The 72,089-nt window shown below is 41.1% G+C and overlaps 4 protein-coding genes across 4 annotated transcripts; all 4 read right to left on the minus strand.

Moving 5' to 3' along the window:
- Positions 1–13,907: 13,907 nt before the first annotated feature.
- LOC143765591 (keratin, type I cytoskeletal 12-like) lies at positions 13,908–16,717 on the minus strand. The gene is made up of 8 exons (XM_077252429.1): positions 16,174–16,717; positions 15,969–16,051; positions 15,725–15,881; positions 15,425–15,583; positions 15,208–15,333; positions 14,820–15,037; positions 14,494–14,525; positions 13,908–14,203 (listed from the first exon to the last, which is right to left on the minus strand). Exons 1-8 carry the CDS (start codon positions 16,654–16,656, stop codon positions 14,106–14,108), a joined length of 1,356 nt encoding a protein of 451 aa, XP_077108544.1. The 5' UTR covers positions 16,657–16,717; the 3' UTR covers positions 13,908–14,105.
- Positions 16,718–28,487: 11,770 nt separating this feature from the next.
- Positions 28,488–33,777, minus strand: LOC143765592 (uncharacterized). The gene is made up of 8 exons (XM_077252430.1): positions 32,702–33,777; positions 32,179–32,261; positions 31,138–31,294; positions 30,803–30,961; positions 30,593–30,718; positions 30,191–30,405; positions 29,363–29,637; positions 28,488–29,142 (listed from the first exon to the last, which is right to left on the minus strand). The coding sequence occupies exons 1-8, from the start codon at positions 33,689–33,691 to the stop codon at positions 29,045–29,047; spliced, it is 2,103 nt and encodes a 700-aa protein (XP_077108545.1). The 5' UTR covers positions 33,692–33,777; the 3' UTR covers positions 28,488–29,044.
- Positions 33,778–51,590: 17,813 nt separating this feature from the next.
- Positions 51,591–56,075, minus strand: LOC143765593 (keratin, type I cytoskeletal 47 kDa-like). Its single transcript, XM_077252431.1, has 8 exons — positions 55,454–56,075; positions 54,684–54,766; positions 53,998–54,154; positions 53,746–53,907; positions 53,414–53,539; positions 53,013–53,227; positions 52,829–52,924; positions 51,591–51,952 (listed from the first exon to the last, which is right to left on the minus strand). The coding sequence occupies exons 1-7, from the start codon at positions 56,003–56,005 to the stop codon at positions 52,831–52,833; spliced, it is 1,389 nt and encodes a 462-aa protein (XP_077108546.1). The 5' UTR covers positions 56,006–56,075; the 3' UTR covers positions 51,591–51,952; positions 52,829–52,830.
- Positions 56,076–60,469: 4,394 nt separating this feature from the next.
- Positions 60,470–65,260, minus strand: LOC143765595 (keratin, type I cytoskeletal 47 kDa-like). The gene is made up of 8 exons (XM_077252433.1): positions 64,665–65,260; positions 64,294–64,376; positions 63,567–63,723; positions 63,316–63,477; positions 62,897–63,022; positions 62,382–62,596; positions 62,172–62,293; positions 60,470–60,770 (listed from the first exon to the last, which is right to left on the minus strand). The coding sequence occupies exons 1-8, from the start codon at positions 65,190–65,192 to the stop codon at positions 60,673–60,675; spliced, it is 1,491 nt and encodes a 496-aa protein (XP_077108548.1). The 5' UTR covers positions 65,193–65,260; the 3' UTR covers positions 60,470–60,672.
- Positions 65,261–72,089: the final 6,829 nt, after the last annotated feature.

Raw genomic sequence — 72,089 nt, forward strand, 5'->3', positions numbered from 1 at the left:
AGACAATCTCCTGCAGTTCAAACCGAGCATCAGTATGGGGAAGAAAGGTGATTTGAGTGCCTTTGAACATGGCATGGTTGTTGGTGCCAGAAGGGCTGGTCTGAGTATTTCAGAAACTGCTGATCTACTGGGATTTTCACGCACAACCATCTCTAGGGTTTACAGAGAATGGTCCGAAAAAGAAAAAAAATCCAGTGAGCGGCAGTTCTGTGGGCGGAAATGCCTTGTTGATGCCAGAGGTCAGAGGAGAATGGGCAGACTGGTTCGAGCTGATAGAAAGGCAACAGTGACTCAAATCACCACCCGTTACAACCAAGGTAGGCCTAAGAGCATCTCTGAACGCACAGTGCGTCGAACTTTGAGGCAGATGGGCTACAGCAGCAGAAGACCACACCGGGTACCACTCCTTTCAGCTAAGAACAGGAAACTGAGGCTACAATTTGTACAAGCTCATCGAAATTGGACAGTAGAAGATTGGAAAAACGTTGCTTGGTCTGATGAGTCTCGATTTCTGCTGCGACATTCGGATGGTAGGGTCAGAATTTGGCGTAAACAACATGAAAGCATGGATCCATCCTGCCTTGTATGGAGCATCTTTGGGATGTGCAGCCGACAAATCTGCGGCAACTGTGTGATGCCATCATGTCAATATGGACCAAAATCTCTGAGGAATGCTTCCAGCACCTTGTTGAATCTATGCCACGAAGAATTGAGGCAGTTCTGAAGGCAAAAGGGGGTCCAACCCGTTACTAGCATGGTGTACCTAATAAAGTGGCCGGTGAGTGTACATCACACTGTGATTACTGTATATACATCCCAGAGGATACACTTGGAGTGGGGTATATTCAGCTCATATGACACACTGAAACTGGTTGATAAACATCACATAGAATTCACTGAGAATGGTGTATGTACAGTGGAGAAAATAAGTATTTGATACACTGACGATTTTGCAAGTTTTCCCAACTACAAAGAATGGAGAGGTCTGTAATTTTTATTTAAGTTACACTTTAACTGTGAAAGACGGAATCTAAAAAAATCCCAGAAACTCACATTGTATGATTTTTACATAATTAATTTGTCTTATATTGCATGAAATAAGTATTAATACAATAGAAAAACAGAACTTAATATTTGGTACAGAAACCTTTGTTTGCAATTACAGAAGTCATCCTTCTTTTCCTAAAGTTCTTGACCAAGTTTGCACACACTTCAGCAAGGATTTTGGCCCACTCCTCCATACAGATCTTCTCCAGATCTTTGAGGTTTCAGGGCTGTTGCTTGCAACATTGAGTCTTAGATCCTTCCAAAGATTTTCTATTGGCAGGTCTGAAGACTGGCTAGGCCACTCCAGGACCTTGAAATGCTTTTTATTCAGCCACTCCTTAGTTCCCCTGGCTGTGTGTTTGGGATCATTGTCATTCTGCAAGACACAACTACGACCCATCTTCAATACTCTTACTGATGGAATGAGGTTGTTGGCCAGAACCTTGCGATACATGACCCCATCCATCCTCCATTCAATACAGTGCAGTCGCCCTGTCCCCTTTGCAGCAAAGCACTCCGAAAGTATGATGTTTCTCCCACCAAGTTTCATGGTTGGGACAGGGTTCTTGGGGTTGTATTCATCCTTCTTCTTCCTCCTAACACTAGGAGTGGAGTTAATAATAAAAAAGTTATATTTTAGCCTTATCTGACCTCATGACCTTCTCCCATGTCTCCTCTGGATCATCCAGCTGGTCATTGGTGAACTTCAAACAGGCCATGTACTGGCATAAGCTATGTAAACATCATATAGGAGACATGATTCTGCTAGATATACATCATATGGGAGACACTGTGACTGTTGCATACATAAAAAGGCTCCAGCTTGGGACTCACACAGATCCAGGAGATGGGGGAAGATGAAAGACAGCAGCATGTCCAGAGTTGGGAATGCAGAGGAGCAGATTATATTTCCACACTGTGACCTGGAGTGCAGATAGTGAACTCAGCCTCCATAAAGGTCCTCGAACTGGTACTGGCCAGCATCAGACTTAGAAACTGCCCTGTGTGTGACATCGGCATTGTGTGTGTGCGCATATGATAGTATGAAGAAGATTTAAAGAGCCATTGGCCAAAAAGCAGTGCCGGCAGCTGAAAAATGTAGCTTGTGGCCCACTTTGTGCTTCAGTGCTGCAGCCCACCGGGAATCTGCCAAGTTGGGCCGATAGCCAATGTGGGCCTGGGGTCCATTTCAAAGGCTCACATACATTTGGAGAAAGAGGGTGCACATAATTCACATATGCTACATGGTGCTCTATTTGTCCTTGCTGATTTGTGCTCATGAGCATTGTTACTCTTCTTCCCTCTGACATGATAACTACTATATACAGGGTGGCAGTTGCACAAAAAAATTGAATGGTGTGCCGCGTGTGACACCTAGGACACAGGTTTTGCACCTTCAAATTAGAACTTGACCTAAAGGTGTTGTTCATCCCTCTTTTTAATTCTCAAACCAGGCCTAACATGGACTAAAAATAAAACAAAAATGTATACTCACCAAAGTCCCTTGTTGATCTCTTTGCTTCCTCTAGTAGTAGGGATATGCATGTGACTGCTGCAGCTGATCATTTTGGAAGAGGACTCAAAGAGCCTTTTGGGGATCCTGGTCCAGACCTATTGAAAAATAGCGGGCGATCAAGTGACGAGTATAAACTTTTAACTATTTTTAGACCACATTGGACCTGGTTCTAATCTCTGGAGATGACTGTTAAGTTGGAATGAAGGGCAAGGGTTTTTCATTATTTTTTTTTTATTTAGTTTAGTTTTTCTAAGTTTAGGCACAACCATGTGTAACAGTAATATTAACTAACAGTGCACCTTGTTCTTAGTCTGGCCATTGTACTATATACTAATATTCTTTAACAGAGCAATAAATTATTTTTAATTGATTCCATAAAATCTGTGTTACTCATGGTTAAAGTGTCTTGTTTTTCCTCCACATGCTGCGTAGTTCTCATTATACAACATTGTAATTAAAAATATGATATCATACATTCTTTCCAGTATCAGACAAAATTAATTACAAGAAATGGGGGTTTGGCAGATTGTGTGAAGGATAAGTGTAGATTTGCTGGCTGCATACATGGGAGTTGCTACATCAAGGAATCTAGGTGCCTATTATCAGGGCTTGGCTATCACAATCTAGCTGACTGCACAAAACCTACTTTATGCTTAATTTCCTTGTCAACAAAGTGTGAACAATAATGGATAAAGTGATAAAATTAAAGGCAGTAATGGGTTTTGTGATGAGATTTTGAATACATGAATACATCCGTGTTGACAAGTATTTGAACTAAAGAACCTATACATTAAGTCATGTCATTAAAGTGATCCTTGAGAAATGTTCTTACATAGGCATATAACGTAAGCCAGATAAACTGAAACACTGGGTAAGATTTACCCATTTATCTAACCCAAATTGGTATTGAGATATTTCTATACCTAATCCCCTTGAGAAGGTGAGGTAGTTCTTTCCACAACTATGTAATCTTGAACTGGTTTATGATATCCCTAAATATTGTTTCAGGTCTATCTGCCCCATTTCTTACCCAAACAGAATAAGTCTAGATATGGAAAAGGACAACCATAAGCTTGCAATAGACATTTGATTTTCAGTGCTGTTCCCAAATAATTTTAAAATTTGACAATTGAAAGTAGTTTTGTCATACAGATAACCTTGTCAGTCCATATGCTCCAGTAGGACATATAGCTGTTATATAGAGGGAGGTCCACTGCTTGGTCTATGTTTTTTGAGCTATAATAGCAAGTGGCTCTTGTTCTGATGGAAACCTGAAAGCTCTTTGGCAGGAGTTCCAGAAGCTAGACTCCAATGCCGAGCTGAGCATTGCTCATCCACAATGCTCATCCACATGCAAACGCCTAAATCCAGATAAGGGATCTTCCATCCAGCTAGGGTTCTTATATCGCCTTAACCTCTTAACATCCTATGACATACAATTTTGTCCCAGGTTGCATATGTGGTGTATAGGGCAGACTCAGGAACTGAGCCCCCTCTATGCCGGGCAGACACTGCCTGTGTTATACAGCCAACATCTGCTTCCAGCACAACATCTGGAGCTAGCTCTGTTTATTTCTGTTTATTTAAATGCCACTCTCACTCACTGACAGCAGCATTTGATTAGACTCCTTGCACCTAATTTTGAGTGGACTGGCCTCCATTGGTCCCCCGCGATGTGATAGTGGGGATCTGATGGGTTTCCATGACAGCCAGAAGCCTGTGGAAGGCCCTGATGCCTGCTATCGTAGTCTTTCTCTGAAGTGCATCACCAGACTGGGTGTCATAGCAGAGCATTGTATATATTGCAATAACATAGCATTTCAATATATAGTATGAGGGATCTATCGATCACAGATTCAAGTGCCCTAAGGGGGTTAAAGTATTAAATTAAAAAGATAAAACAATAAGCATAATCATTATCGTAGTGTCCGTAAAAGTCAAAACTGCAATTTTTATTTTGATCATCACACTTCCCGAAATAAATGCAATAAAAAACAATCAGAACATTGTATATACCACAAAATGATATCAATAAAAATGTCAGCTAAAAAAAAAAGCCCTCACACAGATCCATTTACAGAAAAATAAATAAGTTATGGGTCAAACAAAGTTAAATTGTTAAAAAAAAGTTCAGATTTTTTTTAACAACAAAAAAATTATGAAAAAAAAACCCTGTAGATGATATGCTTGGTATAACCGTAATTGTACTGACCTGGAGAATCATGTTTCCAGGTAATTATTACAGCATATTGAATGCTGTAATAACAAACCTCCACCCACTCCCAAACAATAAAAGAGTGGCAGAATTGCCTTTTTTCACCATTCAATCCCACTTGGAATTTTTTGAGTACATTATATGTTAAAATGAATTGGTGTAATTCATAACTAAAACTTGTCTCCCAAAAAAGTCCAACCCTCATACAGAAAAATTAAAATGTTATGGCTCTTGAAATAATAGAAAGGGAAAAATAAAAGTGCAAAAATAAAAATAAATCACCTGTAATGCATTTCTAAGGGCTGTGTCTAGATATAATTGAGCTGGTCTTGAAAGTGGTACTGTTGGCATTGATTTTATGGGCACAGGTAAGATGGCCCCCGTCCACTTGAACAGCAAGATCATATTTTTTTATTTTAAAACATGAGGGTCGCTGTGCTTGAGAAGAAGCTAAGGCCACTGGCGCATATCTGCAGTACTTTGCTCTGCCCTCAACAGGGCAGACAAAGTACGCCTGCGCAGGAGCTGCGGCATGAAGCCAAGAATAGGACGTCATCGTATGAAGATAGGAGGCGCTGGACCCGCACCGTGACGCCCATCGGACCGGACCGCAGTGGGAACGCTCCTGGGTGAGTATAATCTAACCTCTTTTTCTTATCTTTCAGGTTACATCGGGGGCTTATGTACAGCATTACAGAATGCTGTAGATAAGCCCCTGATGCCGGTGGCCTTAGCTTATAGGCGAATTTTGGGGTGACAGATTCCCTTTAACCCCTTCCCGACATTTGACGTACTATCCCGTCGAGGTGGGGTGGGCCCGTATGACCGCCGACGGGATAGTACGTCATAGCCGATCGGCCGCGCTCACGGGGGGAGCGCGGCCGATCGCGGCCGGGTGTCGGCTGCATATCGCAGCTGACATCCGGCACTATGTGCCAGGAGCGGTCACGGACCGCCCCCGGCACATTAACCCCCGGCACACCGCGATCAAACATGATCGCGATGTGCCGGCGATGCAGGGAAGCATCGCGCAGGGAGGGGGCTCCCTGCGGGCTTCCCTGAGCCCCCCGCAGCAACGCGATGTGATCGCGTTGCTGCGAGGGTCTTACCTCCCTCCCTGCCTGCTCCAGACCCGGATCCAAGATGGCCGCAGATCCGGGTCCTGCAGGGAGGGAGGTGGCTTCACAGACGCCTGCTCAGAGCAGGCACTGTGAAGCAGCCTGCACTTCAATCAGATCGGTGATCTGTCAGAGTGCTATGCAAACTGACAGATCACCGATCTGTATTGTCCCCCCCTGGGGCAAAGTAAAAAAGTTAAAAAAAAAATTTCCAAATGTGTAAAAAAAAATAAAAAAAAATATTCCAAAATAATGAAAAAAAAAAAAAAATATTATTCCCATAAATACATTTCTTTATCTAAATTAAAAAAAAAAAACAATAAAAGTACACATATTTAGTATCGCCACGTCCGTAACGACCCAACCTATAAAACTGCCACACTAGTTAACCCCTTCAGTAAACACCGTAAGAAAAAAAAAAAAAAAACGAGGCAAAAAACAACGCTTTATTACCATACCGCCGAACAAAAAGTGGAATAACACGCGATCAAAAAGACTGATATAAATATCCATGATACCGCTGAAAACGTCATCTTGTCCCGCAAAAAACAAGCCACCATACAGCATCATCAGCAAAAAAATAAAAAAGTTATAGTCCTGAGAATAAAGCGATACCAAAATAATTATTTTTTCTATAAAATAGTTTTTATCGTATAAAAGCGCCAAAACATAAAAAAAATGATATAAATGAGATATCGCTGTAATCATACTGACCCGACGAATAAAACTGCTTTATCAATTTTACCAAACCCGGAACGGTATAAACGCCTCTCCCAAAAGAAATTCATGAATAGCAGGTTTTTGGTCATTCTGCCTCACAAAAATCGGAATAAAAAGCGATCAAAAACGGTCACGTGTCCGAAAATGTTACCAATAAAAACGTCAACTCGTCCCGCAAAAAACAAGACCTCACATGACTCTGTGGAGCAAATGTGGAAAAATTATAGGTCTCAAAATGTGGAGACGCAAAAACTTTTTTGCTATAAAAAGCGTCGCTGGTTTCACACTTCCGTTTTTGTCTGCAGCGTTTTTTGCACAAAAAAACGCATGCGTTTTTTCCCTATATTTAACATTGAAAACGCATGCGGTTTTTTTGTACGCGTTTGGTCGCGTTTTCAAACGCATGCGGTTTTTTTCTGCATGCGTTCATTTTCAGAAATACAACCTGCAGTATTTTCTTGCGTTTTTAAGCACATGCGTTTGTTTGCATTAAAAACGCATGCATTTTTATCGAAAAAAACAGAAAACACACTGAAAAGCCACCCACCACCATCAAGGTGATAAAGGGATCCAAACCCTAACCCTAACTCTACCCCTAACCTCACCCCTAACCGTTTAATGAACATTTTCTGACAGTCATAGTGCCACGTATTTCAGTGCCACGTATTTCAGTGCCACGTATTTCAGTGCCACGTATTTCAGTGCCATGTATTTCAGTGCCACGTATCACGTATTTCAGTGGCACGTGTTTCAGTGCCACGTATTTCAGTGCCACGTATCACGTATTTCAGTGCCACATATTTTAGTACCACGTATTTCAGTTGCACGTATTTCAGTGCCACGTATTTCAGTGCCACGTATTTCAGTGCCACGTATCACGTATTTCAGTGCCACGTGTTTCAGTGCCACGTATTTAAGTGCCACGTATCACATATTTCAGTGCCACGTATTTCAGTGCCACGTATTTCAGTGCCACGTATTTCAGTGCCACGTATTTCAGTGCCACGTATTTAAGTGCCACATATCACATATTTCAGTGCCACTTATTTAAGTGCCACGTATTTCAGTGCCACGTATTTCAGTGCCACGTATTTCAGTGCCACGTATTTCAGTGCCACGTGTTTCAGTGCCACGTATTTAAGTGCCACGTATCACGTATTTCAGTGCCACGTATTTCAGTGCCACGTATTTCAGTGCCACGTATTTCAGTGCCACGTATTTCAGTGCCACGTATTTCAGTGCCACGTATTTCAGTCACGTTTAGGGTTAGGGTTAGGGGTAGGGTTAGGGTTAGGGCTAGGGTTGGAGGTAAAGTTAGGGTTGGGGCTAAAGTTAGGGTTGGGGCTAAAGTTAGGGTTAGGGTTTGGATTACATTTACGTTTGGATTAGGGTTGGGATTAGAATTATGGGTGTGTCAGGGCTAGGGGTGTGGTTAGGGTTACCATTGGGATTAGGGTTAGGGGTGTGTTTGGGTTAGGGTTTCAGGTAGAATTGGGGGGTTTCCACTGTCCAGGCACATCAGGGGCTCTCCAAGCGCGACATGGCGTCCAATCTCAATTCCAGCCAATTCTGCGTTGAAAAAGTAAAACAGTGCTCCTTCCCTTCCAAGCTCTCCCGTGCGCCCAAAAAGGGGTTTACCCCAACATATGTGTTATCAGCGTACTCGGGACAAATTGATCAACAACTTCTGGGGTCCAAGTTCTCTTGTTATCCTTAGGAAAATAAAAATTTGGGGGGCTAAAAATCATTTTTGTGGGAAAAAAAAGATGTTTTATTTTCACGGCTCTGCATTATAAACTGTAGTGAAACACTTGGGGGTTCAAAGTTCTCACAACACATCTAGATAAGTTCCTTGGGAGGTCTAGTTTCCAATATGGGGTCACTTGTGGGGGGTTTGTACTGTTTGGGTACATCAGGGGCTCTGCAAATGCAACGTGACGCCTGCAGACCAATCCATTTAAGGCTGCATTCCAAATGGCGCTCCTTCCCTTCCGAGCTCTGTCATGCGCCCAAACAGTGGTTCCCCCCGACATATGGGGTATCAGCGTACTCAGGACAAATTGGACAACAACTTTTGGGGTCTAATTTATCCTGTTACCCTTGTGAAAATACAAAACTGGGGGCTAAAAAATCATTTTTGTGAAAAAAAAAAAAAGAATTTTTATTTTCACGGCTTTGCGCTATAAACTTTAGTGAAACACTTGGGGGTTCAAAGTTCTCAAAACACATCTAGATAAGTTCCTTGGGAGGTCTAGTTTCCAATATGGGGTCACTTGTGGGGGGTTTGTACTGTTTGGGTACATCAGGGGCTCTGCAAATGCAACGTGACGGCTGCTGACCAATCCATTTAAGTCTGCATTCCAAATGGCGCTCCTTCCTTTCCGAGCTCTGTCATGCGCCCAAACAGTGGTTCCCCCCCACATATGGGGTATCAGCGTACTCAGGACAAATTGGAAAACAAATTTTGGGGTCCAATTTATTCTGTTACCCTTGTAAAAATACAAAGCTGGGGGCTAAAAAATCATTTTTGAGAAAAAAAAAAAAATTATTTTCACGGCTCTGCGTTATAATCTGTAGTGAAACACTTGGGGGTTCAAAGCTCTCAAAACACATCTAGATAAGTTCCTTAGGGGGTCTACTTTCCAAAATGGTGTCACTTGTAGGGAGTTTCAATGTTTAGGCACATCAGGGGCTCTCCAAACGCAACATGGCGTCCCATCTCAATTCCAGTCAATTTTGCATTGAAAAGTCAAATGGCGCTCCTTCCCTTCCAAGCTCTGCCATGCGCCCAAACAATGGTTTACACCCACATATGGGGTATCAGCGTACTCAGGACAAATTGCACAACATTTTTTGGGGTCCAATTTCTTCTCTTACCCTTGGGAAAATAAAAAATTGGGGGCAAAAAGATCATTTTTGTGAAAAAAATATGATTTTTTATTTTTACGGCTCTGCATTATAAACTTCTGTGAAGCACTTGGTGGGTCAAAGTGCTCACCACACATCTAGATAAGTTCCTTAGGGGGTCTACTTTCCAAAATGGTGTCACTTGTAGGGAGTTTCAATGTTTAGGCACATCAGGGGCTCTCCAAACGCAACATGGCGTCCCATCTCAATTCCAGTCAATTTTGCATTGAAAAGTCAAATGGCGCTCCTTCCCTTCCAAGCTCTGCCATGCGCCTAAACAATGGTTTACACCCACATATGGGGTATCATCGTACTCAGGACAAATTGTACAACAACTTTGGGGGTCCATTTTCTCCTGTTACCCTTGGTAAAATAAAACAAATTGGAGCTGAAATAAATTTTGTGTGAAAAAAAGTTAAATGTTCATTTTCATTTAAACATTCCAAAAATTCCTGTGAAACACCTGAAGGGTTAATAAACTTCTTGAATGTGGTTTTGAGCACCTTGAGGGGTGCAGTTTTTAGAATGGTGTCACACTTGAGTATTTTCTATCATATAGACCCCTCAAAATGACTTCAAATGAGATGTGGTCCCTAAAAAAAAATGGTGTTGTAAAAATGAGAAATTGCTGGTCAACTTTTAACCTTTATAACTCCGTCACAAAAAAAAATTTTGGTTCCAAAATTGTACTGATGTAAAGTAGACATGTGGGAAATGTTACTTATTAAGTATTTTGCGTGACATATGTCTGTGATTTAAGGGCACAAAAATTCAAAGTTGGAAAATTGCAAAATTTTCAAAATTTTCGCCAAATTTCCATTTTTTTCACAAATAAACGCAAGTTATATCGAATAAATTTTACCTTTAACATGAAGTACAATATGTCACGAGAAAACAATGTCAGAATCGCCAAGATCCGTCAAAGCGTTCCAGAGTTATAGCCTCATAAAGGGACAGTGGTCAGAATTGTAAAAATTGGCCCGGTCATTAACGTGCAAACCACCCTTGGGGGTGAAGGGGTTAACAACCTTTCTCAGTAGCCAAAAAAATGTACGCAGTAGGATACAAGATGAATGTTGATGGATCCAATAGAGTTCAGGTACCCTGACAATTTTCATCAATTTGTATTATCCTTTTACACCAGGGGAGGGCACAAAATGTCTCACATTCTTCAAATTGTTCTGGTGTACTCCTGAAAATACATTCTGGAAATGATATTACTTATAGACTAAATGGTATCATGTGAAATTCAGGGTCTTGAGTGGATGTCAACTTTTTTTCACAGATAGCAAATAACCTACAGTACATTCCATGTTTGGAGGCTTCTAAAATGTGCCTGAAGGCTATGGGGGGCAACTACTGAATGTAACCACACGTGGAACAAATAACGGCGGGAACTCTGCAAAAGTGACAAGTATTAGGCTGTCACCCTCAGGTTGGAAGACTCGTGGTCGGTCTGTGCATTGTGGTGCAATCTCGGACTGATTTGCACAGATGTCTGCATGAGCCCTTGTATATTTATTTTGAAAAAAAGTGTCAGCTAGGATACAGTGGTGCATGTTGGCGACAGCCGTTTCACGCAGCTCTGCACCTCCGCTCCTCAGCTGAGAGGTGCAAAAAACAAATGAGTTAAAAAACAGCTTTTGTTTTTGGCTAATGTCAAGACATACTGTATTATACATAATTCTAAAAAAGCAATGATATCACAGGAATACACTTGTGTCATTCTTTTCGTTTAGACCTAGGGTTCCCATTGCATGGGTATGAAAAATATATTTCTGGCATGTCTCGATTAACAATATGTACTTTGATTTACAAAATCCATTTTTACAATTTATTCATTAGTATATCTGATTCGTAGATTACATTTCAAGGTCAGAAAAAGAATTTGATGCGTTTGTAAATGCTGACAAAAAGGCTGTTGCCTATATGTGCCAGCTTCCTCCCTCTTTACCCTAGCTGCTACATTTTTTTATTCAAAATAAAGATATAAGACACTTATGGAGAGTGCCCCTTTTTCTTTCTTCCTTAGCGTTTGGTGTCTTCTAATCTTGGAATCCTTGTTCTTATCAAGTTCTCATTAAGAAGTTTATACAAATGGTTGGAGGAGGCAGTTATGTAGAGTTGTTAGGGCCTTCGCCACCTTCACTATCAAATTATTGGCACCTGCAAGCACAGTTTTTTTCCTTGAGGGACACAGTATGTGCCCATCCTGCACAGCTCATGCAGTGCGCAGCAGACTAGCATTTGTTGCTGACTTCTGTGCTGTGTATAGGGAATAACTGAATTGACAAGGCATAGCTACCGGGGGGTTCAGAGGGGGCGGTTGCCCCGCGACCTGTGCTCTGATGGGGCCCACTAGGAGCTACGCTGCTGTAACTGTATCGGTGTGCACAGCGTGCCCATACAGTTACACTCTGTGGCAGAGTAGGGAGAATCGATCTCTCTGCTCTGCCTCCTGGCCACAATGGGTCCCCTGAGCAGCAGAAGAGGCCCGACATAGCAAGTTCAACTATATCGGCTGGACAAAGGAGGACAAGGTGAACACAGGGTTAGACTATTAAAATAACTAGGGATCCTTAAGATTTTATACATCAAGGTTCTAGAAAAAAATTTGATGAGAAGTTTTCTGGTTATTATCCAAATCAAATCAGCAACCTTCTGCTATGTAGAAGAGTCTTTTCTTTGCCACCCACCAAGACAGCTCCAAAGCCTTGACGGTACGCTATCAGTTACATATCTTGTTTAGCGCATAATGTCGGCAACAGTCAGATTAGTCTGGTATTTATTTTGTGAAGACTTTTATTGAGAGATGATAAAATTATCATGGAGATCCACCCATCAAGTGGTATTCTGAGGAAGGAACGTCAAATACATAATTATCAGCAATTACTGCACCTGCATTCATTCCTGTCATCATTTATCTTTCCTTATGAGATGGGAAATGGGCTACAACTCATAGAGTAATCCTTTCAAAATCCTCTAATTTTAGGATATTATATTGTGCCGAACAACTTATGGGTGTGACATGTAGTAAACTGAGATCAGACATATTTAGTTATTCTCTGACAATATCATTTATAACTTCAGAAAAAGTTTGAATACCAGCTGGGTTGCGAATACGAATTATTTTATTGATGGGTGGACACTTGTATGGTTATTGCATTATTCATAGGATTTACAGTCAGAAAAGAATAAGTCAACCAGCGCCTATTAATCAAAAAAAGCACCTATTATAAGTTTTTTTTTATAGATGGACAGTATTGTTTATAAGGGCTCGTTCATGCATCTATTTTTCATACCTTTTTCATACCTGTGCTTATCCTTTTCTAGAACACAAACATGTTATAGCCTATTGCTCGTCTCACATGTCCCGATGATCTGAAAAAAATCCTGAAAAACGGACCTATGTCTGAGTTTGGTCCAATTCATTCACCAAACTCACACATTTCAAAGAATGGTTCAGTGATGTGAATGAACAGCAGATAGCTTCCATCTTTTTTGCATTCTGGTGCTGTTCAGTTGATGGAATCTGCTCGTTACAAGCCAACCAGGCCCTTTCTGCATAGGTGTAATTTTAACACTAGAGGTAACTCTTTTACTAAACACAATGCAAACTTTATCGTTATCTCCCTTTGAACATTATTCTCCATCACAAACCATTTTTAAAGGGGTTATCTAGGACTATATATTTATATATAGTAATATGGCCTAAGCGCTAACAGGGTGCTCAAGTGGGAATCCATGCCCAGATACAATAAGGATACAATAAAGATGAGAACTATGACATACTAGTGCATTCAACCCATTACACATGGCCGTGCTAATTATTGCTTTTTTTTGTCCATATCAAAGCACACAAAGTCTGTAATGCTTAGCTGCCTTAGAGTTATATGAATCCACAAAAGGGTACCCATAGAAGTGTATAATGCCCTACTTTACCTCTGTATGGATCTAAGGAAGAATATCACCATAATACAATGTGGCATGGAGCTCCATATGACAGCCCACAAAGTCTATACTGCCTAGCTGCCTCAGAGTTGTGTGAACTCACATGAACCCACCCATTATACTTGCACCCATAGAAGTTTTTAATGACCTACTGTACCTCTGAATGAATGTAAGGCAAAATAGTTGAATAGCACACTTTCATGGGAAGAACCATATAGCAACCCAGAAAATCCATACAAGATTTCACGATGGAGCATGCCATATGGCCATGATGATCATCAATCCTTCTCCTTCTTAGACCTGAGTGCTGTATCAAGTACGGTATTATTTCCGTAAAAATGTAAGCTATATATTTCCATCTAATTAGAATCCGATCTATGTGAGTTTTTTTCATACATAATAAAAGTAATCCATATACACATTCACAAACTTTGCATCAAAATTTAGCTTTATTGAAAAGACGTTATATTTAGCAGTACCATATATATGATAAATACACCTCTTGATATATAAAATACATCACTCAGCAGGAAAAAAGCATAGAATTTAAACATGGCCTTCATAGGAAAATCAGAAAATGAAGGTAGCAGCTTTGATGTGAATTGTACGTCTGATGGGACTGTGGGACTAATCAGATTTTCTCTTCGTGTTCTTTTACTTGTTGTGACACCACTCTTCCATTCACATATTCCTCAACGATGGTTTTAACCTTTCGGGACTTGACACTTTCTAAAGGAATCAATGCAAAACTAGTATTAAAAAAAAACAGATGCCAAGAATCAAAAACATAAAGCATCAAAAACATAAAGTACAATATCTGCCCAAAGATTTTGTGTATGTTCCGAAGCTACTGACCACAGTCTTAAACTCTCCTGCTGCATTACAGGAGACCATCCAAGCTGTAGAGATTGTGGACAAGCTTGTTGAATTTTTCTGGTACCAAATCAGCAGAATCATGAATGCAGCACGGGAGTATAATTATTCCAATGTAGAGTATTTGTGTGATATAATTTGCTTACCTTTTGAAACTGGAGGGGAAGTCTGGACTTTGCTGAAATAAAATAACGTAGCATTAAAAAATGTATACATTATTTGCTAGTCATTCAATGGAATGCAATGAAACCTCTTTGAGATGAAAGTTAGTACATAAATAAAGAAAGAATGAATAAAAAAGGCAATCAAGATCGATCAAAAACAACCTAGACTGGATAAAGCGTTGTCATCTTTATGGTGGACCTTTGAAAAGGTTTCACTATATATTAAGTCATAGAAGGTTATGCCCACCAAAAGTACTGGCAAGTCCTCCATCAAAACTGCAAAGTTCCAAGTACTAAATTCTTCTTACCTGGATTCACCTTCCAGCAAGCAACGATAGGTCTCAATTTCTTTCTCTAGTCTGGTTTTGATGTCTAGGAGTTGATCGTATTCCAAGCCTTGCCTTTCCATGTCAGTTCTAACTTCACACAGCTGTAGCTCTAAGATGCTAATCTTCTCTTGGATCTTCCCAAGTTGTACACAGTAGTTGCCCTCTGTCTCAGCTAATGAATTTTCTAGAGTTTTTTTCTATTGAGAGAAATTGAGCAAATTAAATCTTTATTTCGATGTTAGATTGTGGTTCATTTACATCAATGTTACTTGGAGAGAAAGACATGGTTAGACATTTGGGTAGATACATATCTTGTGAAAGTTAGAACATGAACATGTTTAAATCATTGATTATTTATGGTCCATACCATAGCCTGAGCAGCTTGCAGTTCAATATCCAATGCTTGTACAGAGCGTTTCAAATCTGTGATTTCACTCTTGCTGGACTGGATTTGTTCAGCCCCAGATGAGATCTCTTTTTTGAGAGATTTGCACTGAAATAAAGCCAAATATTTAAGCATAACTAAAAGCTCTCAAAGAGAAAATTTTTCATATTGGTTGTAATGGAGGTCTAGTTTGGTTTACCGCTTCATTAAATTGAGCTTCTGCATCTCTACGATTCTTTTCTGCCAGTTCTTCATAGTCTGATCTCATATTATTTAGAATTTCAGTGAGGTCAACTCCAGGAGCCGCTTTCATTTCCACTGTTAGTTCTCCTGTAACTCCTTGGAAACTCTTCATCTCCTAAAAACAGTGACATTTTTGAGGGTCTATAATTTTGTATTTCAACAGGAGAAAATGTGTTTTGGATTACAATTTCATACACAATAAGACAGTATGGTTAATATGAAGTATGAATAAATTAAATGGTAGGAGTTTGTGTACCTCTTCATGGTTCTTCTTCAGGCTAATAAGTTCCTCAGTCAAGTTTTCAATCTGTGACTCAAGGTCACACTTGGACAAGTTCAGGTCATCTAGCACTCTTCGTAGACCATTAATATCAGCCTCTACACTTTGACGGAGGCACAGCTCATTTTCATACCTACAGGAAAGTTCAGACCATCAGCTTAAGCATCATTAAAAGCTAAATTTAGTTATTTAGCTATAAGTCAATGAATAGAAAACTTACTTGATCTTGAAATCATCAGCTGCCAGACGGGCATTATCAACCTGAAGGATGACTCTTGAATTATCCATAGTTGCAACTTGAATCTATGGAAATAATTATTACAAAAAGAATTGCATAATAGTCTCAAACACCCATTTTCAATATTTCTGTGAATCAACCCTACATTTTGACAATGTAAAATATATTTTTATCTAGGAATCAGTACCTGCTTCTTGAGGTCCTCAATTATATTGAAATATTTGCTATAGTCCCGATTTGGCTTGTTATCTTTGTTGTGTTTCTCATACCATTCCCTAATTTTGCACTCAAGATCAGCATTGGCATCTTCTAATGCTCTCACTTTACTCAGATAAGTGGCAAGACGATCATTAAGATTCTGCATGGTCCCCTTTTCATCACCAGACAGGAGGTTATCTCCACCAAAACCACCAGAAACACCACCACCAAATCCACCACCAAAGCCTCCAGCACTAACCAAGTTACTACCAAAGGCAGCACCACCACTTAAGCTACCACCAAAAGCACCTGCTCCACCATATCCAGCTGAAACACCTCCACTTTGGCTTCCACCATAGCCTGCAGCGCCACATGCTCCTCCAGAGTTTCCAAGAAATGAGCAAATGGCTGTCCCATATCCACCACCTCCAACAGATACTCTTGAAGATGCTGAGCCTTTTTGGTAAGACATGTTCTTGATAGATGCTAAGTAAGCCCTCCTGGTTTAAGTATGCGAAAGAGATAGCAAGCTTACTTCTCAAGTAAACATAGGCTTTATATATCATAATAACTGGGTGGTTTCTTTTAGTACAGCCTCTAAATCCAATTTTGGCTCTAAATTTCTTGATGAAATGTTAATTAAAATGTATACCTAATGTGTCCACTTGGCCTAATTTGTAAAATGCCTTTGGGCCCTTGTTAAGATAAAATGATATAAGGGTGGAGCATAGATAAGTATTATTTTATTTCCTTTAATCTGTTAGACAGATAATTTATGTTTTGAAACCTTTTCTCCCTCCCTTCTCCCAGATTCCGGTTTTATAGCTGAAATTTACATGCATGATTTCCTAAGGAAAATTCCTTTGATATTATGCAGTCGTCAAACCATTAATTTGCATCATACGTTTAGATAAAATTCTGCGGAAAGCCATTGAGAAATTGCAACAGATACAGCATTCAATCCATTTTACAGATCTTAAAGGATTTTCCAAGTTCTCATAGCATTGGCCATCAGTATTCAATTGGTGGAAGTTATATTTTTCACACCTCCTGTCAATCAGATGTTTGAGGGGCCATGGTCCTCAGGAAGCACTACAGAGACTTCTGCTTTGTTATCCTTCATATGGTCTACATTGTACTCGCTATACTGGGATGTGCAGAATTGTTTCTTATACTTTATGGGGAAAAAGCTTACATTTCTAGTACAGTTCCAACTATTTAGACACTGTGGTAGTAAACAGTGTACAGGACACTTCAGCAGTGCCCAGCACCTTCACTTAGAGTTGGACCTTCACCCATTAAAGCTTGTTTCCCCATTATCGGTCAGAAATCAGGCTGCCAATCACCTGATGAATGAGCAAAACACTTGTTTAAATATTATCGTCCTGTCTAAACAGATGTGCTGCCAAGAACATTGATAATCTGTGCATACAATATGATCAAGTTAACAATCATTTCCTATGCATGGAAGTGTGGTCAACTTTCGATCTGTCTAAACAGGTTTAAACACTAAACATTCGTTGATCGACTTTCATATAGATGATTGACAGTCTTTTAGATGTCCGCAGTAGGCCAGTGTCAAAAAAGCATTAGTGACTTTTCAGTTAATAGGAGGGCATCCTATGTTAAAGGGGTTAGCAAAGCTAATCATACAATGTCAGATCGTTGGGTGACCGACACCAAACACCTCAATGATCAGCTGTTATTATCTCCTGCCAGATGTATTCAGTGAATGGAGCTGAACAGCACAGCTTAATTTACTATATACTGGCCTCTTCTGAGAACTGCATACACGATGCATCAGCACACTGCAACTAATGAATACATGAACTCCAATATTGCCTCAAACATTAAAAACGTAAAGGTACTTAGTTATGTTTTTTTGATCAAAGAGCGCAAAAGCTATCCAGCCACGTCAAGGTGACCTTTTAATATGGATGGTCCCTAGCCACTAAATGTCTTACCACTATATGTGTCAAACCAGCCTCATGTGAATTGGGAGTGAAATGGAAACCAGGCATGCTCGAAATTAAAAGCTTATGTGGTCAAGATGGGTGCATAAAGGTGCTGATCTATGGGATGGTCACACTCCCAGATATTTTCTCCTAAAAAGAAAGACTAGGGCCCACACATCTTTAGTATTAAGTTATTGCACAGGTGCACAAATAAAAATTTCTACACCTGTCCATTAATGTAATACTATGGGTGTGTGGGTCCTTTTTTTTCTTAATCTTTTCTTTTTTTCTGTAACCCATGTGGAGACATGGGGGGGGGGCACTGGGTGCTCTCATCCGCAAGCCCGAGACCACATAGACCAGGATTCATCCCACTGAACGCCTGCTCTCCTTTCCTGTGGGCATCATACTACTCAGACAACAGAGGGAGAAGGTAAAACAGTGTGGCAATACTTTATGGAACCACCAACAGACAGTATTCTTTCAGCTGGGGTTGTGGTCCCCTAAGCTGACATCCTGTAGAATTAAATGTGTGTCCGTCTTGATGAAGCCATGTTGTCCTGGTAGTTGTTGTCAAGTCACTGTTGATACAGACGCATATCCCCCTTATATAGTTCACAACTCTCCTTCAAGCCATCATCCACAGGTCAAGAAAAAGGTGTGATGAGATTAACTTGCATTGTTTGTGTATTTAATCACTCTGCCTAGTTTGTCCTCCTCTGTTTTGCAGGATAACAAACTAGCTGGCCTTTTACAATATGCAATTAACATATTAACAAATATCAATTGTTCCATGATCCTGCGGCCCTGTTCTCCAAAGATAACAGATAATAAATTACAGCAATATTGCCTTGCGCTGGCGTGTACTCTGGAGGACAGAGAATGAAGTTCAATCCAATATTGCGGCCAGCATGCAGCCAGCGGGTAAGGAAAGGGTGAATCAAACACCCGAAAACCCCGCCCATATTACCCAAAACTGGTCCCCCTAAATTCAGGTGACAGGTTCCCTTTAAAGGGTCATCATCTCTTGACCTTAGTAGAAAATCGTCACAAAAAGTGTTGCTCACTTTGAAGAACCCATTGTGTCCTTACACAGGCAATACATTTACTAGAGCAGTGAATAATATTTTCTTTTCACTGAAAATTGAGCACTTTCAGTCCAGGTTTTCCACATACAGTCATGGCCAAAAGTATTCACACCCCTGCATTTCTGTCAGATAATACTCAGTTTCTTCCTGAAAATGATTGCAAACAAATTCTTTGGTGTTATTATCTTCATTTAATTTGTCTTAAATGAGAAACCACAAAAAAGAATGAAGCAAAAAGCAAAACATTGATCATTTCACACAAAACTCCAAAAATGGGCCAGACAAAAGTATTGGCACCCTCAGCCTAATACTTGGTTGCACAACCTTTAGCCAAAATAACTGCGACCAACCGCTTCCGGTAACCATCTATGAGTTTCTTACAATGCTCTGCTGGAATTTTAGACCATTCTTCTTTGGCAAACTGCTCCAGGTCCCTGATATTTGAAGGGTGCCTACTCCAAACTGCCATTTTTAGATCTCTCCACAGGTGTTGTATGGGATTCAGGTCTGGATTCATTGCTGGCCACCTTAGAAGTCTCTAGTGCTTTCTCTCAAACCATTTTCTAGTGCTTTTTGAAGTGTGTTTTGGATCATTGTCCTGCTGGAAGACCCATAACATCTGAGGGAGACCCAGCTTTCTCACACTGGGCCCTACATTATGCTGCAAAATTTGTTGGTAGTCTTCAGACTTCATAATGCCATGCACACGGTCAAGCAGTCCTGTGCCAGAGGCAGCAAAGCAACACCAAAATATCAAGGAACCTCCGCCATGTTTGACTGTAGGGATCATGTTCTTTTCTTTGAATGCCTCTTTTTTTTCTCCTGTAAACTCTATGTTGATGCCTTTGCCCAAAAAGCTCTACTTTTGTCTCATCTGACCAGAGAACATTCTTCCAAAATGTTTTAGGCTTTTTCAGGTAAGTTTTGGCAAACTCCAGCCTGGCTTTTTTATGTCTCGGGGTAAGAAGTGGGGTCTTCCTGGGTCTCCTACCGTACAGTCCCTTTTCATTCAGACGCCGACGGATAGTAAGGGTTGACACTGTTGTACCCTCGGACTGCAGGGCAGCTTGAACTTGTTTGGATGTTAGTCGAGGTTCTTTATCCAACATCTGTACAATCTTGCGTTGAAATCTCTTGTCAATTTTTCTTTACCGTCCACATCTAGGGAGGTTAGCCACAGTGCCATGGGCTTTAAACTTCTTGATGACACTGCGCACGGTAGACACAGGAACATTCAGGTCTTTGGAGATGGACTTGTAGCCTTGAGATTGCTAATGCTTCCTCACAATTTGGTTTCTCAAGTCCTCAGACAGTTCTTTGGTCTTCTTTCTTTTCTCCATGCTCAATGTGGTACACACAAGGACACAGGACAGAGGTTGAGTCAACTTTAATCCATGTCAACTGGCTGCAAGTGTGATTTAGTTATTGCCAACACCTGTTAGGTGCCACAGGTAAGTTACAGGTGCTGATAATTACACAAATTAGAGAAGCATCACATGATTTTTCCAACAGCGCCAATACTTTTGTCCACCCCCTTTTTTATGTTTGGTGTGGAAAAGATAATAATACCAAAGAATTTGTGTTTGCAATCATTTTCAGGAAGAAACTGAGTATTATCTGACAGAATTGCAGGGGTGTGAATACTTTTGGCCATGACTGTATTCCTACTAATTGCATTCATCTTCTGGAAACATGATCCTAAACTCTGTAAATGCAGATAGTAATGATAGATCTTAATGTAATTGTTTAATCTTTTTAAAGGTTCCAATACACATAAGATGTAGTTGTCAGCCGAACACTACACCAACGTGCATGTGTTTTCGATTGGATGCGGGAAGTAAGCTGTTGCCTGACACTTCTGGTAGTGGATTATCTCCCCGGGGAACATAAGGTTTGGATGTTCTGATTTACACTGCTTCATCATTCTCTCCTTTAACATCATCTGTGGATAGAGAATTGACAGGCCCTAAACCACAAAGATAAAATAGTCGGATCGTCCGACTTTAATCTAAAGCATAAGGAACCCTTAAAGTGAAATTATCATTAGAAAATGAACTATTGTTTAAATCATGTTTTTGTGTTTAAAATATTTTTTTTATTTTTGTGCTTTAATGTCCATTAAAAATATAAATTAGAACTCTTACAATTTTCACACTGCCAACTGTAGCTTTTTTAGATTCTAACTTCCTGTTGTTTTGAAAAATTCACATGTTCATTAGGCACAGTGGTCAGACTCTGACCCTTTCTTTGGTATTGAAGCATTTTATGAGCGGGTCATTGTTAGGGAGAGGTAGCAGGCTTCACCTATTGTGATTGGTGTATCCTATTTTATCAGCTGCGCATAGAGGTGTTACTAGTCATTGTAATCATGTCTGTGATGATAAGAAGATTGCAATATTATTGATTTTTCTTTTTTTAATAAAGATCTGAAAAAGTTGTATTTTTTAAAAAAAACATGAAACCTAAGAAACTAATTTAAAGAATTGGCCATTTTACAGATGGGAGCTTCAGCTTCCCTTTAAGACCTTCAGACAAAATGTTAGATATTTTGGGTAAGGGGAACCTCTGAGTACATGGGTCGGTTATAGTAGAACATTTCATAGCTTCTTCAGACAGTATGGTGCCAATCCAACAAACAGTTTTCAAGCGCGCCAGACAAATTCATCATAATTTATGTCACCAAAGTGGCTCAATTTAAGACAGAAATGGCATATATTCCTTGTGGTGTTGCACAAAAGATGAAAGATGCGTCAAACTCATTAAGAGTTGCTTATTTCAGCTCTCCCTACATTGATGACGGATGTACACGATACCAATCTAAATAAATCAGGGTCTATTAGTCTTGATTCACCGTATTATTGGTAAATGGGACTAAGCTGCAATACTAGACAGAGACATGGACAATAGTGGCGCTGCCTCTTGAAAGAAAAATGATTGCCATTTCTTTTAATTTCCTGCAAACTCTGATTATCTTGAATTATTTGGCCGCAGCTCAGTAACTGTGACATTTCCTACACATCCAGTGAGAATTATAATTAGAAAGCTGAAGGCATACTGTGATTTAGAGCCTCTTAAACTTAATTATATTTTAGTAGCGCTGCGTTGTTTATCTTTGACATTCTTGGGCTTTGTCATTACATGAAAATGGAGAGCACCCAAGAAAAGCCTCTGATGTCAGCAGACTGGGTGTATCCTGCACTAGCCCGGAGTACCTCATTGTCAAGCTCCAAGCCCATTACGTCCACAGGACCGTTGAGAAATGTTTAATCACTAGTGATCCAACCTTTGGGACCCCCACAGATCCCAAGAACCCCCGTGTTCAAAGTCCACTCTGTAAAGGGGGTAAGTGCTGTGAAAGCGAGACCACAACTTCATTCACTCCTTTGGGTCTGACACAGTCATTGCTTCAGTCACAGTAGCTTGAACAGTACTGCTTCATTCACACACTTCAGTTTAGGACCCCCTTAGTGGTCAGACACCCACTTTATCACTTATTCTGTGCATAGGTGATGAATGTATTTTGGCAGAGGTGTATGTCGGTTTTCTGGCACCCGAGGCAAGAATACAGTTTGGCGCCCCCCCCCCAGAACGTATGCGATTTGCACACTCAGTCATGTACCCACGAGCTCCTCTCCCTAATGTTCTCAATATTCAGTGAAAAACTGAGAGAAGCAGGAAGAGACGCTTGTTGTCCCAGGACCATAAGTATGAAAATCGCATATGATTGAAGTGTCCATGGGATGACTACTGGAACCTGCAGAGCTGAATCCTGACATCGCAGCTTCTGAATTCTCACAACCAATGCACTGCACACTTTTAGGATTCTCTTTTGATGGTGGCAACAGTGGATGGTCATGTCAGCACAAGCATGTGATTTGTATACTTCTGACCACATTCCGACTAGACGTGCCCGGCCTCGCTCAGTTCATTTTCATTGAGTGAGGCCACACATGTCTAGTTAGCACGTGACCACATGTATGTAAATCGCCAGCACGAGAGAATCCTGACAGCGTGCAGTGCGCATTGTGAGAATTCAGAAGTCTGCAATCACAAAGAATGACTGCAGACTCATCACAAACCTCGACATTCCCTTTAATGCTTCCAACATAAATAGAAACATGAGAATTAGTATCACAAATAACATTTACATCCAGGTACCTTATAGATGACGTCATCTCTGGAGTCGTTCTCCTTCTTTTCTTCATCTTGTCCAGATCCCATGATGAGTTTTCTCATCCACAGCCATCTCTGCAGATTTCCATCTTCTCCAGTCTTCTGCTACAAATCTCCATATGATGCCATTAAAGATACAAGTGTCATTATAATGCACCTGAATAAAAATATCTGCCCTACACTGAGCCCCTGAATAAATAATTGCCCCTCACTATATTGTGTGCACAAAATATGACCCCCACACTGTCCTTCTTATGGTACATGCTATCCACGCTGACATCTCCTTTCCATACTGGGACCCCTATTCACACTGTCCTCTCACACTGTGTCCTCCCTATAGGGCCCAGTCTCTATATTGTTCCTTCTCATCATACTCCCACCTTCTTGGTATACTGTTCCCTCCTGGTGGTACTCTTGCACTGTCGCCCCCATGCTACGCCCCTACTACTCTGTGTCTATTCTGTGCCCAATCACTTTTTTCCCCCCATACTGTCTCCTCACACTATTCCCCTTCCTCCTCATACTGTCTTCTCTCACATCCCCCCTGCTTATCATACTGTCCCCTCATATATTTACCCCCTCACTCTCTATACTGCCTGCGCACATATACCCCCTACTCCACGTACTGTGTCTGCACATATCCCATCACCCTCACTCCCCATACTGTGTCCACATACATTTTTCCCAACCCTACTCATACAGTGTCCGCATACATTCCCTTGTTCGCCCGATATTGTCTGCACTCATCTTCCACTCACCATACTATGTCTGCACCAATCCCCCATACTGTTTCTTCATACATGCCCCATACTGTTTCCTCATACTTGCCCTAAATCCACCCATCTCCAGTCCAAATCTTCTCACACACATTAAATCCACCCATCTTCAGTCCAAATCTCCCCCCACACATTAAATCCACCCATCCCCAGTCCAGATCTCCCCACACATATTAAATCCCCCATCACCACTCCAAATCCCCCATCCCCATTCCAAATCTCCCCACACACATTAAATACCTCATCCCCACTCCAAATCCCCCATCCCCAGTCCAACTCTCCCCACACACTTTAAATCCCCCCATTCCCACTCCAAATCTCCCCATTCCCACTCCAAATCTCCCCATTCCCACTCCAAATCTCCCCATTGCCACTCCAAATCCCCCCGATCCCCCCACTAAATCCCCCTGTGCACTTAATCTTCGGTGTCTTCAGCTCCACTGGAGCACTTACCACCAGTGTTCGCTTCTGCAATGCGGGCCAGTGACATCAGCAGCGTGATCACATGACTTGATCACGCTGCTGGCATCACTCTCACCCAGAGGTCAGAGCTCCAATTGTACTCGCATCTGTTAGATGCGAGTACTATTGAACACTGGCAGCCTGCGCGCTGCAGCTTCTCTCTGCCGGCTGTCAGCTTGCAGCCGGGACAGAGGACAGCCATCTACCAGTCTGGGGAGGCAGAATGCAGCCGTCAGAGGAGATACTGTGGATCGCCACATTAGGCGGCCCGGCTGCCTCCCCCCCCAGATATGCCTCTGTATTTAGGAGTTTCCTTCAGGGCTTAAAGGAGCTAAACGGCTTTAGGGTACAAGGCTGCAGTTACTCAATGTGACTGCAGACTTGTGATTACTCACATTGAGCGCACTGCATGCTGTGAGGTTTCACTGACATCGGGAGCGATGCTCCCATAACCGCAAGTATATGATTTCCATGCATGCGGTCACGTGCAGACTAGACATTTGTGGCCTCGTTCAATGCAAGTTTCATTGAGCAATTCTAGACACGTTAGTTCGAAATGTATGCAAATCGCATACCTGCAGTTACATGACTGTCCACTTCCTCACAGCCTGCAGTGTACGTAATGTGAGGTCTCACAAGTCTGCAGTCACAGTGACTTCAGCCTTGTAACCTAAAGCTGAACAACCTCTTTAATATTCCAAATGTTAGAATAAGGATTACTAGCTTCTTTATTGCTCCATACATATACTCTCTATTTCCTCTGGTGAATAACAAAAATCATGATCATGATTTAGGAGTTAAAATGGAATACTTTCTTTTTATTATCACTATCCATTTAAGCATCTTTTTCTGATTGCTAATGCATATACACAGTACCACATTATCGGTACACTCCTTTCAGTTGGGTCCAGGTACGGACTGGAGCTGAAATTCAGTCCTGGCCTTTGAAATCACACAGGCTCATGTTGTTACAGTCCCCAAAAACCAGATGGGATATATTACTAATATTACCCGGGATGGAGGAAAGGAAGATTTTCTACTAGACCAATATTTCTAATGATACCCGTGGCCTGTTCGGGTAAGTGATGGAGTCAGCGACTTTGTGCTCCATCACAACACTTAACAGTATAGGTATCTTGAGAACACCGACTCTGTTAACAACGTAGCAAACAAGGCAGCCCATGACCAGACAGGCCCTTCTGGCATTTACCAGATATTGCCAGATGGCCAGTCCGGCCCTGGTAGGGTCGCCAAAGAAATGGGCACCTGGGGCTATTAAACTAAATGATTGGGCATTTGACTGCTGTAGGCCATAGGCCTTGACAAATGCAACAAACAATGGGACGTATTCATCAATACTTTTAGATGCAAGTATAGACTTTGTGGCTTACACTGGTTGATGAAATCTGGCACAAGTTTACACTGTCTAATCTAACCCTATATTACTTATTAGTTTACTTTGTGTCCAAATTTTGTACCAATATTAATGTTTCGGCAGACCCTTTTCAGTATTAAAAGACAGTATTTTTGGCACAATATTGTGACATAATTCTGACACGTTTAGCTTAGTATACCTCCGCCTATATATTCAGTTCTAGTTTATGACTGAGGAAGACTCTGGTATTCAGTTCAACAATTACTTCCTGGGTTCTTGCACTGAATAGCCAAATACATTAATTCTTCATGTTATTATGGTTTTACAAATACAATTTGTTTATTTTTATGTGATGAATGTACAACAAAATGTATTTTTTCATAGAAAAATGCTTTTTTGGATTTTTAACATTTTTTTTGTTATTATTTTTTTATTCCATTTTTTTCAACCCAATTAAAGTATTACTGTTTATATGTTTATTATACAGTCTTGAATGCTAACACATTATGGACGTTGTCACTATGACATAAGCTGTTAAAGCAACTCTGGTATACCCTAAAAACAGGCTTTAAAGAGCACCTGTTGCCCTGTCAAAAACAGCTAGTTCTTGCTTTTATTTTATTCCTGCTTCTCTCATATGTAGTTTTTGTTTTTTTAATCTGTCCTATGGTTTCAGAGATTTAGGGGATTTTTCTCACTGCAAATTTTTATTTTCTTTTTCAAAATGGCAAGGCTCACAGGATTCATTTTGAGGGCATCTTTAGGCTGCGCTGTATTATTACCCTATGTGCAATGCCCCCTTGTAAAGACCATAAATGTTAGTAATGAAGACAAAAAATGTATGGAGATAAAAAAAAACTGGCCACTTTTGACCTGGTGACAGGTCATCTTTTCCAGGATTTGCTGGTATGGAATAGTAAAAAGGCAGAGACCCTGAATCCGGCGATTTATCACTTACTGGACTGATTTCTGCACTTTTCATAAATTCCATTTTCTCTGCTGTAGATCTACCAGCTCTCTGATGATGAGCTCTATATAACTCCACCTACACAACTGATTCGTGGCTTTCAGTATACACTATGCATAGGCAGAAAGCTGACAATCAGGAGTGGGGGTGGGGTTATACAGAGTACATTAATATAAAGGACTACATGGCAGCAGGTTTACTAGTCCTTTAGTGATAATCTGCTGTTAACAGTGATTTTACCAAATCTACATTAAACAGCCCACTAAGTAACACATCCCTGGAATCAGGGTCTCTGTGTCTAAATTATTCTGCTCTCAGATTAGGTGGCAAACTTTTGACAGATTCTCTTTAAATTGCTTCTTAACTTCTAAAGTGCCACAGACAAAATCTAGAAAAAACACGTTACAGTGATGTTGGCACTGTATCTCCCAGCTATCACATAACATTGTTAGGTCATGTGAATGCTGCAGCCAATCAGTGGCCGCTGATAAATTGTAGCTTTCACTATTCTGTCAGAGCACATATCGGCTCTTTAAGAAAACTGAAAAGCTGCCGCTGATCAATAACCACTGATAGGTCACGTGAATGCTGCAGCCAATCAGTGGTCACTGATCAGCGGCAGCTTTTCAGTTTTCTTAAAGAGCCGATGTGTGCTCTGACAGAATAGTGAAAGCTACAATTTATCTGCGGCCAGTGATTGGCTGCAGTATTCACATGACAATGTCATGTGACAGCTGGGAAATACAGTGCCAACATCACTGGAACGGTACCTGTCCAGGAGCCAATAATTTGTTTTTTAATTTTATCCAGGGTATCTTAGCAGCTGACAAGGGATTACCCAGTAGTGGCTGACCCATTTCAGTATAGACTGCCTTGGTATCATTTCTAAGGTTTATTCTACGGCATCATTAAAGTCTGCTCTAGAATAAGGCTCATTGATGGCCTCTGAAATTGCCATTTTGGCTGCCTTTAAAGGGGTTATCCAGGACTTTTATATTGATGACCTATTGTTGGGGATTAGAAACAATTAATAGGGCAGGGGACCAGTCTTACTGCATTGATGACCTGTCCTTCAGAGAAGTCATCAATATCTGATTGATCCGGCACCAAGACTGATCAGCTGTTTTCAGTTCCTGGGTCTGAATGTGTAGGCAAAATGCACAGCTCCGTTCACTGTGTATTGGCCGTCCATAGTACACAAGCTCAGCTTCTATTCACTTCAGCAGGAGCTGAGCTACATTGCATTAAAATGGCCATTTCACAGTGTCAATGCCGTGCTGTTCGGCTCCGTTCACTATTTACATCGAGCAGCCGCTGGAGTTGAAAAAGCTGTTTGGTGCAGGTACCCTCAGGAGTCTGGAACTCATTACTTCCTACAGATAATTCATCAGTGTAGTAAGCATGGAAAGCCCCTTTAACTAACACTTCTGAATATAATTGGGTACAGAGTAAATGACATTTTTCTACTAGGCTCATTAATATTACAAAAGACAAAGTCAGATTAATTGTCATTGCCCAGAAAAGTGTTTATTGATCAAGAAATGAAAAATACAAGCAGAAATATGAGAACTAAAACATAGGACAGCCATAAAGATATTGAATATTACATAGAAAACTGGCCTATCCCTGTGAATGTTAGTGATGAAATATTAACGACAATAAAATCTAACCTAAAAGTAACCAAAGGCTGTAAAGAAACACTCCAGGATACACTGGTATACTCATTGTTGGGCCTACGGGAGAAGAGCATGGCACATAGACTTTCTCATCGGTATTGTTTGAGACTCCTTGCCATACATCGCCCTATTAAGCTCTGTACCAAGGAAAACACAGTCTATCCATCTTTCCTGAAGTGTTCCTTTAACATAGTTAACATTTTAAGGTCTAAGGCGATAACTGTTGGAATACAGATCCATCGAACTCCTAACAAATCACAAGAAAAAGACACCAGTCTAAAGCTAGCATTTCCCAAATTAGGTATTTCCTAAATGTGAACAGAAAATAAAGGTTGAAGATGTTTGGAATAGGTTTCTTGGAGAAGGAAGATGGGAACGGGGTCTTTTATTACGCTTTCTGTTCGATCTTGTCTACTTTGGTGGATACCAATCTCCCGTCCACTCTCTCCTCGGTGATTGTTGTCACAAGGCGGTTTTTTTTTGGATCTGAAAAAGAGAGACATTTCAATAAGATGAAGGGGAAATCTTCCTATTTGTCATGAAAGCTGTGAGTTCTTTGAAGACAAGTTAGGGAAACTAGAGATTAAGTACCTTTGCTTATAAAAGATGGACCTACCAATGTATTATGTGCAATGTAGTCAATTATGCACATTTTTAACATAATTCCATAGCCCCAGTGTCACAGTCATATTAAGTTTACAGTTACCTGTCACTGATGATGAATCAGATCTTCTTGAAGACCATTCAGTGTTGCTTGAGCCACTGACTGAGCCACTGACTGAGCCACTGGCTGAGCCACTGGCTGAGCCGCTGGCTGAGCCGCTGGTCATGCCACTTCCTGAGGCACTACCCGAGACGCTGGTCGAGCTATAGCTGGAGCTATTGCCAGAGGCATTCACTGAGCCACTTCCTGATCCACTGACTGATGTATTGCGTGACATACTACCACCAGATCTCCTTCTTGAACCACCGCTTGAAACACTGCAAAAAAAAGCATTTTTGAACAAAACTTCAGGACTCAATATAATTCACTATTGAGAAAACCTTAATAATCAGTAGGTTTTTATGATTGTTCCTTTAAGATAGGAAGCATGAATCCAAAATTGAGCAGTCCTAACTATTCTTACTTTACCCATCCTCTAGCCAACAAGAAGTTCTGGTGCAAGTAAAGAGGTACCATAGATGAAGTCTTTGTAGTTGTTATGGGGCCTATAGTTGTGGTGACCTATTTCAAGCTGGATCTTATCACATTTCTGTGTAGGTCATGTGAATATGTATCATTCTTCCTTTCGCCACATCTTCTACAATTTAGATAAGCAAACAAGCAGGGTGCGAAACTAATGTTCCTGCTATCATTCTTTTCTTCACCAGAAATAACTGAGGGAGGACAAGGCCCTACAATTATGGAACGATGTTAAGATGTTATGGAGATCTTCTCCTCTCATTATAAGTTTTGTATAGATGCACTTTGATCCCTAACATGATCTGGGAACACAAACTATTATAGCAATAAGGAGACATGTCTTTCCCTTACTTTTCTCCATCCAGCAGTTGACGGTACATTTCTATTTCATTTTCCAGTCTGGTCTTGATGTCCAGAAGTATCTTGTACTCATAAGATTGGTTCTCCATATCACAACGCACTTGAGCTAGTTGGTCCTCCAGTTTGGAAACTTTTTCTTGAATATGACTCAGGTGGCATGAATAGCGACCCTGGGTCTCAGCCAGTGTGTTCTCCAGGGAGCATTTCTGTATGAGGATAAAATGCGGATGACTGATTCATGATGAACAAAATTACATACTACCCACCAATAGACTGATAATTTCGATTTAGTATATGAATATATATATATATAATTCTCCATCAGTAAAATCTCCATATTCTATTTACAAATCCATACATGACACATATACTGTATATATATATATATCTTACCATGGCAAGTAGACTCTGAAGTTCTATTTCCAAAGTTTGCATAGTGCGTCTCAATTCGGTGGCTTCGGACTTGCCTGTCTCGATTTCTGCACTGCTACAGGAAATCTCGTTACTTAGTTCAGTGATCTAAAGTAACAAAAATACCAGCAACGTAAGTCAAGAAAATGCAAGATTTTCCAAGATAAACTGTGGAAAAAATGTCAAGCACACCTTTTGGTTGTATTCTTTCTCTGCTGTTTTACGGTAGTCTTCGGCCAGTTCTTCATATTGAGCCCTCATCTCATTAAGAACCTTCAGCATGTTGATGCCTGGAGCAGCGTCCACTTGTACATTGACATCACTGGTTTGTCCTTGCAAGGCCTTCATTTCCTACACATAGGGTTGATACGTTATTCACATATATCCATTTACAAGTAGCTATCCAAATGCATAATTATTGATAGATCTACACCAAGATGGCATTGCAGTTTATGATCTAAATTTATATCGTTGCTTTCGTGAAACTTTAGCCGATTGACTAAAGAATTTGTAGATGATTTTTTTACCTCTTCATGCATTTTCTTGCTAGAAGCAATTTCTTCTCTTAGGTTTTCAATTTGACTCTCAAGACTAGCCTTTTCTAGAGTCAGGTCATCCAGAACTTTACGTAGTCCTTCAATGTCAGCTTCCACACTCTGGCGCATGTTCAGCTCACTCTCGAACCTAAAGAAGTCATAAGTCATATCATTTCTATGTTGTCAAATTACCTTACTGGTTTTCCTCCTTTTTTACTATAGGGGCAGAACATGGCTACCCTTTTCTAAACTGGCCATCATTGCTGTACTATTGATACGAGTCCATTTCCCATAAAGGAGACCAAAGCACTTTAGGTTATAATGATTGAAACAAGGGCTAAGTGGGCAGTGCAGGACTCAGGGATCTTTTCTTTGGTGTTATTGGAACCCGATGTCATGCTTTGCCCCCTTGAGACCTGCACAAGGCATAACACAGTGTATCAGTTACCCAAAATATTCTTATAAGTCTTCATGTTTCCTGCATTTTGTACTCCCATAATAGTTTGACTCCTATTAGCATGGCTCTTACAGAGACGTACATTTCACGAGCAAAATCATTCGCCAAGTTGTGCAGACAATTTTAAAATGTTAGCTAATATTTGGGAAAATAGAAGACTGAGCGTAGTATTTTAGTAACAATCATATTATGAGATTATATATTTTAAACTGAGCCTTGGTGTACATCATTTTTTCTTATAGGCAAAACTTTTTGAAAAGTTTATTGGTTTCTGCATACTTACAAAATACCAGCAGGTGGCAATATATACCTGAGAGTTATTTTGTTGCTGCACCCAACAATGGTGCTTCGAAATATGCTTACCTGGAAAAGTTTAACTCAGGTCTTTAAATAATACAGGATCAAACATATAAATGAGACCCATGTCCGAAACTGGCTTTAGGTATATTTTAAAACTAATGGAAAGTGCTGCATTCATATTATTCATTGCTACAATATAATTTCTCTACAAACAAAAACTGTAATATAAAAGGAAAAATATCCTCAAGCTTCAGACAGAAAAAGTACAAACTTACTTCACTCTGAAGTCATCAGTTGCCAGCCTGGCATTGTCCACCTCAACAGTGAGTTGATTATTGTCCAGAGTGGCATTAATGATCTATAGTAAAAGATAAAACCATAAGTTCGGTGTATAGTAAAGAAGAATACCTAGATGGAAGAATTGCACATGCACTTATCTTGACTTTTCCCTAATTTTCAGGCTTTTGGAACTTCTTGTGCCCATTTTGTTTATACCAGTGGTTGTTCACTTGTTTCAAATCTACAAGTTGTAGTTCTGTCATAACTGTAGAGAAACAGCTTGGAGACTACTAGTCTGTATCCAGAAGTGTAATGTTCCTGGGTCACAATGCAGAATGTGTAACAGATCCTATCACCCAAATTATGCACTCGAGCACCAGGATCTGGATAGAACCTCTACCTCTTGCCTTTTTAGGACTTTGACTTTACTGGAGTCTATACACTCAGTTTGTTACTGACAGATTGTAGATTATGCTGTCCCAAAAAAGGTGATAAAATAAGGTTTGGCAGAGCACGTACCTGATCTTTGAGGTCTTCGATGGTCTTGTAATAATTGCTGTTGTCTACTTTTTTAGGTTGATGTGTTTCATACCAGGTTTTGATCTTATTCTCAAGTTCTGAATTTGAGTCTTCTAAGTCCCTCACCTTATCCATATAGGCAGACAAACGGGAATTTAGATTCTGCATGGTTTCTTTTTTTCCTGTCTGAAGGAGACCCTCTCCTCCATTTGAGAAGCCACCTGTGTTAAAACTTCCTCTTTGTCCACTAGTTGCATTTCCAGCACTAAAACCACCATATCCTCCATTTCCAGAAACACCACAGTGACCACTGCCAAATCCTGATCGTCCACCTGAGCTTCTACTGGAATATCCACCAGTTGACCTACTGCTGTAACCCCCACTGAAGTTTCCAGTTCCACTTCTTGAGACATTGCCAGAGCTACCACTAGTGCCTCCTCTCTGCCCACTAGAACCACTGGTATATCCGGTAGAACTCCCCCCATAGCCTCCACTAGAACCACCAGCATTTCCACCAGAACTTACTCTGTAACCTCCAGAATTACTACCAGTATGTCCACCAGAGCTGCTTCCATAACTACCACTTGATGTCGTAGTAGAATTGCCAGTATGTGCAGTGGAGCTTCCAGCTGGTTGCTTTCCACTCACATTTCTGCTGGAACTAGCACCAAGCCCTGTCCCTGTTTGTCCACTAGAATGATCCTCGAAGCCTACTCTATGTCTGGCTGTTGAGCTGCTCCCTGAGACACCATCTCTAACACTGCCTGAATTTACGTAACCTCCTTGTCTATTAGCCTGGCTTGAACTTCCATATGCAGCACCAGAATCCTCTCCATGATATCCAGTGGTTGCTTCTCCACTTCCGCCTCTCTGTGATCCGGTAGAACCCTTTACTTGAGATCCATCACCATTGTTTTCAGGTTGTCTTACTGCCCTGTTGGATCCTGCATTCCCATAGGCTTCTTGAACGCTTGAGCTTCTGTAGGACATTCTCAAAGAGATGATGGTATTACTCGAAGAGAAGAGTTAGTTGTCAATGTGCAGGATAAAATTGAAGTGCGATTTAAGCATTTTATAGTAAACCAGGAGTTACGTGGTAGCATTCCTTTACAATGGAAGTAATACAAGGTTTGGTAATAACTGGCTCGGAGACCATTCTATTAAAAAATATGTAATATAGGTTGGAGTTAAGGTGGAGCTATGTAAGATGTTTATTGGCCCAATTTACTCCATAGTTTAATGTTTTTTTAGTATTATTTTAATGATTACAATGCAGTAAATAATTAAAATTCAAGACTTCCTATGGACTACAATCATTTTTTTTATTGGCAATGGAGTAAAATCAACCAACGAACTTGGAATAAACTCTGAACAATAAAATGATGCCACCATAAAACCTATACAAAATTATAGGTAGCAATTTTTGTTGAGGTTGTTATTCTCACAAAGGCCTCTATTATTATCATATACCGTAGTCTATTATTGGTTGAAAACTAAGGATTATATGATGATATAGTAGTAGTACTGCGGTCATGTTCTCATTATTATTCATCGCAACCAAGATGAGTTAGTGAGTTCTTGACATTTTTCTGGTTTTATTAGAATTAAGCCAAATGCATATGATCCTATGTGGAGGGCATAGGGAAGCTCTGAATACAGTGGGTACGGAAAGTATTCAGACCCCTTTACGTTTTTCACTCTTTGTTTCATTGGAGCCATTTGGTAAATTCAAAAAGTTAATTTTTCCTCATTAATGTACGCTATGCACCCCATCTTGACTGAAGAAAAAACAGAAATGTAAACATTTTTGCAAATTTATTAAAAAAGAAAAACTGAAATATCACATGGCCATTAGTATTCAGACCCTTTGCTCAATATTGAGTAGAAGCACCCTTTTGAGCTAGTACAGCCATGAGTCTTCTTAGGAATGATGCAGGTTTTTCACACCTGGATTTGGGGAGCCTCTGCCATTCTTCCTTGCAGATCGTCTCCAGTTCCGTCAGGTTGGATGGTGAACGTTGGTAGTGGACAGCCATTTTCAGGTCTCTCCAGAGATGCTTAATTGGGTTTAGATCAGGGCTCTGCCTGGGCCAGTCAAGAATGGTCACAGAGTTGTTCTGAAGCCACTCCTTTGCTATTTTAGCTGTGTGCTTAGGGTCATTGTCTTGTTGGAAGGTGAAACTTCGACCAAGTCTAAGGTCCAGAGCCCTCTGGAAGAGGTTTTCATCCAGGATATTTCTATACTTGGCTGCATTCATGTTTCCTTCAATGGCAACCAGTCATCCTGTCCCTGCAGCTAAAAAACACACCCATAGCATGATGCTGCCACCACCATGTTTCAATGTTGGGATTGTATTGGGCAGGTGATTAGCAGTGCCTAGTTTTCTCCACACATACCGCTTAGAATTATCACCAAAAAGGTCTATCTTCGTTTCATCAGACCAGAGAATCTTATTTCTCATAGTCTGGGAGTCCTTCATGTGTTTTTTTAGCAAACTCTAGGCGAGCTTTCATATGTCTTACGCTGAGGAGAGGCTTCCGTTGCCATAAAGGCCTGACTGGTGGAGGGCTGCAGTGATAGTTGACTTTGTGGAACTTTCTCCCATCTCCCTACTGCATCTCTGGAGCTCAGCCACAGTTATCTTGGGATAGTTCTTTACATTTCTCACCAAGGCTCTTCTCCCATGATTGCTAAGTTTGGCTGGACTGCCAGGTCTAGGAAGACTTCTGGTGGTCCCAATCTTCTTACATTTAAGGATTATGGAGGCCACTGTGCTCTTAAGAACCTTGACTTGAGTACTACAGAAATTCTGTTGTAACCTTGGCCAGATCTGTGCCATGCCACAAGTCTGTTTTTGAGCTCCTTGGCGAGTTCCTTTGACCTCATGATTCTCATTTGGTCTGACATGCACTGTGAGCTGTGAGGTCTTATATAAACAGGTGTGTGCCTTTCCAAATCAAGTCCTATCAGTTTAATTAAACACAGCCGGATTCCAATGAAGGAGTAGAACCATCTCAAGGAGGATCACAAGGAAATGGACAGCATGTGACTTAGGCTACTTTCACACTAGCGTCATGCACTGCACGTCGCTATGCGTCGTTTTGCAGAAAAAACGCATCCTGCAAAAGTGCTTGCAGGATGCGTTTTTTCTCCACTGACTTGCATTAGCGATGCAGTGCGACGCATTGCCACACGTCGCAACCCTCGTGCGACGGTTGCGTCGTGTTGCGTCGGACCGTCGCCACCAAAAAACGTTGCTTGTAACGTTTTTTGGTGCGTCGTTCCCGTCTTTTCCGACCTCGCATGTGCGGCCGGAACTCCGCCCCCGCGCATTGAAAAACAGCATCTGCTGCCCCCGTTGTGCGGCGCATTCACTGCTAGCGTCAGTACGTCACAACGACGCAATTCGTCGTGCGTCATCCGATGCTCGTGTGAAACTAGCCTTAAATATGAGCAAAGGGTCTGAATACTTATGACCATGTGATATTTCAGTTTTTCTTTTTTAATAAATATGCAAACATTTCTAAATTTCTGTTTTTTTTCAGTCAAAATGGGGTGCAGAGTGTACAATAAAGAGAAAAAAAAGAACTTTTTTGAATTTACCAAATTGCTGCAATGAAACAGAGTGAAAATTGTAAAGGGGTCTGAACACTTTCCGTACCCACTGTATAAGAGTAAGGCTGTGTGCACACGTTCCGGATTTTTCACATTTTTTTCACATTTTTTCGCTATAAAAACGCGATAAAACCGTGAAAAAACGCATCCATTAAGCATCCTATTAATAGAATGCAATCCACAATTTTTGTGCACATGTTGCGTTTTTTTTCCGCAAAAAAACTGCAGCATGTTCATTAATGTTGCAGATTTTTTGCGGATTTCCCGCTATTTAATGCATTGGGAAGCTCCGTAAAAAAACGCGAAAAATCCGCACAAAAAATGAGAGAAAAATGCATGCGGATTTCCTGCAGAAAAAGTCCGTTTTTTTCAGGAAATTTCTGCAAAGAATCCGGACGTGTGCACATATCCTAAAGGTGTGATATGGTGGGTCTGTGCAACTTGAAGGATAAGGCCAGCGTCACACTGGCGTATTGCATCCGATGCGAGATCATAGGATGCGATATGCTAATGACACTCGGGTCCTGCTCGCAGCAGAGCAGGAGCCGAGTGTCATGCGTCTGTGCTCCGATTCTCTCGCATAGGGAGGATCGGAGCACAGCTGCGGAGGAGGCGGAGAAATGAATTTCTCCATCTCCTCCATTGCTGGGGTCCGCTTATAACGCACAGCACTCGGATGATATCCGAGTGGTGTGCGCTGTCTCACTCGCACCCATAGGTTTATATGTGTGCGAGCGAGCCGAGAGTTTTCCTCGGTCCGAGACAATCGCAGCATGCTGCGATTGTCTCGGACCGAGGAAAACGGCCGACAAAAAGTCGGCTGCTGGGAGCTGCCCCATAACTGAACATTGGTCCGAGTGCAATGCGATTTTTTATCGCATTGCACTCGGCCGTTTAAAACGCCAGTGTGACGCCGGCCTAAATGTGTAATTAATTCCCCAAGTGACAGTCCAGTGCCATCTAATCACCGTATCAGCTGCCGACACAAGTCTTATGGCAGGTCTGACAGTGTGCAGCCTTTCAACCAGTCATTCTGCTGCTGTTTCTTGTATTCTGAACTTTTTTTTCTCACCCTATTTTGGTCTGAAAACAAGTAGGCAAAACTGTAGCACGCCTACATATGTTAGGGTACTTTCACACTAGCGGTTTTTACAATACGTCGCAATGCGTCGTTTTGGCAAAAAAACGCATCCTGCAAAAGTGCTTGCAGGATGCGTTTTTTCACCATTGACTAACATTAGCGACGCATTTGCGACGCATTGCCACACGTCACAACCGTCGTGCGATGGTTGCGCCGTGTTGTGGCGGACCGTCGGCTGCAAAAAACGTTTCATGTAACGTTTTTTGCCGCCGACGGACCGCCATTTCCGAACTCCGCCTCCACCTCCCCACACCTCACAATGGGGCAGCGGATGCGTGGAAAAACGGCATCCGCTGCTCCCGTTGTGCGGCGCATTCACTGCTAGCGTCGGTACGTCGGCCCGACGCTTTGCGACGGGCCGAGTACGACGCTAGTGTGAAAGAAGCCTAAGAATATAGCTTTTGTTCTTGTGAAACTTGAACATTTTACTGTTCTAAGCCGAAGCCCATTCAATAGACTAGCTATGTCTAATGTGCCTCCATCACATTTTACATTAACCCCTTCATGACCGGACCATTGCTTTTCAACCATGCTTCCACAGAATTAAAAAAAACAATAAAACTCATGAAATAGGCCTGGATAGAAATGATGGTACCCTTAACTTAATATTTTGTTACACAACTTTTTGAGGCTATCACTGCAATCAAACGTTTCCTGTAAGGCTACTTTCACACTAGTGTCGTACGACGCACGACGAATTGCGTCGTTGCGACGTACCGACGCAAGCAGTGAAAGCGCTGCACAACGGGGGCAGCGGATGCTGTTTTTCAACGCATCCACTGCCCCATTGTGAGGTGCGGGGAGGAGGCGGCGGAGTGCAGGCCGCGCACGCGGCGTCGGAAATGGCGGACACGACGCACCAAAAAACGTTGCATGCTACGTTTTTTGGTGGCGATGGTCCGACGCAACACGACGCAACCGTCGCACGACGGTTGCGACGTGTTTCAATGCATCGCACTGCGTTGCTATTGCAAGTCTATCGAGAAAAAACGCATCCTGCAAGCACTTTTGCAGGATGCGTTTTTTCTACAAAACGACGCATAGCGACGTGCAGTGCACGACACTAGTGTGAAAGTAGCCTTACTGTCAATGAGACTTCTGCACCTTTCAACAGGTATTTTGGCCCACTCCTCAAAAGCAAACTGCTCTAGTTGTCTTGTGTTTGAAGGTTGCCTTTTCCAGACGGCATTTTTCAGCTCTTTCCAAAGATGCTCAATAGGATTTAGGTCAAGGCTCATAGAAGGCAACTTCAGAATAGTCCAATATTTTCCTCTTAGCCATTCTTGGTTTTTTTTAGCTGTGTGTTTTGGGTCATTATTCTGTTGCAAGACCCATGACCTGCAACTGAGACCAAGCTTTCTGACACTGGGCAGCACATTTATCTCTAAAATCCATTGATAGTCTTGATATTTTATTGTACCCTGCACAGATTCTAGACTCTTTGTGCCAGATGGATAAACGCAGCCCCAGAACATAACAGAGCCTCCTCCATGTTTCACAGTAGAGACAGTGTTCTTTTCTTGATATGCTTCATTTTTCCATCTGTGAACATAGAGCTCATGTACCTTGCCACAAAGGTCAATTTTTGTCTCATCTGTCCACAGGACATTCTCCTAGAAGCTTTATGGCTTGTCATGTAGTTTGGCGAATTCCAGTCTGGCATTTTTATGATTTTTTTTCAACAATGGTGTTCTCCTTGATCGTCTCCCAAGAAGTCCACTTTGGCTCATACATCGATGGATGGTGTGATCTGACACTGATGTTCCTTGAGCTTGAATTTCACCTTTAATCCATTTAGAAGTTTTTCTGGGCTCTTTTGTTACCATTCGTATTATCCATCTCTTTGATTTGTCATGAATTTTCCTCCTGCGGCCATGTCCAGGGAGGTTGGCTACAGTCCCATGGATCTTAAATTTCTGAATAATATGTGCAACTGTAGTCACAGGAACATCAAGCTGCTTGGAGATGGTCTTATAACTTTTACCTCTAACATGTTTGTCTATAATTTTCTTTCTAATCTCCTGAGACAACTCTTTCCTTCGCTTCCTCTGGTCCATGTTGAGTGTGATACACACCATGTCACCAAACAGCACAGTGAGTATCTGTAGCCCTATATACAGGCCCACTCACTGATTCCAAGATGGTAGACTCCTGTGATGCTAGTTAGTAGATACACCTTGATTGAACATGTCCCTTTTGTCACATTATTTTCAGGTGTACCATCATTTCTGTCCAGGCCTATTTGATGAGTTTTATTTGCTTTTTTTAATTCTGTGGAATCATGGTTGAAAAAAAATTTATGACTTTTATTTGTTAATTTTCATAGATATTTTATTTATTATTACTGTTGTCAGATTCAAGTTATTTCTGTGACCATTGTGGGTTCTCCTGTCCTGAAGTTATCTAACTTCACTGTACTAATCTCAATTCTAACTGTTCTTACTACTCTTACTAATTCCTACACTTGTACTTTAGTTTCCTAACTCTGTCCCAAGTCTTATAAACATACACAACTGTAAATTACACATGTCATTACATAGTAGACCATGTTACACTTAAAAAGTGCCCGTTTTATCTGGAAGGGTTGTGGGTATGAATTGATAATTTGAAGTCATGTAATCTACCACCACATGGAACATTGAGAAACACTGCTGTAAAATACAGCACAAAAATCTGTGACCATGACCATAGAAAATTGTTTGTATTTTAATCGCCTTCCCTCAAATGGACGTACTATTATAATGTAATAGATTGTGCTGATAATCACCATTGGAGCCTGTTTGTTTAACCCCTTTGATAGTGTGGTCAATAACTCTCCCTGTAAGCTCAATGGCACACCACACTTGAAGCACCGGGAATGTGCTGGCCTGCGTCCGTGTACTCCCTCCGTCACCAGCGGGGATTCCAGAGAGAGAAGTGCAGTGTTCCTCGTAGCTGGCAGAGAGCGAGGTGCCGTGCGTTTCTTGAGCGTGAGTACAGCGCATGTGCTGCATAGAGAAAACCGAGTACTGGACAGACGTTTGCGGCCCACCTTGCCAGTATATACCTGCTCGCTCACTGTGGACACTGATAGTGATGCGGCCTTGTTTGTTCCGGACGCATATACTTATGGACTAGAAGCTCAGCGGAAGGTGCCGGAGACAGACCAGAAGACGGACCGCCGTTACTAACAGAACCTGTTTGGACCAGCAACTCGCCAGCCGTTGTTGGTGCTATTAACCCCCAAGTAGTATCTGCAGTCTAAGGAACTTCTGACATGATAAGTGTACAAAAAGATCTGCCGTTACCTTGTTCAGTAACTTTACATATCCTTTGCAATTTGACTGTTTATCCCCCTGTTTAACCCTTCATCTCCCTGCGAGGAGTTAACCCCTGTTCAATTAAAACAGAAACAAAAATTATTAACCCTTGCTCTGCCTCCTGTCTGTGACTGCATCCCGACCCTGCTCACACTAGCAGCGCTGGCAAGCTCTCTTGGAAAGAGCTAGTGAGTGCTATAGTCCATGCTTAGGAGACCGGCCTCCTCTAATAGACTGCAGCAGTGACCTGCAATGGTGACTGGCAATCTAGGCAATGAATAGTAAACAATAAAATGAGAAATCCCTCCTTTGTTGAGAATGCAGACCATTTTTAATATCTTGTTAATTAAAATGTTGCTTGTTTTAAAATACCTCTTGAATAACTCCTTTAAACCTCTGAACCCTTTTGAGCTCTTTCAGTTAGAATTGCATGTGCTGTACGCCTCGACAGCCGAATTTGGAGGGCAGGGAACTGCAAGCTCCCTGGCCACACTGAACACCCGGAGGCATCACAGCAGACCAAGAGCCCGGGGCTGCCAGTGAAAAGCCAGTGCTCGTGATAGGCTCACGCTGTCTGCCATACAGGTTAGAAGCAACATGCAGGAGAGGAACGTGAGCAGAACTTAAAGCAGCAAGGACCTAAGAGGATAGCACAGAAGGAAGGCCTCCAAACCCACCTGGCTAGGTGGATCCTAAATTGCTTCCGGGCTTCCTGGACCTCATCATCACCTGTTACCCGTGCCCCAGACTGCACCTGCAACTAACAACTAAAGGTAAAGGAAACTGCAATCCTTGTGTCCTCCAGTCATTTCCCTCACCCTCAGTCCTGCACCTCATCATCTACGATCCCTTACCAACTATACCGGTAGCCCTGGGGCCCTGCTCTACCTGTGGGGAGCAGAACCATCCCAGGTGCGTCACCATTGGCCTGAGCGGTCCCCTTAAGCAGCATTGGCCATCCATTGCCGAACACCACAGGTGGCGTGATGAACTAACTCCACATAGACTTGATTTTCACCTTCATTTCATTAATTTTATTGGACGCCCAGGGCCACGGACTGGGTCACTGCTGCCGCGACAACCCCCTGAAGAACCGTCGGACACGGCCCGAGTACCCCACGGTCCTAGCGGGCGCTCCACTATCACTTCTTGATTTTCCCGGTATATGCATCGCCCCAGAGTCCTGGTCGTTGCGGTAATGTCGCTCTTCCACCAGGGGCAGTGATATTACGTCTGATGGTACTAAAGGAGTTCACCTGACCAGGTATCACAGTCACACACTACACTTCACACTCCAGTCCACCAGGGGGAGCCTTGCTTTTATCTATTAGGGCACTCCTCACACACGGGTAAAACTGGTGGGTTGGATAGGAAGTCAGTCAGAAGCTACCTGGGCTTGACCCAGAGAGGACCTGTCAGGCAGACAGGGGGAGAAGGAGGAACATATGAGCTGCAGACAGAGGGTCTCTGTCAGGGGTGGGATCCTGACAGAGGCCAAGCACAAGATAGAACGTTACGGAGCTGCGCCTGCACCCATTGCGGCAGCATCCTAAGAAAGAACACGAAGCGAATTGTATTGTGGAGAGTGAGAAACGAAGTCACAGCACAAGGAGATAATACCGGGAGGAGTCCTGCCCCAAGATCGGCAGCCTCCTTCTGAGGCGCGTAGCCGGTGGCCGGAACACCGAGGGAGTAATTGACTCTACGTATTACTTCAGAGACCGGCAGGACAGTCAATTCCAAGTTGGCTGACCGACCTTAATACCTAAGAAGACATGGAGGCAAATTGTGGGAGAGGGGCGTCTCTAGGGTCCCTATAAATAAGCTCCAGGCCTACCCCGTCATACGGGTTGTCCTATCCATACCATCTGGGGGACAGAGAGAGAGAACATCAGAAACATCTATGAAAGTTGTGAGGACTATCCCGTGGTGCTCAGCAGGGAGGTACTACAACACACAGGCGCTAGTAGGAAGGCTACTGATTTCCACCTGGATAAGGGAACTCTAGATGTGCCTTCGGACCGGCCAGACTCTGCCTGCCCTGTGAACGGTACTCTGGACTGTGGACCCTGAAGTCTTCATTAAAGGTAAAGAGATTGCAACCTTTGTGTCCTTGTTATTCATTGCGCCTCACATCGTCCACCATCACCACCTACCCATCTGGGAAGCCCTGGGGACATACTTCACCTGTGGGAAGGTATACCATCTAGCTGCCATTCCATCACCCCAGTGGACCCCTACGCAGCGTCGGTCACCCTGACCGAATACCACAGGTGGCGTCACGAACACCGTACAAACTACACCTTTAATTGGACGCCCCTCAAAGGGCCACGGACCGGGTCAGGCCACCGTGACATCCCCAGAACCAAGAGACAGACCCGGTACCGAGTACCCCATTGCCCTACACGTGGGGGTGCTCCAAATCCACCCCAAAATACCATCTTAACTGCACCTGTGCTGTTTTTAAATGCTCTGCCATCCTGCGTGTAGAGCATAACATATCACTTTGCAACTGCTGAGCGACGTCATTCAACATACCCTGCTACCAGAATTTACCAGAATGAGGTAGCTCAGCACCTGTACAATGATGTTTTATGATCTGCCCACAGTAGGGCAGAACAAAGTGCACCTGCGTGGGTATGGGAGGCTACTGTGCGGTACAAAATCTCATTTGGCTATGTGGATGATACAGGACGCGTCATCCATGTTAATCAAACCCAGAGGACAATTAGGCCATGTGCACACGTTCAGGATTTTTTGCGTTTTTTTCACGTTTTTTCGCTATAAAAACGTGATAAAAACGCGAAAAAAACGCTAACCTATGCCTCCTATTATTTACAGGGTATTCTGCATTTTTTGTGCAAATGTTGCAATTTTTTCCGTGAAAAAATCGCATCGCGGAAAAAAAAGTAACATGTTCATTAAAAATGCGGAATTGCGGGGATTCCGCACACCTAGGAGTGCATTGATCTGCTTACTTCCTGCACGGGGCTGTGCACACCATGCGGGAAGTAAGCAGATTATGTGCGGTTGGTACCCAGGGTGGAGGAGAGGAGACTCTCCTCCACGCACTGGGCACCATATAATTGGTCGAAAAAAAAGAATTAAAATAAAAAATAGTCCTATACTCACCTTCGATGTCCCCGGAGTGTTCCCGCCTCTCACCGTTGCATGCTGCCTCTTCTGTTCCTATAGATGGTGTGGTTCAGGACCTGCGGTGACGTCACTGTCTTGTGATTGGTCGCGTGACCGCTCATGTGACCGCTCGCGACCAATCACAAGCCGTGACGTCACCGAAGGCCCTGAACCACACCGGCATCTATAGGAACGGAGGCTGCAGAGGGTGAGTATAACCATTTTTTTATTTTTTTTATTATTTTTAAACATTCTATCTTTTACTATAGATGCTGCATAAGCAGCATCTATAGTAAAAAGTTGGTCACACTTGTCAAACAGTATGTTTGACAAGTGTGACCAACCTGTCAGTCAGTTTTCCAAGCGATGCTACAGATCGCTTGGAAAACTTTAGCATTCTGCAAGCTAATTACGCTTGCAAAATGCTAAAAAAACCGCGAAAAAAAACGGAAAAAAAACGCAAAAAAAAAAAATGCGGATTTCTTGCAGAAAATTTCCGGTTTTCTTCAGGAAATTTCTGCAAGAAATCCGGACGTGTGCACATACCCTAAAAATGGTATTTTGGGGGGTATACAGAGGGAGGCCAGAGTTGATAGACACATTTGTGAAATGTAGAGCATGAGCAGATAGGTGGTGGCATTTGTTCAGAGATTCAAAAAAATGGTGACAGGCTCCCTATAATCGGCACAGTACTTCACTTGATAGAATTGCACATCCAACTATAACGAGGGGTACGTGGGGGGGTGAACAACTTTCCCAAGTATTATAACATACCTGTTTTGGAGGCTGTGGTAAGCTGTTGTATTTCAACCTATCATTACATGTGCAAGTAAAGACTGAAACATGCATGTTCTCCACTCTTTCTTACCCGTTTCCATCCTACTTGTTGGTCCATGTTATGTTGATGCCCAATACATAACTTGAAGATCCAAGACCATATCTGAAATAGGGACCCCACCTAACATGTGCCATTAACTAAATAATATTTGTGTCTTCTTATCTTGAAAAGTAACCATTTCCCTCCCTATAATTTGTCTTTTATATTCTGTAGACATTACAATGAGATAGGAATACCCACTAACAGCCTGCAAGGAACCTGGGAGCTACTGTAATAATGCAAATCATTTATTATCTTCTTGACTCATTTCAAAGGTGGACGAAACAAGTGATAAAATATACAGCAGTAAGAGATACACGAATTTAGAGAGCATAAGAGACACTTACAAAACAACAAAATGATACCAACCTAAAAATCATCCACCCTACCCAGTCAATTATTTTGAAATGGTGGATATGTTTGTTAGGTGTCAAGTTCCCGCTGCTGCACAGGTGGAACCTCAAACCATGTCTACTGCGGTCTCCAATTCTCCTCCAGCCGCAGTGGAACCTGCTCAGCGGAGATGTAGATCCCAGCATCCGGCTCAAGCTGATACTGTGCGCTTGGTTACTGCTGCCTTTCCAGGCTCTGCATTTGTGGCCAGCACTGATCAGCAGCAAGCAGGCGTTTCTTGGTTTCTGGGACTAAGTCCAGCTTTTTCCATACTGAGCATGCCCACGGGACGACTTCCCATTGGAGGTCGGGGGTCATATGCTCAGGTCCTGTTGCGACTCCTATTGGACCATCTGGAAGGTCCTGGAGCGCTACTTCTATAAAAGGTTTGCATGGCCACTCGGCCATGTGCTAGTATAAATTTGATAACGTGTGTGTAGATGGATGTATGTCGATGGATGAAAGCTCCTTAATCATTCCCATTCCTTGTGTTGATGACTGCTCGTGGTAGTGGAAGCTACCTAGCGCCTGACAGTGCAACCTGCACACTTTGTACACGTTTCAGCGTCTAATCGCAGTGCCCGCTTATACGGCACCGTGCCCAATCAGTACGCTTTCCTGACAGCCGGTCAGTGTAGGGTGGGAACTCCTGCTTGGACTCAGCATCGGGCATCTTCAGGCGTGGGCTCAAAAGCCACCGTGGGTCAGAGAGAGTCCAATCACCAGTTTAGTGGGGGTGATTCATAGGGATCCCACTAGTGTCTTTCAGCTGCACCCTGTGACTGCTAACAGGGCGCAGCGTATTTATGACGACTCTGTGAAGCAACAGAGTTCGCTTCTATTCACACTGGGTGAGGTCTAAACCCACGTGTGAGCAAGCGTCCATCCGCCATTAATCAGCAGCAGGTGTCATCTCTGCACGGTGGACCCCGGACTGCGAACGCACCTCATATTCTTTAATATTATTATTTGATGCGTTCCACCAGTCCTAACAATGTTTTTTCTTAGTACTCTTGGCAAGATCTGGCCTCCCAGCTTTCATCAAGAAGACATATTGTTGATAGATCAGAAATGCATTTATCATGCGTTAAATATAAGAAGAACTGGTTCCTCGGGGAGCAAGTTACTATGGGTGTAACTTGATATGAAGGATCTGGGAGATACGGGTTTAGATTTACAGCAAATTACTACATGTTTCTTGTTCAATTCTCTACAAAGTGTATTAATTAAAAACATTTCTACTTTACATAATAGTTGCCAAACTAGATACTATGATCCTGATTCATCAAGATAGGAGTTGTTCATGCTGGTCTTGCTGAGAAAATGTGCTGAAGTCAGAATCTCCTGATTTATGAAGAGGCCCATGCCTCTTCTTGAATCAGGAGTGTCAGACAATCAATGTGCGCCTCCATGTACGTCTCGCTATAAATCGTACTTCAGTCCCTGCTGGAGTAAGATTTGTGGGGTACTGAACACCAATTCTCATCATGAATATACAGTTACTTGGAGCTGAGTAAAAATGGCCCGAGAATGTTAAAGGTCATAGAGTTTTAGTGCAGCCTCAAGTTGTGCCAATACTGTGGGACTTTTCAAAGCCTTTTACTCCAGTATGCTTTGATGAATCGGACAATATCTTTTACAAAATAAAACTTTGTTCAATACTGGAGAATATGAAAATAAGCTATAATGTCCTGTGGCACAAATGTAGTGGGGATCTCCACTGAATGTAATCCAGACCTAATCTGACCCCTTATGGCAGCCACCTAAAGAAGTGGTGGAAGTGCATGCACACGTCCCTGTCCTGTCTATAGTAGTCATGGAGGAAGAGCCAGATACATTTGTGACCATTTCGTAAACTCTTTCTGTCTATATAAGATCACTAAATAGTCATCATGATGGTGGAAGTCATAGGGCAGATTTCCCTTGATCTCTAAAATACAGCTCGGAAAGTGCCTATCCTGAAAATAGGGTTGCCGTGCGGTTGGTAAACTACTGGTCAATGATATTACTATACTAATAATAAAGACACACCGGAACCAATATGACATAACAAAATACATATTCACTATCAAGTATCCTCTCAAATATCATTGAAAACTCATAAGAACCACAGAGAGTTTTTTAATCCTAATTAATAGTATGGATATACCCAAAAGCACATTCAATAATAATTTCAACAAAGACAAACTATGTGAAAAGTGTCTTTATTGATACAAAATACTAAATGACAAACAATACATATACATAATAAGAATTAAATCCATACTGAATGATCAGTTCATATGGAAAAGAACAGGCGGGCAGCAATTTAACCATAAAAGCAATGGAGGGCATACCATGAAACTATGGAAGAAAGGAAGAAGGGGGAGACACCCCAGCATGCATAAATGCATTCCCTTCATAAAGTGCATAGTGCATAATATATATTGCCTGGATGCATGCAGAAAATTACACCATAAGTCACAAGGGCAGAGGATAATAATAATATAGTACTGGCAGGGTGTTAGTAAAATCAATAATACAATATGAGGGAGACAACAAAGTGACCCCAGCTACCTAAGGTAACCAATACATCGCCACCAGTACATAGTTAGCCATAACATCAAAAACTCTTACCCATACTGATGCCCGAACCAATGCACAGGAGCCCTGACGTGCATTTCTCTGTAGCTTCCTCGGTCTTAAATATCCCACCATGATCCACCACAACCAATAAACACAGTCTATAAGGACACATCCGGTCACTTTATGTAAAAGTGTGGAGGCTGAGACAATGAGCGCAAGGGAGAGGACACATCCAGTCGTGTCATGTGAGCATGTGGAGCCGGGACTCACCACAGCAACAACACCTCACATCCGGCGTCTAGGGGCGGTGAGTTAGGAACAAGTGTTCCGTTTGACGTCACTGAAACGCACAGCCTCGTTTAGATGCCTTCTGAGACGCAAGCTGAGGGAAGTCACGCCAGCACATGCTACCTACGACTGGATATAGTGAAGCCATAGTATTTACGGGCAACACATAGGTCAACAGAATATCACCCAAAATATAGTATAAATGTCTCAATTTGTTGCAATTTCCAATAAAAACATGATACCTATGAATAACAAAGATTAAGGTAACAAGGAAGAAGAAACAAGTCCACATATCAATAACTATTCCTTAGTCACCAAGATAACATGTATTAATAGATGATAGTGTATCATGAAGCCGTTCCATTTGCTCCATCAAAAGGTTAGTAGATGAAACATCACTTTCTGCACACAGTGTCCAATTGATGTTAGAATTACATATGGAATCACTCCTTATATCCATAACTGCCAGATGGGTATCATGAGGGATATTAAGTGGGATCCAAGAGACCAGATCTCAAGTTAGATGTTGAGATGACATCCACTAATAAAATAAAACACAAATAAAACATTAAAAATATTCCAAGGGCATTAATTAGATAAACATCAATCACAAGGCACTAAATAACAAAACGTCTATCTGCATTACAAAAATGGTGTGAAACTTAATTTTTCATTAAGACCCAGAGCGGTCATGGTCCCCAATTTAATAATCCCCCGGCACTCTGGGTACATGGTGATATCAGAGGGGGAGACATGAGACGCAGACTGACACAACTGGAGTGCAGGAGGATTCAGTATGGATATTACAAAACTATTCTTGGAGCCCTGGATTAAAAAACACTAAATTAATTAAAATTTGGTGTATAATGCAAAGAAAACAAGTTCATAATCATTTAGAAACAAGAATACTAATGTTAGGGGTCAAGTTTCCACCTCTGCACAGGAGGAATCTCGAGCCATCTCCGCTGCGGTCTCCCATTCTTCTTCAGCCGCGGTGGACCCTGCTCAGCAGAGACATCGGTCCCAGCATGTGGCTCAGCTTGATACTGTTTGGATGGTTACTGCTACCTTTCCAGGCTCAGCCATTGTATCCAGTATTGGTCAGCGGCAAGCAGACTTCTCTGGGACTAAGTCCTGCTTTTTCCTTTCTGAGCATGCCCAAGGTAAGACCTCTCGTTGGAGGTTGGGGGTCACATGCTCAGGTACTGTTGCAGCTCCCATTGGTCCTCTAGGAAGTTGCTGCAGCTATAAAAGGTTTGCATGGCCACACGGCCACATGGCATGTCATGAGCTCAGCGTCATTGTGGTCATGTTTGTGTGTGGTCAGGGTTTGGCTGAAATAAGCCCCAAAATACCGGCACCTCTAGTGAGGAGTTTTGTGTATTCGAATTCAGGGCTGGCTTATAGCCATTAGAATTCCGGTTCCCCCGGAGAGGAGTTGCTTGTGTGCTATGCTGACTGCATGACCACTCTTGCTCAATTAGGTATCTGTGCCTCTGTGAGGTTAACAGGGCACAGCGTCTTCATTTCTGTGCGACTCTGTGAAGTAACAGAGTTTGCTTATACTGCCATATAGTGCCGCCATTTCTGGCAGCAGGTTGCTCTCCTGCACGGTGGACCCCGGGTTGCGAACGCACCTATTACTTCTAATATATATATTCGGTGCGTTCCGCCAACCCTATCAACTAATGTTTTAACTCAGGAAGAGTTCAGAAATCAATATTTTGTGGAATAACCATGATTTTCAATCACAGCTTTCATACGTCTTGGCATGCTTTCCACCAGTCTTTCACACTGCTTCTGGTGCAAAAATGTAATTAGTTCTTCTTTGTTTGATGGATTGTGGCTATCCATCATCCTCTTGATTACATTCCAGGGGTTTTCAGTGGGGTTCAGGTCTGGAGATGCCCATGACAGGGTTTTGATGTGGGGTCTCTTAATTTTTGCCAGAGCTGTATATAAGACTTAGGTTAGCCAATCAATGAGTCTTAAGCAGAATTGAAGAAATAGGCTGGCACACTTGTTGGTATAAGTGCACATTCATACTGTGGCCATTAACAGACAATACCTAGGATAAAACCAAATGAACAAATTCACTGTAGTAAGTAAATAAATAAACTGTAATAATACATGTAAATAACAGAGGAGACTTAGTTGATACTATTTTTCATCAAAAAGCGAAAAAAGCCATCCCACCACCACAGGGTGTACCCAATCAGGATGTTCCTTAACCCTAATAGTTCACCTCGCTATGTGGCAGCAGGCCTCAAATAGACAGAGGCAGAGCAGGGCCTAGACCTGGCTGCTTCACATCTTCCCATGGAAAGCAATATAGACAAGATGAACAGCTCAAAACGGGAGATCCACACCCCTATATGTACAAAGTACAAGGAAATAATGCAAAACCAAAGAAATGGATTGGCATGGTGGGATGGAGTTTACGCTTTTTTGATCAAAACAGAGTCATCTACATTCTCAATGTTATTAGCATGTACTATTACTATTTATTTACTTTTTTATTTACTTACTGCAGGGTTTTTACTTATTTATTTTCATCCTAGGCTTTTTCTGGAATGTGCCTCCCTCCTTTCTGGGCTGTGCATTTTGTCTATATAGCAGGCTGGTGTGTAACAGTCAGGTCTGGTTCCTGCACTGACCCCCTCAATTTTGAGGCCTCCTGGTCACATAGCGAGATGAATTCCTATACTTAGAGACCATCCTGATTGGGAACACCTTGTTGGGGTGGGATAGCTTTTACACTTTTTTGACCAAAATAGTGTCATCTAAGTTCCCTGTGTCATTTACATGTACTATTACTTTTCATTTACTTAGTGCAGGGTATTTTCTCATTTGTGCTTATCGTAGGTTTAATCAGCAAGTTTTGTTTAAGACTCTGGAGTGATACTTTGGTGCAGTGTCGGACTGGGGTGCCAAGGGCCCACCAATAACATTTTTTTCTGTACAGAGTGAATAAAGTGAATTATGACAAGTACTGCACATACAGTGGGGTTGGGGTCCCAGATCTGCACAGGGGCCCACCAGGGGGATTCCCCTGTTCCCCTATGGGCCAGTCCGAGCCTGCTTTGGTGTACCAAGTAAACCTGTAAATGGCACTTTGTATGGTACATGACTTATACACAAGATCCATTCTATAGGAGATTAAGTCTTGTACTAAGGAAGGTGCACGTGTATCAGTGATTCATACATGCCCACAGTACCAATTTTCCTAGGACAATTCTTCACACTAGACTGTAAAAGGGAAGGAGTTTAGAAAAATCACACCTAAAGTAGCCATTTTGGTTGTCTTTGTGGGCAATAATATCTACGGGGCATTAATGCCTTGAACTGGAATCGTATATAATGTAATTACACCTCAGAAAAGGGACTTAACCTAAATGCAATGCAAATACTATAATGGGCCCCCACCTTTTACATTTCACCAGACTTTTGTCTTTTAGCCCTTTTTAGGGACCTAGGCCCGTAGGGAAATGTAGTATTTTCCCATAAATGCCAATAGTTTAGCATTATGTCTCATCTTATCCAGCCAAATTCAAACAATACAAGGCAATCATATATGAATTGCATCAGAAAAATCTTTATTTAGGTTATACAAAGCGAAGCAAAAATGTCCAAAGTGTAATGATATTGATGGACAGACCACAAACCACAAGGAGACTGTTGCGCATTAGTGGAACTAACATGGTTTCGGACATTAAACATAGTGTAACTGTAAGAATGCAGCGAAAAGAAAGGAAGACGTAAGGGTTATAAATGCGAGTAAGCCTGGCAGGTTTCCATTTTGCTTGAGCAGACATCATCTCTGTTGGCTTTGGTAAGGTTTTTAGTTTTCCTCATGTTCTTCAACAACTTCTGATTTCACACTTTCCAACTTTAATGATGTCCACAATTATCTTCTCTCTTCTTGTCCTTTTGTTACCTAAAATAAGACAAAAGAGTGTGTACTGTAGACTGTATCATTGCTTATTCATCTTATTTCCTAAACATGAATGCAGTCTACAACTATCGGAACAATGGAAATCGAAGTTCTGTAGAACCAGAGATTGCGGCTCACTGGTGTACAGTCTACAGTGAATTGTAAGAAATGAGCAATGACAAGACCAGAACTAATGTAAGATATATGTTTGTTAGTGAAGACCCTTATGAAGTGATGCTTCCTTATATATTTTAAAGGATATTTTTGGGATAAAAGTTTTCCTGTTTCATCAATGGAAGAGATTAAAAGTATATCCCCATTAAAAAAAATTGTGACTATCTGGTATTTTGGCCCTGAGTCATTCGAGCAATTCTAATATCAACTTTTATTTTTCTAAATAGCATGCCATAAATCTGGCTTGTGATCCTCAGTATCTCAGAATGAATCCACCCCTAATGTATATTTTGTATCATTATGAGACTATGGGCTATGGCTATGTGACTCCCTAGTCCATGCGCAGCTAATAGTGATCCCACATGTGCAAAAAAGCCACTAGGATTTTGGAGAGTTAGTGTAAAGATTTGAAGGAGATTTAGTTTGATGCTCGATGAAGGAGCTCTGACATGCCCACAAACTGGATGTGCCAGAAGTGAAGTGACCCACAGTGAATAGACCAGGGGAAATAAAATGACATAACATAAAGAAGTGAGTTTATCTTTATTGTATTTAGGTGTACTATGTTCCATTGATTATCTTTATATCCCCCTTAAGTACTTAGTCTTTGACATTGTTGTAACAGTATATGGTTAAATTGCTCCTTTGGTGACTTTTCATTGGTGGGATATCTTAATATATGTATCTTGCAATGGGTTGCATTACCTTCAGTATCTTCCAGTAACTTTGGTTGTGCTAGACTGAGTTGTCCTTGACGATGAAGATGATGTGGAAGATGATGTTGTGCTAGATGATGTACCACTGCGGATATTGAATGACAGTTATTATCAGTGCATGGGTACTACCAAAGCAAGGATATTAAAAGCTTGACACTATTGGTCACTGTTACCCTTCTCCTTCCAGAAGCTTGGTGTATGTCGCAATCTCTGCTTCCAGTCTGGTCTTAACGTTTAGCAGGTCTTCAAAATTTGCAGTCTGGCACTCAATGTCAGCTCTAATGTTTGTCAGCTGCTCTTCAATTGAAGCAATTTGTGCTTGCAGTTGTGCAATCTGCATGCAGTAACGTCCTTCTGTCTCTGCCAGTGTATCTTCCAGTGATTTTTTCTGCAAACGAGAAAACTCAACTATTCAAGAGCTGACAAGTCCTACATTGCTTTTCATAAAAAAAAAATAATCCCCAAAAATTCAGAAGGAACCAATAAAGTTTACAGATTACTCAGCAGAAGTTACACATGTGTATGTATAAAAAACAAAGCAAAACAAAACTAGAGACAGAAAATTGAAACTCACCATGGCAAGCTGTGATTGAAGCTCGATCTCCAAAGCTTGAAGTGACTTTCTTAGTTCAGATACTTCACTCTTGCTGGTCTTAGTTTCTTCTATTCCTTTAGATATCTCTTTCTTAAGCCCTTCACTCTTGAGAGAAAATATATATTTTTATTAATATTTGAAGACAAACTCTTCCAGAATATCTCTTCTAACTAGCTTTCTCAATTTTTTATGGATCACTAAATATGATCAATCCCATGACCTTTCTAAAACCATTATAAACCAAGCATGTTACATCTTGTTCTTGGAAACTTTGAATGCCAAAGGATTGGCCTACATGCAAGGAAACTTACCATTTTATTGAATTGGTTTTCAGCATCCTTACGATTCTTCTCAGCTAATGCTTCATACTGTCCTCGCATATCGTTCAGCAACTTTGTCAGATCAATACCTGGTGCAGCATTCATTTCAACGTTGACTTGACCCAAAGTGGTTACTTGGGATCCTTTAGCCTCCTATGGTGAAAAAGTATACAATATGTTTCATGTAATCCTTGATTAGTGATTTGTATACAATTAAATGTCTAAAATTTCTTCTCCACTTACTTCTTCATGGTTCTTCTTGAGAAGAGCAATCTCTTCAGTGAGGCTTTCAAGCTGAGATTCCAGATCGGATCTGGATAAGGTCAGATCATCCAGGACTCTACGCAGGCCATTGATATCAGCTTCTACACTTTGACGAAGAGCCAGTTCATTCTCAAATCTGAAAAAATAAGCATATATAGCCTTTAATATCACATTATTATTTGTTAAACAGGAGGTACTTGTAGTTTGGTTTCTTCATTATGGTGCTAGAAGCATACATTACTCATATTTGTAGGATTGGTTACGTTGATATTTTCCTGAGTTTTTATGCTAGTTAAAGTTATAGCCATTTTGTCCCCCCCAAAAATCCCACCTTAAAAAGTTAAATTCTATACATATAGTCTGTATTTCTAGACATGTTTGTACTTTTTCTAGTCAAGGTGGTCAATGATTTCATCTTGATTGGGGTTTGTCACTTCATTTTCATTATTTATTGAATTATTTGGTAGAGTCCTCCCAATGGGCCCAACTCTTGTAACAACAACTCTATCATCCATCAGGACCTCATATCTTAGTTCCCTAGACCCGTCATATGACCTTGATGTCTCTGTAGACTGCCTACAAAGTAACTCATGGATTTTGAGAAGTCTTGGATTCCTTAAAACAAGAAGTTAAGAAGTTATTGTGTAGAAGGTTTCATAACTTACTTCATCTTGAAGTCATCAGCAGCAAGCCTGGCATTGTCAATTTGCAAGAGTATGCCTGCATTGTCATTAGTAGCTGCAATAATCTGTGAAAAAAATGATATTGTCACTTTCTATTATTAATGATAATTTCTCCTTTATTAACATCTGAAATGATTTTTATTGATTCTTCTCATTTTGATCTGCATGGTCCCGATATGAACTTTTACTATTTGTATCATTATGTTTTATGTCATGAGTATGTCATGAGTGCATCACGTTACAAATCCAATCATACAACTCCGTTTCATGGCTTTGCTAAATGCAGGGTCATGTGTATACCTATTATTGGTATAGAGCCAACACAGTAATGTACACAAAATACTGTCCTGTCCCTTCACTCCTTGTCCATATATCGAAAAAATAATGTAGCTTCACCCAAAAACACACTAGAGCATGACGTAAGTTTAGTTACTAGAAAAGAATATAAAAACTAATGTTAACCTGATCAGATTTAAACCCATAAACCCGAAGCTGACAAGGGCTTATTACTGAACCACCATAATTTCATAATTGCTTTCTGAGGTTCTTGTTTAATTGCCACGCCTTAGACATCTAGCTAAAAATAATCCTGACTATATTTCTATAATACATTTATGCTTATTTTAGTCACTGCTATAAAGCCTAAACATTTACTCATTGGCAGGATGCATAGTAATGGGTAAAGTGAACATGCTATGATTTTAATTATATAGTATGGGTACAGAATTACAGTATTGTTTTATGAAGCTTACCTTAGATTTTAACTCTTCAATTTGTGTAAAATACTTGGAGTAGTCATTTGCTCCCTCACCAGTGGTACTACCAGGCCTTTGCTTTTCATACCATTCCTTAATCTTACGTTCAAGCTCAGCATTTGCTTCTTCCAAGTCACGGACTTTTTGCAAATAATTGGCCAAGCGGTCATTAAGATTCTGCATTGTTTGTTTCTCATTTCCAGTGAAGATGCTGTCACCTCCTCCAAAGCCACCTCCAGCACCACCACCATAGCTTCCTCCAAAAGCAGCTCCACCAGCCCCACCACTATAGTTATAGTTAGCAGAAGCACTGTTAAAATCATTTTGACCACCACTGAATCCTCCAGCACCACCATTAAAACCACCAGCTACACATTGACCAAATCCCCCAGCACCACCACCAAATCCAGCACCTCCTCCATAACCAACTGCTCCACCACCATAGCCGCCAGCTCTACCTTGACCAAAGCCACCTGCACCTCCACTGTAACCTTGGGAGCTTACGGCTGAAAACTGCTGAGAAGATGACTGTCTAAAAGAATAAGACATATTGTTCAAGCAAAAGGACACCCTTTCCAGATGAAAAAAAGCAGCTTCTGTGGGAAGAGTGATATCGGCACAGCTTCTATTCTTTATATATATAGATCAGATTTGAAAGGGTGTGTCATTCTTGAATATTAATGTTTTCTCCTTCAAACAGAAAAGTTTCTTGCCAAGTTATTGCCACTGCCTATAACTTGGATCAATTATCATGATTTATCGACTTGCGTCACTCTAGCCTAGCCGCTGGTTTTTCCACCCTTTGGTTGATTGTCAGGAAAGTTCAATTTGAGGGTGGAGTGCATGGAATTAATGCATCAGGCACCTATAGAGAAATTAATTTCCATGTAGAAGTAGTTCATAATATTCATTTTTATAAAGGGATAAAGATTAAATGAAACATATACATTATGAAACTAATGGATTAGAAATCATAATTCCTGAATCATTTATGATTTTTAGTAATGATGGGTCATAGGAGAGAGCAGATTCAGTAAACATGCAAAATACAGCCTTTGTGCTTACAGAATATGATGTCGGAAAATCCATATTCTTGTATCTATGCTAGATCAACCGCTATGAAGTTGTGCTCTCTCCAGTGACCCTCTTCTATTCCTGATTATAAAGTCAGTCTCAGGATATAGAAGCATATGAGGGAATTAGTGCACTGACAATACAATTTAAACGGAAGAAATGGGCCGGGATACCTGTTGGAATAAGTGCAATGTGTAGGTGCACATTCACACTGTGGCCATTAACAGACAACACCTAGGATAAAAACAATGAGCAAATACTTTTTTCGCTTTTTTTTAATCAAAATAGTTTCAAGCAAGTACCCTATGTTATTTACATGTAATATTACTATTTATTTATTGACTGCAGGGTCATTGTTTTTACTCAACTTTTCATATTACAATTTAGGCTACTTTCACACTAGCGTCGGGAACAACCCGTCGCTGCGCGTCGGGCCGACGTTCCCGACGCTAGTGTGGTCTCCGCCGCACAACGGGGGCAGCGGATGCATATTTCCCACGCATCCGCTGCCCCATTGTGATGTGCGGGGAAGTGCGGGGAGGTGGGGGCGGAGTTCCGACTGCGCATGCGCGGTCGGAAAAAGCGGACCGTCGGGAGCAAAAAACGTTACATGTAGCGTTTTGTTTTCCCGACGGACCGCTACCATACGCCCAAACGCCGCCAAACGCATTCACCGTTTGGAAATGCGTCGCAAATGCGTCGCGAATGCGTCGCTAATGTTACTCTATGACGAAACAACGTATCCAGCAAAAACTTTTGCTGGATGCGGCGTTTCGCAAAAACGACGCATTTGCGACGTATTGCAGTTAACGCTAGTGTGAAAGTAGCCTTACTAGCATATTATTTAAAGGGAATGTGTCATGCGTGGTAGTAGGGTGAAGTCATATCTGACTATACATGTCCATTACAGAGACAGCTGCAAGCTATATGTAGTGCAAACAGTGGCCGACACAGACAGAAGAAGGTCCCTGTGCAAGAACAGTTTGTAGGACTTTTGCAGTCTAATAGTTCTGTCTATGACAGTAGCTGTGTGCTGCGATGGAGCTGGAAGAGGACCCCCACAACTCTTGTGCCCCTGTGGGGCTGCACAGGTTGCACCAATGATATGTCCAGCCCTTAGTGTAAGTGTATGTGCACATGGCATCTTTTAGACCCCTCACGTACCCACTGAATTTTTCCTGCAAAACACTGGCGGTGTTTTTTTTCGGAAACATCTTTTTTTTATGTCTTTTCCAATGTCTTTTGCTGCTTTTTTTGTTTTAAATGTATGCATGAATAGTGAGAAACTTATTTTAACTGCTTTAGAAGTCTGAACATATTCACAGCAAGTTGTGTTTACATAGCTATACCTATTTTCATTTTTTTGGCAGTATGTTAGCACTTTTTTAAGAGGCATCCACCTGAAAAAGACGTTTTACGCATGTACCCTTCTATGGGGACCATTCAAACAAATGGCAGTCCATGTTATATATAGGCAGGTCAGGTCAGTCAGAGTTAGAGCACCCTTTATGACATTAACCCCTTCATGACCTTGGGATTTTCCATGTTTGTTTTTCACTCTCCTCCTTCCCAGAGCCATAACTTTTTTTTTTTTCCGTCAATATGGCCATGTGAGGGCTTATTTTTTGTGAAACAAGTTATACTTTTGAACGACATCATTGGTTTTAGCATGTCATGTACTAGAAAGCGGGACAAAAATTCCAAGTGCGGTGAAATTGCAAAAAAAGTGCAGTCCCACACTGGTTTCTTGTTTGGCTTTTTTGCTAGGTTCACTAAATGTTAAAACTGACCTACCACTGTGATTCTCCAGGTCAGTACGAGTTCATAGACACCTAACATGACTAGGTTACTTTTTATCTAAGTGGTGAAAAAAATTCCAAACTTTGCTAAAAAATGTAAAAAAAAAACAAATTGCGCCATATTCCGATACTCGTAGCGTATCCATTTTTCATGATCTGGGGTCGGTTGAGGGCTTATTTTTTGCGTGCCGAGCTGGCGTTTTAAATGATACCATTTCGGTGCAGATATGTTCTTTTGATCGCCCGTTATTGCATTTTAATGCAATGTCGCGGCAACCAAAAAAACGTAATTCTGGCGTTTCGAATTTTTTAATCGCTATGCCTTTTAGCAAACAGGTTAATGCTTTTTTTATTGATAGATCGGGTGATTCTGAACGCGTCGATACCAAACGTGTAGGTTTGATTTTTTTTTATTGATTTATTTTGAATGGGGGGTGATTTAAACTTTTATATATATTTTTTTTTTTCACATTTTTTTTACTTTTTTTTAACTTTTGCCATGCTTCAATAGCCTCCATAGGAGGCTAGAAGCTGGCACAACGCGATCGGCTCTGCTACATAGCAGCGATCATCAGATCGCTGCTATGCAGCAGAAATGCAGGTGTGCTATGAGCGCCGACCACAGGGTGGCGCTCACAGCTACCGGCGATCAGTAACCATAGAGGTCTCAAGGACCTCTTTGGTTACTCTGCATCGCTGACCCCCGATCATGTGACGGGGGTCGGCGATGCGCTCATTTCCGGCCGCCCGGCCAGAAGCGCCGGTTAAATGCCACTGTCTGCGTTTGACAGCGGCATTTAACTAGTTAATAGCGGTGGGTGAATCGCGATTTCACTAGCCGCTATTGCGGGCACATGTCAGCTGTTCAAAACAGCTGACATGTCCCGGCTTTGATGCGGGCTCACCGCGGAGCCCTGCATCAAAGCGGGGGTTCTGACCTCGGACGTACTATTAGGGCATATTAGATAGATTGCTAAAAGTAGCTTTAACTGTGGAGTGTCACTTTTTTTTATTGTATAAGGAAATTATTACTAGGGATTAATATCGCTCTTTAGCCTTGCAACTATTGTTTGTCTTGAACTGTACTTGTCTCCAAGAAAGTACCCCAAAAAAATTTAAATTCTAGCAAAGCACTCATAACTTGTAAAACTGTAACTGAGTTCTTATCGCTTGTAACTGTTCTTTGTCTTTTCACCCTGTCGGTCTACTAGGAGAACTGCAGGCTTCAGATGTCTCCCGAATACCACATGTAGAGACTGGTGTTCTCAATAGTCTTAGGATGAGGTGTGGCATAATGGACTTGGGAGGTGTCTATCTTAAGAAAAAGGCAGGGCATAATAGAAATGGGCAGTGCATCTGTAGAAAAGCCTAAAATATATACAACCGTCATAGATGGGAGATGATTTACCCTGGGTGAAGATTTAACTGCTACCTTAGCCCTCTGTTTAAATACCCTGGCCAAGGTTGAGTGTTTTGTTGGTGCCCCACCTGGCACATGCCCCTTCAGCTCTACCCAGGTATGGCCATGTATGAACATTGTGGCCTGACCATATTGGATCTTCTGTAGGATACCTTTTTCTGGATAGGCAGCTGCTCCCAGGCTGGTGGCCTGACAAAGTCTCCAGACTTATTTTTTGAATAAGTGGAAAATGCTTTAAATTACCATTGGTGTAAAGATTGCACAGGAACTCTTAGCTCATAGCTCATTAGAAATCTTTTCTTAGATTTAGTTTTGATATGATGATATAAAATCTAATGATTGTAATGACACATTTGATGAATATTTATCTAGCGTTTTTGGCAAGAAGCGAGCCTTCAGCTTCCAACAAGTAGAAAAGCTCCTGGTGCCCCGAGGAGACACTTGTGGTGGGTGTGAGTGAGAGCAGTGGAAACATTAAAGATGTTTAATATTATAGGAGTGAGTGATGTGGGGTTTAGATTTACAGATGCATTATTGTAAATTGCTTGTAATGCCTTCCAGAATATTTTTTGGGATGTTTAAGACCTAGTCATGCCACCACCACGAGGTGGCAGATGTTTGCCTGACATGAGCTCCAGCCTGGTAAACCTTAGGCATTGGTTTTTAGCATTGCTTCGCGTGTATTACTCTAAGATTGACTGACAAAAATCACATCCGGTATAACTTGCATCAAAGAAGTATTTACTTTCTATATTGTATAAAGCAAAAGAAAATATATTGAACATGTAGATAATATTGGACAGAAACAGACTACTAGCATTATGGCAGTGAGAGTATGCTAAAAACAAAAGATTTCCAAATGAACCAGGCAGGTTTCCATTTTGCTTGAGAAGGCATCGTCCTTTTTGTTTTTGGTGGTTATTTTAGTAATCCTCATAACTTTCCACAACTTCTGTTTTTATAACTTTTCCATTCTCCATGATGTCAATAACCTTCTTCACTTTCCTTTGTCTCTTTACCCCTAAAAGAAAATCAAAGGTGGAGTCGTTTAGCATTGCTATGAAAGCCAAACAAACATGATTTGGCCGCTTTTTGTCCCAGCCTAGAGTCCTTGTTTCTAAAACATTGGTTGCAATTTCTAGTCAAAATTGAGTTCAGACCTAGATGTTGAGATCAGCACCCAGATTTGGTGATGGCGGTCATTGTTCTGAATTGTTCCAAACTTCAGACACTGTCTCCACATAAACGATGCCAACATTCCAATGTTTAGTGGATTATGAAATAGTGTGCGGCACAAAGGGGCACTATTAGTTAGTGGGGCCATAGGTGGATAGAGTGCTACATAAAGGAGGACATTATTACTGTGGAAAGGCATATGGGAGCATGATAATGTTGTGTGGGGTACAGTGCCCGGAGCAACTAATACTGGGAAAGGTGTGAAGAGTGTCTATATTTGACTATATGTACACCTGTGTATCTGGTATCTTCCGCTATGTGGTATTCTTATTGACTGCATTGGTCTTTGTGGTGGCTACAGGTGGCCATGGTGTTGTGGTTTAATTTAAGGGAAGGGAAGAATAGCACATTTTACCCAGGGATGTTATATTTATCATGGGCACCCCGAAGTAGATTCACACTTGGGTACTGCCCTTGTCAGGGCGGGAGTCTCTTTGCAGTGGGCACGACAGGGAAGTCAGACCCCGAGAATTTTCTCCCCCCCCCCCCATTTTCTCGTGTCATTACGGTCTCACTGATCTGTATCCAACTGTGGAAAGCAGGAATTAACAACCGGGTGAGACTGTACCATTTTATTACGTGCACTGGTGTTTATGAGCACTTTATTTTTTATTGCTCAGTGTTTTAAATAATTTATAAATTAAAAGTTAAGTTTTATATAGGAGCTGACTATGCTGGTTAGGTGGTTTAATTTAAGTCCAGTATGTCAGTAGTATTTGGTAGGCGTATGACTGTAATACTCAGGGGTGTACTATCATATATTCAATAGTGTTTACTATGGGGCAAATTTCTTGGGGGCAAAACTGATGCATTTTTGTAGCTTTCAATACTGATTTTCTTTATAACAAATTTTCCAGGGATAAACAGTTGAAAACTAAAATGTATTTTATAATATTAGTACGGTCAATTTTGGGGGGAGGGGATAGGAGGGATGAGCAAATGCCTTTGTGCTTATACTCCTGATCTTGAAACTGAGACATCTTTACAACACCCTTGCCTCTACTTGTCACTGAACACATTGTTTCCTCCTGGTGCTTTTCTCTGCCACACTGGGGAGACAGATGCTACAAGAAAGAAACCTGTGTGCCCGATGTTACCTACAAGCCACATTGTGGTCACCTTTGGTATATCATATATTATTCAGAGTGTAAGGTCAAGATTTTGATTAACTATAGAAAATGATTACCTGTGTCAGATCCTGAAGCGCTACCGCTTCCACTAGTTTGAGGTGGCTTTGTTTGTTGTGCTCCTGATCCTGCTCCTGTTCCTGCTCCTGATCCTGATGATCCACTGCTTTGTCCTGAACCACTGCAGTTTTTGATAAACAAAAAATATTAGTGTATTAGTACTGCCAAACTAAGATATATAAAAATGCTTTACTGAAGGTCAAACTTACCTCTCTCCATCCAGAAGTCTGCGGTATGTCTCGATCTCAGCTTCCAGTCTGCTCTTAATGTTCAGCAGCTCTTCATATTCTGCAGTCTGGCACTCAATGTCGGATCTAATCTGTACCAGTTGTTCTTCAATTGCAGAAATTTGTATTTGCAGTTGTGAAATCTGCATGCAATAACGTCCTTCTGTCTCTGCCAATGTATCTTCCAGTGATTTTTTCTGCAAAGAAGACATTGGTGTAAATGATTGCTCTTGGAACTTCCCTATTTTTTTTTATTACAGGCAGTGTGCATTTCTTGCACGTATTCTTCTATTCTCTATAATTAGGGCTAGCTACAGGAGTTGAAGAGGTAGCAGTTGGGCCAAGAACCTAAAGTATCAAGGGCCCAATGTTCTTTCTGCCACATAAAACACTCTTATTATTAATTGCACATGGTAGTTGGCGGATATGTTACAAATTTCACACTGGCACCCAAGGTTCAATTGGAAATGAAAAGTATATTTAAGAAAAAACCTTACCATAGCAAGTTGTGACTGTAGTTCGATTTCTAAAGCTTGAAGTGTCTTCTTCAGGTCAGACATTTCACTCTTATTGGTCTGTACTTGTTCTGCTCCAGTGGATATTTCCTTCTTCAAACCTTCACTCTTCAGGCAAAATTTACAGTTTTAGTCAGAGACATTCGTCCTTAATCTTTCTACAAATAGCACAGCATGTTAACTGCAGAATAAAATGTATCTATGAACCATTTTGTCCCTTTTACATCAGGATAGGCTTAGATATTTTGTCACGCAAAGTCACATACACAGTTCAACTCTCCCAAGTATTTCTCTGACATGAGGTCCATAAACCTTGTGTTTGTAACACTTAGGGTAGCGCTACCTATATTGTGCTGCAAGATGAAATATTCACTGGAATAGGAGCTAAAAAAGAGTCTTACCATCTTATTGAACTGATCCTCAGCATCTTTACGGTTCTTCTCAGCCATAGCTTCATATTGTCCTCGCATATCATTCAGCAACTTTGTCAGATCGTTACCAGGTGCAGCATTCATTTCTACATTGACTTGACCCACAGTGGTTCCTTGGGATCCCTTCATTTCCTATGGAGAACAAACATTGTTTTTTGCAATCCACTATATTAGGTAATTAATGTACAATAGAAAGTCTGTTTGATTTCTTCCTAACTTACATCTTCATGGTTCTTCTTGAGGAAAGCAATCTCTTCAACGAGACCCTCAAATTGAGATTCCAGATCAGACTTGGACATGGTCAGATCATCCAGGACTCTGCGCAGGCCGTTGATATCGGCTTCTACGCTCTGGCGGAGAGCCAGCTCACTCTCAAACCTGACAATACATGCATATGAACATTTATGAGAATATACATTACTGGCTTAAAAATTAATCTTAAAAATTGTTAAGGCTTTAGTTAGAGCTGTTGTGTGGTCTAAAACTACAAGTCTGCAGTCACTCTATATGACTGCAGACTTATGAATCCTCACATTGCATGCACTGCACGCTGTGGGAATTCTCAACTTTTGGTGCCAGACATGGCAGTCATGTGACCTCAAGTAGGCGATATGCCTATTCCCGGACACATTTCGACTAGACTGTTTACGACCTCGCTCAATATACTTGCACCGAGCGAGGCTGCCCCCATCTAGTCAGAATGTGGCTGGGAGTATGCATAATGCATTTTTGAGGTCACATTACCGCCAATCCCAGGGCTGGCAGTAGAATATCCTTACAGTTCTCAATGCGCCCAATGTGAAAATTCACAAGTCTGCAGTCCCATAGTGACTGCACACTTGTAGTTTTAGAATGGACAACCTCTTTACTTAAGGTAGTATTGATTTGAAAAATTTGTCACTGACAAGTTGTAATCTAGACTAGTATTTGTAAAAATGGCACACTTACTTCATCTTGAAGTCATCGGCTGCAAGCCTTGCATTGTCAATTTGCAAGATTAAGCTTGCGTTGTCATTGGAAGCTGCAATAATCTGTAACAGACAAGTCATTATTGAGATATTTCAAGCACGTAACACATGATTTTCACTTAATCATAGGCATGTTGACTTGAAATTTAAGTCTAGTAAAATGAAGTAAATAACATTGGTAAATATAGCAATAAAATTTATGAAACTTGGACTGTATCTACTCAGATTTCTTTTGAGGCAATGGACATTAAATTTAAATTAAACCACAAGGATAAGACAAAGTGCTCTTCGGTAATCTTACTTTTACATATCCTTGGGTCATGTACATTTCTAGCTGTTTCTGAACCTTACCTGACCCTTGAGCTTTTCAATTTCATCATAATACTTGGTGTAGTCCTTTCCTCCTTCACCTGAAGCACCACCAGGCCTTTGCTTGTCATACCATTCCTTAATCTTACGTTCAAGCTCAGCATTTGCTTCTTCCAAGGCACGGACTTTATCCAAATAACTGGCCAAGCGGTCGTTAAGATTCTGCATTGTTTGTTTCTCATTTCCAGAGAAGATGCTGTCACCTCCTCCAAAACCACCTCCGGCACCACCACCAAAACCAGCTGCTCCACCACCAAACCCGCCTCCAAAAGCAGCACCACCAGCACTTTCATTAAAGCCATAGTTAGCACCGGCACCTCCTCCAAATCCTTGAGCAGCACCACCACAAAAACCACCTTGACCACCACCAAATCCAGCACCTCCTCCAAATCCTTGAGCAACACCACCACCAAAACCACCAGCTCCACCTTGACCAAAGCCACCTGCACTGTATGCTCGTGAGCTAGAAGCTGAGGCTTGGTGAGATGACTGTCTAAAAGAATAGGACATCTTGTTCAAGCAAATGGACACCCTTTCCAGATGAAAAAAAGCAGCTTCTATAGAAAGAGTAACATCTGCACAACTTCTATTCTTTATATACCAGATACCTAGGGTGTGTCATCCTAAAATGTTGATGTTTTTTTCCAGGCATAAAGTTCCTTGCCAAGTTATCTCAATCGCTTATAGCATTTATCAATTACCATTATTAATCAACTTGCATCACTCTAGCCGCTCATCTTCTCACCCTTGGGTTGTTTGTCATGTCAGTGTGGTTTTAGGGTGGAGCACATGTATAACCATCAAATTAATTGAACACCTTGGTAAGATTTATATAATTGAATATACCATAAACATCAATATTACATTTTTTGATTATAGATGCTGTGGTTATACTCATTTAGTTTTCATTTAGCCTGTAAGCAAATGCTGAATTCAGTTGTCTGATGAGGCAAAGTGTGCATTAGTGTCCATCTTTAGATTTTTGTTTTTTCTTAAAGGGTTGCATATCATGTTGGAGCTACCATAGCGATCAGATGATCCCTTGAGGGCTGAATCCTGACCAACCCTACAAACAAAATTTATTGAAGGGGAGTCATGGCCAGCATGTATGTTCCCTTCATGCATGTTTTGAGTCTTTTGGAATGACACTCATTCTCTGAGCATATATTGCAATAGTAGAGGTCCAGCCTCTGTTACCTCTGAGATCTATTCATCGATAAAAAGAAGTGCCATCTGCTCTTGGAAAGCACTGAACTAGTCTATGTTAGAATCTGTTTAGTTTGTGACTATCCGCCATTTTCTTGTGGTGTTCTGGCTGCTGGTCCTTTTCCTCTGGTGCTGGGTAGTTCTTGGGTCAGGTGTTTGTATCACTCTTTATTAACCAGCACCTGCCTCCCAGTCCTTGCTGGACAACAGTGTTAATCTGCTTGAGTTCTAGCTTGGTGCTTTGCTTAAGCAGTCAAGCCCTGTTGACAGAGCAGAACTAAAGAAGAGAAGCTGCTCTGTTGAAGAGAAGCAGTAGAATTGCCGGCAGGAGTGGTCCATAAGCGCTCTGAGCTGGCGTCGTGTAGAACATGCATATAGATGCATCTGTTAGCAGCTACCTACCTATTTATTTTTAGGCCCACGTTAAAAATAATAATATAGTCCTGGACAACCCTTTTAAAGATAACTAAAAGTTTTAAATTTATTGAGGATTTTGACAAATTTCAATGCACTCCCGCTACATTTTTATATCCATGGGGATATTCTCTGCCTTCTGACATTTCCCAGTTGAGTTTGCTTTGCTCAAGACAAGAGGCGCCAGTTGTTTCTGTCTTTTGTCAAGGACTTAAAATTGTGCAAGTTCTCCTTACTGTTGGAGCCTCCAGGTAATAGATTAATGATTTATTTTGCTTCGATAATGGTTTTGATTTACATTATTAATTCATTCTTTATTTAAATCACTTTGTTATTACTAAGGGTGGGAAATAATTGTGGCTGCACCCATTGTCTATTAATGGAAGCCAGCTGTCTGAGTAAGGAACATTAAAACACGTCTTTCTGGTCATAATGCCAATCACAATCTTACGATCATTCCTTTATTCTGCTGCAGACACTAAAACGGATGACGATAATCTCTACCGGACTCCAAAACTGGACTCAGTGTCACCATGCAAAGGGCTTGGGATTTGCTCAAAGGTGAAGGAGAAAGCAAACAGCAAACCCTTCTGCCCTGAGTGCTAAAACTGTCACCAGATACATGGCCCAGTTACACTTTTCCACATGGGTTACCGTCTCTTCCATATAATTGATTTTATTCAAATCTGGAAATCTGTAATTCAACAATTCTTAAAGGACTTAGAGTGTCCATATTTAGAAAAAATATAGCTGCTTTTATGCCACAACAGTGCTATATACCGCATACACAGCGCATTTCCATAGCGATGGTGGTCGCAACGAACAGACGCGCTGCTTCAACCAGTTATCTGCACACAGTATTCAGGCATTTTTTTATAGCCATCCTACAAGCACTATAGAAGCACTTACATCCTTTATCATTGTAGTGATGTAGATTCATTATGCACATTCCTGTTCTCACGATTTTTTCCTTAATGCCACGATATATGTATAGATGCTCCAAATCTCCTGTATTCTACACAGCACGATGCTCTCGCTGGGATATGGTTTCCGTGATCGTGGTCACTTCTGACATCTATTGATATTTTCTGACAATTTTTTTATATAATATAATTTTTGATTTCTTATGTACATGTTTCTAAATATACGTATTATATGACATTTATTTTTTTCTTTTCTTTTTACTTTATGCAAATTACAGTATCGTTCTAGAGATAATTCTGATGAAGGTCCAGTGGTGGACCGAAAACGTTCAATAGTGATTTTTTTGTCTGGATGCAAAAATAAATGGAACATTCTTTTTTTACCGATTGAGTGCCAAATTTATTACTGACATTTGACGGGCTGGATACCCTACTTAAGTACCGATCACAAACTTGTATATGAGTGCCGTGTTTTTTCATATCATATTGCAGGTCTGTTTGATTAAGGTGAATTTTTTTTTAGACCATTCCGCGTGCGGTAAAATTGGTAAGGCAGCTTTATTGTTCGGGTCAGTACGATTACAGTGATACACAATTTATATTTTTTTTATGTTTTGGCGCTTTTACACAATAAAAACTATAGAGAAAAAATAATTATTTTTGCATTGCTTTATTCTGAGAGAATTTTATTGGTATTTTATTGCTCACCCATACACTATTCCATGGTCTGGAGTACATTTCCTTGGTATATAATCCTCATAAAACTTGTTCAAAAATGTATTGTTATTATATTGCTCATCCATAGACTATTCTGTGGCCTGGATTACATTTCGTTGGCATATATCCCTCAAAAAACTTAAAAAATGTATCATTATTATATTGCTCTTCCATAGGGTACTACATCTTCTTGGGTACATTCCGCTGCTATATAAGCCTCAAAAAACTTGTTAAAAAATGTATAAGTATTATATTGCTCATGCATAGACTTACATATTATTGGGTAGATTTTAGTTGTATGTAAACCTCAAAAAAATTCCTATATTTCTGTATTATATTGCTCACCCATAGACTATTTCGTAGTCTGGAGTACTTTTCATTGCTATATAACCCTACAAAAACTTGGTAAAAAATGTATCAGTTATTATTTTGCTCATCTATATGGTATTACATCTTCTTGGGTATATTTCATTACGAATATAAACCTCAAAAAACTTGTTCAAACATTTATCAGTATTCTATTGCTTCCATAGATTTTACATATTCTTGGATAGATTTCCTTGGTATAATAACCCTCAAAAAACTCATCCATAGACTATTCCATGGTCCGGAGTAATTTTCATTGCCATATAATCCTCAAAAAACTTGTTCAAAAATTAATTGGTATTATTTTGCTCACTATAGACTATTCCGTGGTTTAGAGTACATTTCATTTGAATATATCCCTACAAAAACTTGGTCAAAAATGTATCATTATTATATTGCTCATCCATAGGGTATTACATCTTCTTAGGTACATTTAGCTGCTATATAAGCCTCAAAAACCTTGTTCAAAAATGCATCAGTATAATATTGCTCATCCATAGACTTTTACAAATACTTCGGTAGATTTCAGTGGTATATAAGCCTCAAAAAACTTGTTAAAAATTGTATTGGTATTATATTGCTCACCTCTGGACTATTCCGCGGTCTGGTGTACATTTTGTTGGTATATAACCCTCAAAACACTTATTTTAAAAATGTATCGGCATTATACTCCTCATCCATAGACTATTTCATAGTCTGGAGTACATTTCATTTTTATATGACCCTATAAAAACTTGGTAAAAATGTATCATTATTATATTGCTCATCTATAGGGTATTACATCTTCTTGGGAACATTTCATTGCTACATAAGAATAAAAAAAACTTGTTCAAACATTTATCAGTATTATGTTGATCATCCATAGATTTTACATATTCGTGGGTATATTGGTATAATATACCAATATATATTATATATTGGTATAATAACCCTCAAAAAACTTTATCAAAATGTTATCATTATTATATTGCTCATCATTAGACTATTCCATGATCTGGAGTAAATTTCATTGCTTTATAATCCTCAAAACTTGTTAAAAAATTAATTGGTATTATAGTGCTCATCCACAGACTATTCCGTGGTGTGGAGTACATTTCCTTATAATTTACAAGTTGCCAAATGGCAAATGGACTAACTAAACTAAAGATTCTAAGTAGTGTTGAGCATTCCGATACCGCAAGTATCGGGTATCGGCCGATATTTGCTGTATCGGAATTCCGATACCGAGATCCGATACTTTTGTTGTATCGGGAATCGGTATCGGGATCGATATAATGTGTAAAATAAAGAATTAAAATAAAAAATATTGATATACTCACCTCTCCGACGCAGCCTACACTTTACCGAGGGAACCGGCAGCCTTCTTTGCTTAAAATGCGCGCGTTTACTGCCTTCCGTGACGTCACGGCTTCTGATTGGTCGCGTGCCGCCCATGTGACCGCGACGCGACCAATCACACAAGCCGTGACGTAATTTTCAGGTCCTGAATGCCTAATTCTAGGCATTCAGGACCTGAAAATTACATCACGGCTTCTGATTGGTCGCGTGCCGCCCATGTGACCGCGACGCGACCAATCACACAAGCTGTGATGTAATTTTCAGGTCCTGAATGCCTAATTCTAGGCATTCAGGACCTGAAAATTAGGTCACGGCTTCTGATTGGTCGCGTGCCGCCCATGTGACCGCGACGCGACCAATCACACAAGCCGTGACGTAATTTTCAGGTCCTGAATGCCTAATTCTAGGCATTCAGGACCTGAAAATTACGTCACGGCTTGTGTGATTGGTCGCGTCGCGGTCACATGGGCGGCACGCGACCAATCAGAAGCCGTGACGTCACGGAAGGCAGTAAACGCGCGCATTTTAAGCAAAGAAGGCTGCCGGTTCCCTCGGTAAAGTGCAGGCTGCGTCGGAGAGGTGAGTATATCAATATTTTTTATTTTAATTCTTTATTTTACACATTAATATGGATCCCAGGGCCTGAAGGAGAGTTTCCTCTCCTTCAGACCCTGGGAACCATCAGGGATACCGTCCGATACTTGAGTCCCATTGACTTGTATTGGTATCGGGTATCGGTATCGGATTAGATCCGATACTTTGCCGGTATCGGCCGATACTTTCCGATACCGATACTTTCAAGTATCGGACGGTATCGCTCAACACTAATTCTAAGATGAAATATAACTTTTATTAAAGGGAACCTGTCACCCCCCAGGGCGTTTTTAAGTAAAAGAGCCACCTTCAGCAGCACTAAGGCTGCATTCTGTGAAGGTGGCTCTTATGCTTAGTATCCCTAGGAATGCTGAAATAATCACTTTTATAAATTGCCCGCCATACCTCTATTGTGTCCTGGAGGTATGTCTTCTCCCCCGGTGTCAACCACCTCCGAGACGTCAATCATCTCCCTCTTGTGTCAGTGCGCCGCCTCCTGTGTTTCTGTTACATGCCCGGCGCCTGCGCTCTGCCAACATTTTACTTAAAAACTCCCTGGGGGGTGGGGGGTGACAGGTTCCCTTTAAACTATAACTATAATAATGAAATAGTGCTCATTTAAAAATACAGAGTCCATATTAGTTAGTAATGTCCCAACTTACTGTAATAGCCATCAGTGGTGAATATAATTCCTCCTCTCACAATGAAATTACTGTTCCAATTTCAAATGTCTGATGGCTATTATTCAGGGCTAAGCATTATTCAATCCTTTCCCTTTATTTTCCTTTTTATTTTTTTTTTTGATAAGCAATCTCACATGTGGGTATTATTTTGCAGCCTCATTTCCCTGAAGAAGCCAGCAATGGCGAAACATGTCGGGGAGGCAGCTGTTTAATATTTTAGAGCAATTAGTCCATATTGGTGACATATGAGAAGAGTGGTCTTCGGCCACCAAGGCTAAAACATCACTGACATTAACAATTTACTGTTGATAGGCCTCATATGGGGAAATATTGAATAATATTTACCCCCCTATGCCTAATCAGCCAGAGAAATTAATCACTAAGAAAAATGCAAGGGGAGGGATTGAACAATACCCACCCCCATGTGAGATTGCTTATCAAAAAACCTAAGAAGGAAAATAAAGGGAAAGAATTGAATAATACTTACCCGTAAATGACAGCCATCAGACATTTGAAATTGGAGAGGAGGAATTATATTCACCCCTAATGGCTATTACAGTAAGTTGGGACATTACTATCTAATATGGACTCTGTATTTTTAAATTGGCACAATTTCATTATTATTGTTATAGTTTAATAAAAGTTACGTTTTATCTTAGAATCGTTAGTTAGGGTCTATTTGCCATTCAGCAACTTGTAAATTATATTGTCAAACCCTACGTTGATTGTATTTTGAACAATTTTGGATAACGAGTAAATTTCTTTGGTATATAACCCTCAAAAGTGCATAATTTTTATGAGTCTAGGAGTATTTTGGTTTACTTAAATTATATATATTTTTTTAATCTTTTTTTGAATATGGCCTTATACACAGGTTATTATACAGGAAAAAATTATTCTTAAAATTGTTTTCCCCCTGTAAAATGCAATTTCTTGTTGGTTTCGAATGTTTTATTGTAACTGCTTAAAGGGAACCTGTCATCTGAATTTGGCGGGACCAGTTTTGGGTCATATGGGCGGGGTTTTCGGGTGTTTGATTCACCCTTTCCTTACCTGCTGGCTGCATGCTGGCCGCAATATTGGATTGAAGTTCATTCTCTGTCCTCTGGAGTACTCGCCTGCTTAAGGCGCTGGCGTGTACTCCGGAGGACAGAGAATAAACTTCA

This window comes from Ranitomeya variabilis, chromosome 4 (assembly GCF_051348905.1).
Source record: "Ranitomeya variabilis isolate aRanVar5 chromosome 4, aRanVar5.hap1, whole genome shotgun sequence".
NCBI lineage: Eukaryota > Metazoa > Chordata > Amphibia > Anura > Dendrobatidae > Ranitomeya > Ranitomeya variabilis.

Bases quoted from the DNA above. Each gene is read 5' to 3' on its own strand.
- LOC143765591 (XM_077252429.1), bottom strand. From the start codon at position 16,656: ATGTCTTACCAAAAAGGCTCAGCATCTTCAAGAGTATCTGTTGGAGGT. The intron at 16,052-16,173 runs GTACTGATTCCT...TTATTTCCATAG, and splicing joins TTGAGGACCTCAAGAAGCAG to ATTCAAGTTGCAACTATGGA. The intron at 15,882-15,968 runs GTAAGTTTTCTA...ACTTTCCTGTAG, and splicing joins GCTGATGATTTCAAGATCAA to GTATGAAAATGAGCTGTGCC.
- LOC143765592 (XM_077252430.1), bottom strand. From the start codon at position 33,691: ATGTCCTACAGAAGCTCAAGCGTTCAAGAAGCCTATGGGAATGCAGGA. The intron at 31,295-32,178 runs GTAAGTTTGTAC...TGACTTCTTTAG, and splicing joins ACTGATGACTTCAGAGTGAA to GTTCGAGAGTGAGCTGAACA. The intron at 29,143-29,362 runs GTAACTGTAAAC...TCTCTTTTTCAG, and splicing joins TGATTCATCATCAGTGACAG to ATCCAAAAAAAAACCGCCTT.
- LOC143765593 (XM_077252431.1), bottom strand. From the start codon at position 56,005: ATGTCTTATTCTTTTAGACAGTCATCTTCTCAGCAGTTTTCAGCCGTA. The intron at 53,540-53,745 runs GTAAGTTTCCTT...TTTTCTCTCAAG, and splicing joins AAAACCAATTCAATAAAATG to AGTGAAGGGCTTAAGAAAGA. The intron at 53,228-53,413 runs GTGAGTTTCAAT...TCTCGTTTGCAG, and splicing joins TTCAATCACAGCTTGCCATG to AAAAAATCACTGGAAGATAC.
- LOC143765595 (XM_077252433.1), bottom strand. From the start codon at position 65,192: ATGTCCTATTCTTTTAGACAGTCATCTCACCAAGCCTCAGCTTCTAGC. The intron at 63,478-63,566 runs GTAAGTTAGGAA...TGTTCTCCATAG, and splicing joins TCAAGAAGAACCATGAAGAT to GAAATGAAGGGATCCCAAGG. The intron at 63,023-63,315 runs GTAAGACTCTTT...TTTTGCCTGAAG, and splicing joins AGGATCAGTTCAATAAGATG to AGTGAAGGTTTGAAGAAGGA.